Source organism: Ovis canadensis, chromosome 21, assembly GCF_042477335.2.
Source record: "Ovis canadensis isolate MfBH-ARS-UI-01 breed Bighorn chromosome 21, ARS-UI_OviCan_v2, whole genome shotgun sequence".
NCBI lineage: Eukaryota > Metazoa > Chordata > Mammalia > Artiodactyla > Bovidae > Ovis > Ovis canadensis.
This window is the reverse complement of record NC_091265.1, coordinates 60,864,232-60,933,743: the sequence shown is the minus strand read 5'-3', so window position 1 is coordinate 60,933,743 and position 69,512 is coordinate 60,864,232. Positions and strand designations below refer to the sequence as shown.

General features: G+C 47.2%; 4 protein-coding genes across 10 annotated transcripts; 1 reads left to right on the top strand and 3 right to left on the bottom strand.

Moving 5' to 3' along the window:
* Nucleotides 1-14,219: 14,219 nt before the first annotated feature.
* RBM4 (RNA binding motif protein 4) lies at nucleotides 14,220-21,821 on the bottom strand. Of its 3 annotated transcripts, none has more exons than XR_011251893.1 (4): nucleotides 20,142-20,553; nucleotides 16,472-17,156; nucleotides 16,143-16,307; nucleotides 14,220-14,621 (listed from the first exon to the last, which is right to left on the bottom strand). XR_011251893.1 is itself a non-coding variant. In XM_069566349.1 (4 exons), exons 2-3 carry the CDS (start codon nucleotides 20,551-20,553, stop codon nucleotides 16,480-16,482), a joined length of 1,089 nt encoding a protein of 362 aa, XP_069422450.1. In that variant the 5' UTR covers nucleotides 20,554-20,565; nucleotides 21,632-21,821; the 3' UTR covers nucleotides 14,220-14,621; nucleotides 16,472-16,479. The 3 variants fall into 3 exon arrangements, 2 of the variants coding, with proteins under 2 accessions (XP_069422450.1, XP_069422451.1); XM_069566349.1 differs by lacking the exon at nucleotides 16,143-16,307 and adding an exon at nucleotides 21,632-21,821 and having other exon boundaries at nucleotides 20,142-20,565; XM_069566350.1 differs by lacking the exons at nucleotides 16,143-16,307; nucleotides 16,472-17,156.
* Nucleotides 20,493-38,507, bottom strand: RBM14 (RNA binding motif protein 14). Of its 3 annotated transcripts, none has more exons than XR_011251892.1 (3): nucleotides 37,294-38,507; nucleotides 21,632-21,827; nucleotides 20,493-20,565 (listed from the first exon to the last, which is right to left on the bottom strand). XR_011251892.1 is itself a non-coding variant. In XM_069566347.1 (3 exons), the coding sequence occupies exons 1-3, from the start codon at nucleotides 37,628-37,630 to the stop codon at nucleotides 29,137-29,139; spliced, it is 2,010 nt and encodes a 669-aa protein (XP_069422448.1). In that variant the 5' UTR covers nucleotides 37,631-38,507; the 3' UTR covers nucleotides 28,462-29,136. The 3 variants fall into 3 exon arrangements, 2 of the variants coding, with proteins under 2 accessions (XP_069422448.1, XP_069422449.1); XM_069566347.1 differs by lacking the exons at nucleotides 20,493-20,565; nucleotides 21,632-21,827 and adding exons at nucleotides 28,462-29,344; nucleotides 30,110-31,574; XM_069566348.1 differs by lacking the exons at nucleotides 20,493-20,565; nucleotides 21,632-21,827 and adding exons at nucleotides 28,462-29,344; nucleotides 31,464-31,574.
* A 7,953-nt stretch (nucleotides 38,508-46,460) lies between these two features.
* CCS (copper chaperone for superoxide dismutase) lies at nucleotides 46,461-60,371 on the bottom strand. 3 transcript variants are annotated; one of them, XR_011251890.1, is made up of 10 exons: nucleotides 59,571-60,006; nucleotides 59,162-59,234; nucleotides 51,436-51,573; nucleotides 51,044-51,221; nucleotides 50,413-50,473; nucleotides 50,090-50,235; nucleotides 47,645-47,769; nucleotides 47,040-47,117; nucleotides 46,865-46,968; nucleotides 46,461-46,784 (listed from the first exon to the last, which is right to left on the bottom strand). XR_011251890.1 is itself a non-coding variant. In XM_069566346.1 (9 exons), the coding sequence occupies exons 2-9, from the start codon at nucleotides 59,607-59,609 to the stop codon at nucleotides 46,631-46,633; spliced, it is 825 nt and encodes a 274-aa protein (XP_069422447.1). In that variant the 5' UTR covers nucleotides 59,610-60,102; nucleotides 60,297-60,371; the 3' UTR covers nucleotides 46,461-46,630. The 3 variants fall into 3 exon arrangements, 1 of the variants encoding a protein (XP_069422447.1); XR_011251891.1 differs by lacking the exon at nucleotides 47,645-47,769; XM_069566346.1 differs by lacking the exons at nucleotides 47,645-47,769; nucleotides 50,090-50,235 and adding an exon at nucleotides 60,297-60,371 and having other exon boundaries at nucleotides 59,571-60,102.
* Nucleotides 59,814-63,005, top strand: CCDC87 (coiled-coil domain containing 87). The gene has a single exon (XM_069566344.1). The coding sequence runs from the start codon at nucleotides 59,845-59,847 to the stop codon at nucleotides 62,416-62,418; it is 2,574 nt and encodes an 857-aa protein (XP_069422445.1). The 5' UTR covers nucleotides 59,814-59,844; the 3' UTR covers nucleotides 62,419-63,005.
* Nucleotides 63,006-69,512: the final 6,507 nt, after the last annotated feature.

Below are 69,512 nucleotides of genomic sequence, written 5' to 3'. Positions count from 1 at the left end.
CTTAAAATATATTTGTGTGACATAAGCAAAATTTCTCCCTGATTTTTGGGGGCAGTAGACAACCTCTAGAAAGGTTCCCTGCTCCATGCACACACTCCCAACTAGAACTGATGTACGCAAAGCCCACATTAGCCCCAGTATTCCCCAAGGAGGCAGAATTGTCCTAGTTGGGGTTTTGGGGGGGTTTTTTGCGGGGGGCAAAGACACAGATTTCATTGTGATTGATCTGTAAGGCATCATGCAGAGCAAATAAATACGTACATATTTTGTTAGCTTCACTAAAATCTCTGGTCCTGCTCTGTGCTAAGTTAATGTTGCATTTTTAAAAATATTTATGTGACTGTTGGGTCTTAGTTGTGGCATGTGAAATCTAGTTCCCTGAACAGGGATTGAACCCAGGCCGCCTGCATTGAGAGCATCGTGTCTTAGCCAGTGGGACACTAGGGAAGTCACAACATAGCAATTTAACATATCTTGATTTCTGTATCACTGGCAGAAAAAGCCAGGAAAAAAACTGGATTCAGTTACAGTTCTACATTAGCACTGTCCAGTAAAACTTTTGGCATTGTTGAACATGTTCTATATCTGAGGTCCAATTTATAGCTACTAGATACATGTGGCTATTAAAAGTACTTGGAATGTGCCCAGTGAAGCTGAGAAACTGAAGTTTTTAATTAGCTTCATGTGGCTAGTGGTTACTGTATTGCACAGCACAGTCTAAACAGTGAAGGACGGAACCCCCCGGTGGTCCAGTGGTTAAGCCGCCATACCTGTACTGCAGGGGACTCGGGTTTGATCCCTGGTTGGGGAACTAAGATCCTGAATGCTGTATGTTGTGGCCAAAAAAATTAATTAAAAGGTAAAGGAGAAAAAGCCTTGAAGAATCCTTTCACTCTCCCCAAAACAGATGATACTGGAAAGGGGTTAGTTTTCAGACAACATAAGAGGACTGTTGAAACAAATAGGTTTATTTCTAAACCTCAGTTTAAAACCTCCATGTGGAGGTACATAATTCCTTTTATCCACCAAGACCAAATTCTCATTATAGACCATTTTAAAGTGCCACAAGGTCTCTCACACTAAAAGTTCCTGAATTGATTCATCAGTAATTTGAATTCCAAACCAGGATTTTGATGAATGAGATGTGATTTTTAGTTGAGAAGCAAACTTGCTATGTATGCTTGCTGTAAGCACTGTGGAGGGATGAATACAGGGTACTTTGAAAACATGTAAATAGTGGCTGACTTTAGGGGCTGGGTGGAGGGGGGTGATTGCTATTCCAAGTTGAGGAAACCACATATGTGAAGGCCCCTGATAGGAAAAGCGTGGTGACCTTAGGAAGCAAAGTGCATAACAGAAATCTGAAAGAGGTAAGTTCACAGTTACGAGAGCCTTGTGGGCTATGTTAAGGGATTTCATCTTTAACTGGAAACTGGAGAAGGATATAGCAACCCAATCCACTATTCTTGCCTGGGAAATCCAAGGACAGAGGAGCCTGGTGGGCTACAGTCCAGAGGGCCACAAAAGAGATGTAGTGACTAAAGGACAACGACTAATGAATATTGAGCACCTTTTCTTGGTACTTACGGACCATTTGTATATTTTTTCAATGAAGTGTCTGGTTCAAGTCTGCATATTTTTAAAAAATGAGTTGTGAAAACCACCCAAATGTTTGTCAACTGATGAATGAATAAGTACAATGTGATAACATCCATATAACCCATTATATTATCTAACAGAATGAAGTACTAATATATGCTGCAACATGGATGATGCTGAAAACCTAATTGAAAGACACCAGACACAAAAAGGCCCCATGTTGTATGATACTATGCACGTGAGATGCCCAGAATATGTAAATCTACAGGGATAGTGAAGGTCGCTCAGTCATGTCTGATTTTCTGTGCCCCATGGACTATATGGTTCATGGAATTATCCAGGCCAGATTACTGGAATGGGTAGCCTTTCCCTTCTCTAGGAGATCTTCCCAACCCAGGGATCGAACCCAGGTCTCCTACGTTGTGGGCACATTCTTTACCAGCTGAGCCACAAGGGAAACCCAAGAATACGGGAGTGGGTAGCCTTTCCCTTCAGGGGCTCTTCCTGACCCAGGAATTGAACTGGGGTCTCCTGCACTGCAGGCAGATTCTTTACCAACTGAGCTATCAGGGAAGCCCATTCATCTACTTACTATCACAGGGATAGTAAGTAGATGAGTGGTTGCCTAGGCCTAGAGAAGGGTGTGTTTTGGGGGTGGCGGGGGGGCAGGGGGTTGGGGGTAGACAACCAAAAGGAGCCAAGATTTCTTTTTGGAGTAATGTGCATGTGCTCTAGAATAAATGATGATGGATGTGCAGCTTTGCGAATATCCTAAGAGCCACTGAATTATTAAATGGGTGAATTGCGGACTTCAGAGCATATGCAATTCAGAGGATATGGGTTTGATCCCTGGGTCAGGGAACTAAGACTTGAAGTCCTAAAGCAACTAAGCCCATGGTGCTGCAACTGCTGAGCCCACTCACCACTACTAGAAAGTACACATCACAATGAAAGCCTCTGCATAATGCAATGAAGATCTGGCATGCTCCAACTAAGACCTGATGAAGCCAAGTAAATATTTTTTAAATGGGTAAATTGTACAGCATGTGAATTACATCTCAATAAAGCTTAGATGTGGAAAAAAAATTGTGTATAGTCATAGTTGCAAACATTCAAATAATAAGTCTGGCTAAGGGGAGGAAAATAACTGGAAGCTATAAAAGGGCTTTAAGTTTGAGGATAACAGGATCAAGATTCATTTTTCATGAAATATCACTATCATTGGACAGGAATAAAAGGGAATAGCATTATACTTCAATGTTCACAACAGCATTATCTACAGTTACTATAGCAAGGTATGGAATCAACCTGTATCCATCAACAGATGAATGGATAAAGATGATGTGTAGAGTGTGGGTGTGTGTAGATGGTGGTATTCCTATAACACTACTCAGCCATAAAAAAAACGGATTTTGCCATTTGCAGCACCATAGATGAACTTTCCACTAAGTGAGGCCTTCCCTAGTGGCTCAGAAAATGAATCCGCCTGCAATGCAGGGAACCCAGGTTCAGTCCCTGGTTCAGGAGGAAGATCCCCTGGAGAAAGGAATGGCTACCCACTCCAGTATTCTTGCCTGGAGAATTCCATGGACAGAGGAGTCTGTTGAGCTATAGTCCATGGGGTTGCAGAGTCAGACAACAGTGACTAACACTTTCACGTCACTGTCATGCTAAGTGAAATAAGTGAGAAAACAAATACTGTATGATACCACTTACATGTTTAACACTACAACTAAATGATTAAGACTAACACTGAGAAGCCAACTGGTGGTTACCAGCGGGGAGACAGAAGCAGGAGGGGCAGCACAGGGGTAGGGGGAAAAAGAAGATTATATGAAATTGTGTGACTTGAAAACTATAGCACTACAGAATTTAAAGAATCATCCAAATTTTTGAATATTTTTTCAAAGTTTAAAAGAGAATAGTGAGATTTGCCTGGTACATGATAGAGGTATCTCACCTAATCAAGCCAACAGAGTTCATGTTTTGTTTTAAAGGAAGAAAAAATACTTGACAGAAAACCACACACACACAATTCCAGGGCACAGGGTTTAACTCCCTGAGGGTGACTGGTCAAGCCTTTGCCGTGGATGGGCTGTGCCTCTCCACTCTACCACCACCAAGCACCTGCTCCAGCCCAGGCCCTACATACAGGCTTTACACCAGGCACCACTGAGTGCTGAGGGACAAGGGAGATGAGAGGTCTTAAGAGAGAAGAAAGTATGACTAGAATGGTAATTGCTATAAGAAATGCAACAGCACTGTAAGAGTTCAGAGAAGAATTTGTGCAATTCTACCAACAAAACGGACTCATCTCATACGCTAGCAAAGTAATGCTCAAAATTCTCCAAGTGAGACTTCAACAGAACGTGAACCAAGAACTTCCAGATGTTCAAACTGGGTTTAGAAAAGGCAGAGGAACCAGAGGTCAAATTGCCAGCATCCATTGGATCATTGAAAAAGCAACAGAGTTCCAGAAAAACATCTGCTTTATTGACTATGCCAAAGCCTTTGACTGGGTGGATCACAACAAACTGGAAAATTCTTCAAGAGATGGGAGTACCAGACTACCTTGCCTGCCTCCTGAGAAATCTGTACGCAGGTCAAGCAACAAACCAGACATGGAACAACGGACTGGCTCCAAATTGGGAAAGGAATACATCAAGGTTGAATACTGTCACCCTGCTTATTTAACCTATATGCAGAGTACATAATGCGAAATGCTGGGCTGGATGAAGCACAAGCTGGAATCAAGATTGCCAGGAGAAATATCAATTACCTGATACACAGATGACATCTGATACACAGATGACACCACCTTATGGCAGAAAGCGAAGAGGACTAAAGAGTGTCGTGATGAAAGTGAAAGGAGAGTGAAAAAGCTGGCTTAAAGCTCAACATTCAAAAAACAAAGATCATGGCATCCAGTCCCATCACTTCATGGCAAATAGATGGGGAAACAATAGAAAGAGTGACAGACTATTTTCTTGGGCTCCAAAATCACTGCAGATGGTGACTGCAGCCATGAAATTAAAAGACACTTGCTCCTTGGAAGAAAAGCTATGACCAACCTAGACAGCATATTCAAAAGCAGAGACATTACTTTGCTGACAAATGCCATCTAGTCAAAGCTATGGTTTTTCCAGTGGTAACGTATGTATGTGAGAGTTGGACCATAAAGAAAGCTGAGCACCGAAGAATTGAATCTTTTGAACTGTGGTGTTAAAGATTCTAGAGAATCCCTTGGACTACAAGGAGATCAAACCAGTCAGTCCTAAAGGAAATCAGTCCTGAATATTTATTGGAAGGACTGATGCTGAAGCTGAAGCTCCAATACTTTGGCCACCTGATTTGAAGAACTGACTCTGAAAAAGACCCTGATGCTGGGAAAGATTGAAGGCAGAAGGAGAAGAGGACCGACAGAGGATGAGACAGCTGGATGACATCACTGACTCAATGGACAAGAGTTTGAGCAAGCTCCAGGAGTTGGTGATGGACAGGGAAGCCTGGCATGCTGCAGTCCGTGGAGTTGCAAAGAGTTGGACATAACTGAGCGACTGAACTGACTGACCAAAACTCTATAGCTTATTCTTTGTGCTTTAAGATTAAGACTTTAAGAATATTTCTTTGCTTTGAAATGAAAATATACTCATCAGGAGTCCACAAAGCGAGTGAAATGTTTGTGAGGGAGGAAGGCCGAGAATACGTCCCTAACCCAGTTTGGAGAAAAGAAAAAGGAAGGATAATACCCAAGGCCTTCCATTTCCATAAATTTCTTCCTAAGCAGTCAGCTATCTGAGGTGGAGTTTCTGGGCACCACTCAAGCAAGGTCCAGCCCATAACAGCAGCACCTTAAGGTACTTCAAGTACAAGGCAAAAGAACACCAGCCTAACTGAAATACTACAGCCGGAGAAAAGCCTGCAGATTCCCCTCAGATGGTGTCTCAGAACCCCTTGGGTTTTATTCCTAGGGTGGTGGGGGAAATAAACTATTGGGCCACTGCTCCAACTTGGCAACAGCTTAGACTACTGCAGCCCAAGCCCTGCCTTTCAGGCCTGGGGCAGACTCAGATCTACCCTTTCCTCTAATTTCCAGCCACACAATGAAGTGTGGCATAAAAGATATAAGGCCCTCTGGGGACTCAACACACTGCTGAGATTGTCCAAGGGCAGGAAAAGTTTTCCTGGCTGCAAAGTAGCCCAGAAAAGGGAAGGAACTAGCCTAAGATTGGCCTCATGGCTTTTGGCTCACAAATCTGGGCCTCAGGGATGAAGTGTCTCTGGGACATTTGGGAGGAAGATAAAAATACATTCCTAGGAAGAGTTGTCCGTTTTGTCAGAAGAATCCATCTCAAGGCTTTCTTAAGATCAGGGCTGTTTCTATTGTCAAGAGAACTGAAGAGCAAGAAATGACAGTTCAGTCCCAGGAACCCACAAAGGAAGAGGGAAAGGTCCGGCAGGATGATTTCAGATAGTAGTATCTCAGATTTGCAGATCCTTTGAGGATCCAGGCCAAATTTAAACTGCACAGTGGCCCAGGTTTAATTACTCATCCATCATCTGTGCTAATCCACAAGAACTCAATGAGGTAGTAATTAAAGCAAGTACGGTTTAAAAAGGGGCTTCTTCGGTGGCTCAGTGGTAAAGAACTGCCTGTAAGGCAAGAGCCACAGGAACTTGGGTTCGATCCCTGGGTCAGATCCTCTGGAGGAGGGCATGGCAACCCACTCCAATATTCCTGCCTGGAGAATCCTATGGACAGTGGAGATTGGCGGGTCATGGTCCATAGTGTTGCAAAGAACTGAAGCGACTTAGCACACACACCATGTATGCACGGTTTAAAAAGGTTAAGTAGGACTTCCCTGGTGGTCCAGTGGATAACAGTCCATCTGCCAATGTAGGAGACATGGGTTTGATCCCTGGTCGGGGAAGATCCCACATGCTGAGGGGCAACCAGCCTGGGCACCACGACTACCAAAGCCCAGGTGCCCCAGAGCCTGTGTTCCCCAGCAAGAGAAGCCACCACAGTGAGGAAGCCTGGGCACCATAAGACAGCAGCCGCCACTCGCTGCAACTAGAGAAAGCCCTCACACAGCAGCAAAGACCTAGTGCAACCAAATCAATAGAATAAAAACACCCACCCCACAGATACACAACAGTGAGGAAAAAAGACCCCCAATTCCTACTGCTTGTTCACCACGGGAGAAAGCCAAAGAAAGCAGCTACTGAAACGAAGAGGAACAGAGGGCAAAGGCACCAGCAGCCCCAAGGCTAGACACGAGATCCACCCTGCATGGAGGGAGTGTAGTGAGGGGGTACGTTCCCTCTGCACTGGGCGAGGTGAATTCCAGTGACTGTGGCCCTGCCCACCCTTGGCTCTGGCGTCCTAGAGGAAGGACAGTGGCTATGAGAATTAGGAAAATGAGTGGTTAGGGAAAAAGACCCTCCCCACCCTAAGTGCCGTTATATTTCCTCCAAGTTGGGGGACAGCCAGTACACTTCAGTGGCTGTGTTTGTGAACCATGTGTCCACGTTTGCACCTCTCCATAGGGACACAATGAGGCATTTGCACCAACATCCTAAAGCAGAGCAACTGGCCAACAATCCAGAGATCAGGCCACCATTGCCACAGGCCCCCTCCCACTCCTCACCTGGAACCACACCAGACTGGACAAGCCAAAGATGGACAGGTGCAGGGCTGGCTGGAAGAGGCTCACAGGTCTGACACTGCAGGGAAGACAGAACCTTGAGTGCAACTGAGAAAGGCGCTCACAACGCCACAGGTCTCAGGACACGCTGACCAGACTAATGGTGGAAATTCAGGCTCCAGAGCTGGATTGCCAGAACTTAAATCCAAGCTCTTTCTATAGTCCTAGACTTGCTACTTAACCTCTCTGAGACTCTTGCTTCATAATGAGCTTCCTCTTAAGAGTTGTTTGGAATAAATGCAAAGCACTTAATTGGTTATTATCACAGACAACTGTGATGTGTGCAAGCAAAAGAGACGTTCCACCCTATTCATGAAGGAAGCTAGAGGGAGAGCACTCATCACTTCCTCTAGGGAGTCCAGCTCCCCCTTTCTTGCCCAGCTGTGGCACCCAGATGTGGAACCCGGACAAAAACCTGCTCAAGCTCTGCCCTGGGGGCTCATCAGCTCTGAGAGCTAAAGGGCTTTCCTAAGTTATCAGTTTCTGCCTTTGCTGACTTACGGGATGGGGCATAACACCAACCCTAACAGGGGCCATCTAGGAATACTCTGGTCCTATGCCGGCACTGTTCCTTGAACGACTGGTGACTGCTAAGGCAATGAATGAATGGGGACAAGGGCAGAGGGCAGTATGTTCCCAAGAGGAGCACACCATTCAAATGCAAGCTTACGCATATACAGGTCTGAGTGTGTGCTCAGTCACATCCAACTCTTTGCGACCCCATGGACTGCAGCCCACCAGGCTCCTCTGTTCATAGAATTTTCCAGCTAAGAATACTGGAGTGGGTTGCCATTTCCTCCTCCAGGGGATCATCTCAACCCAGGAATCAAACCTGCATCTCCTCTGTCTTCTGCATGGGCAGGCAGATTCTTTGTCACTGAGCCATCTGGGAAACCCACACATACACACATTTATTATTAAATGCCTGTGTACATGTCAGGCACTGTTGCTAGGCACTGGGGCAGTTTCCTATCCTCCTAACTTACCACTCTGTGAGGCAAATATTCAATAAATGAGTAAGCAAAAAACAGAGATAAGTACCACAAAATATACAATCTGGGCACAATGGCAGGGAAGAACGGGGTCGGGGGGCAGTTCTTAGAGGCTGTCGGGGAGGGCCCTCTAATGCTTGATCCTAAACCTAAGACCTGAAGTTAAGAAATTAGCCTTAAAGTGGTCAAGGGGAAGGTCCTTCCAGGTAGAAAGGCCGAGAGGCAGGAAAGTGAACAGGATCTGAAAGAAGGGCCCATGTGATTAGAAAAATGTGGATGAGGGGAAAGAGCCTGAGATAGGGAGCGCGTTGAGCTGAGTTGTGATGGTGTCTGCTTTCTATTTTAAAAGGCTCAATCTGGCTGTTCTATTAACTAGATGGTAGAAGCAGGCACATTATTTAGTAAAGAACTTAGGAAATCCAGGTGAGAGACGATTGATGCTGGCTCTGACTCTAGCACTCCTGGGAGTTCTGAGTAGACCCAAGACTGATAGGCTGAATGCAGGCAGAACCAACACGACACCCACCATTTCCGCCAGGCGCACCACATCATGATATTCCTCTGCTTAAGGACAACGCAAGACCACATCTTTCAGAATAAAGGCCAAAAGGACCCCTCAGGTGATCATTTAACTGTCTCACCTCTTCTACCTCCCCCAACCTCCCCCACCACTCTGGCCTCCTTACTGTTACAATCTGACCTTGAGGCCCTTGCTCAAGCTGTTCTCTTTACTTGAATACTAGAGGACTGTCTGGCCAACTTCCGCCTCATTCAAGACTGTTTAAATCTCAATGTCAGTATTCTGCACACATACACAGTCCTCTAGCTCTCCCAATCCTTAAGTCAACCCTACCCTTTTTAATGCAAAGCTCTTATTTCCTAACGTACTATTTGCTTATTTACTATGTTTACTGTCTCAGGCTGGAGTGGAAGTTCCAGAAGGTGGAGCCTCCATTAGCTTGGGTGATGAGATGAGACTAACAGAGGAGAAACCAGCACACAACCACAATGGACAAGTAGCAAATAAATTTATTCAGTCAAAAAAAAAAAAGATCCTTTTGTGATTCAGCATGAAATCAATAGAAACATTCCTATGGAATGGTAGGGGTGAATGCCTGATTAAAAGTTTAAGAGGAAATGAAAAGCAATCATTACATAGGGACAGAAACCATATAAAACATTTTGAGTTCTGTACAAAAGGAAGTGAAGAAATAAAGTGGTGATAACCAGCAGGGAAAACAAAGGTATTTATTTTTTTTGTAGAGGTGCTGAGGATTGAAGACATGTTAAAAATAGGAATAACAGAATGTTTGTAATGCAAATAGGACTGACTTAATAAGGAAAAATGGATGACCTAAGAGGAAAAGAACTGCAAAAGCACGAGGATGGGCCCTCATGCATACGTAGACCAACCAACCTTAGATAAATGCAGGTAACTGGGATGCTGGAAGGTGGGTAGGTGTGCTGATTAATTCTCTTCAGACTGCTTCAGTTTCTTCTGCAAGGTATGAAGCAGGTCATTCATTAGATGAATAAGCAAGACAGGAGAGGAACTGAATGGGAAGGCAAATGGACCAAGGACCTATTTTCCAAGAATTGGAATTATGGGTCTACACAAGATAAGGTTTGTAATAACTTATTTAAAATGAGTCACTGAGATTGTTTTTCTCCAGTAACCTTCAGCCTCATCAGTCAGATAAATGAATAGATGAATTGTATTTAATCTGGGAAGTTTTGCCAAGTATAATAAAGCCTTGGGGCTTGTAAGAAAAATGGTGCAGCAAAGAAGTGAGTGACTGGCATGGTTTTCAAGTTGGATAAGGAGGTGAAACAGTAGAGTGAAGGACACTGAGAAGTAAAATCAACAGATTGTTAAGTTCCAATAAGTCAAAGGGTTGGCATACTAAAGAAAGCGATCTGGAAAGACAGACGATGGCCGAGTTGACAATAAGAAATAAATTAATTACATAAGATGGAAAGGATGGCATTTTTGAAGGGCTGTCGCCAAACCAAAACCAACCCCCTCCCCAACACTTCCATTTCAACTGGTGTTTTAGTACACCATGGAGGTACCCATTCCCCCTTGGTGAAAACAGTACCAGTCAGATTTCTTATCCATGTTGTCTTAAGAGACATTCAACACTAAAACCTAAAGAAATTTGCTTAAAGAAATTGTTTTATGACTGATCTATGACTGGCTTTTGAGGATGCCCAGGTACTATTTATATTCAATTTATATCTAATATTTAATATTTTATGTTCAATTTATATTTAATTATTACTATTTGCTTTACTTTGGTAAAGCCAATCAGTATAGTTCTAAACAAGACTCAAAATCCGAAGTTATAGTAACTACCTAAGAGTTAATCTCTGATGAAAAACTGGACCAAACAGTAGAAATGCCTGTCTACATATACCAAGTCAAATAGTGAAATCAGGGGTTTAAAAAAAAAAAAACAAGAAAACCTATAGCTGACCTACACAACCATCACAGAAAACCAGTTGGGTAAGGGTTTAGCAAGTCTTCCTCCCAGTAGAAAACATGGGGGAAGATCTCTGCTGAGGCCAACATAGTGACCCCATAACTTGGTAAGTATAAGGTATGTCCTGTAGCCAGAGAACTTACATATTCTGGGCCACTGGACCACCAGGAAAGTCCCTCATATAGTAAGCTTTAAACTCAGTCTGAGTCATTTCATTCTAGAACTCAACCTTCTCCTGTTTCAACCAAGAGTACTGTTCTCCAAACCCAAGTAGAAAAGCAGTGCTGGGAATTCCCATTGCCGTTGTTTCTGGGAATTCCTAGCACAAGACCACATGGAGAATTCTAGTACTAAGTAACTTTTAGGAATTTGCACCAGAATGTAATACCACAGTCCAAATGGCCTACCTCTCATGATTCCATCCCCCTAGAATCTAACTTATTGCTGACATCACTCTGGAATGAGGAACCCAGTTTAATCAAGCATTCACCCAATTCAACCCCAATTTTGAGGGTGTCTGGAAGACTTTTAAGTCAAAGTTAAGAAGTCTGACACCAAATCAATATCCTGAAAACTGCATTCCTAAGTCCTCTGACCTCCAGAATAGGGCTGGGTCAGATGTGTGGAGACGGTAAAGCGTCTGCCTACAATGCGGGAGACCTGGGTTCAATCCCTGGGTCAGGAAGATCTCCTGGAGAAGGGAAAGGCAACCCACTCCAGTACTTTTGCCTGGAAAATCCCATGGATGGAGGAGCCTGGTAGGCTGCAGTCCATGGGGTCACTAAGAGTCAGACACGACTGAGCAACTTCACTTCACTATATGCACACCCAAACTGCCAAGGCAGAAAGTTGCCTGTGAAGGCAATTAGGACAGGCACCCATTCATCTTTGTATTCTCCACATGGCACTTACACATAGTAGGCAACCAGTGAGTTCATCACGAAGTACAAAGCAAACTCTCGGGTGAATGCTAACTAGTTTACTGAACAGGATAAAAAGTGGAAGGCTATATGGGAGCTCCCCAGGGGTCCAGTGGTTAGGACTTGGTGCTCTCACCCCTGAGAGCCCAGGTTCAATCCCTGGGCAGGAAATAAAAATCCCAGAAGATACAAGGCACAGCCAAAAAAACAAAAAACAAAAAAAGGTGAAAGGCTACAGAAAGCCAGTGTATTAAAGCTTCACTTAAAAAAAACTATTGTACAACTACTGAGGCTAAGTGATGACAGTGTAACTTTAATTACACAGAACAGAGAAACTATGTGGCCTCAACTCAGATACACCTGATTGGAAGTTTACACAAAAACAATTTCAAACAATATAAGGCTGAAATAGCAGCAAGTTAAACTCAATCATTTCAAAAGACTTGAGGTTTCAGAACTTGGGTCTTTTCCCACTGTAGGAATACGGCAGTAAACCAGCACAGATTCAGTCACGAAAAACTACTTTGTTGTAGGGAGACCGTACTCTCAAATGGAGAAAGACTCCCTTTTCAAGTTTAACTAGACAGCATGCTTTATAATGCAAAACTATACTACCCCCCATACTCCAGTGTGACATCACCATTTTCACTGACTATTCCCACATAAATAAAAATTCTCAACTTGACACTCGCAGAACACAAGCTCTAGAACTACACCTAGGTACCTTTCAGAGTATCACTCAAAATGTTTTATTTGTTGAATCAAGAAAATTAGCTTCCATCTTTTGAAGTTTGCCAACCCCACCCATCAAACCAAGGGGTATGTTTGATAAAAACAGACCAAAGCAGGCAAACCCTCCAAGAAGTGGCAGAAATCCAACCCAGCCAGGGAAGATAGACAGATGCCAGGAAAGGACCTAGCCTAGATGTAATAATCCTCTTTGTTGATCACTTATCTGTAGGAGCTAAGTTTTAATCTCAACTCCATCAAGTTTCCCTGGAACTGCTGTCTTTTTTTCTCACCAGAGACAACTTCCATATTCAATAAAATGGTGGCTGGGAGATAAACACATAGAACACCTCTCACAGGATTTCAGTGAGCAAATCTCCAATAAATTACAAGTTGTACTGATAGTTATTTCCATCTCAGGCTTCTATGAATTAGAAACTAGTAGGAAAATCTGAGATTACCAAAAATTAGCTAATTTTTCTTACCTCCCAGTACCACAATTCCTTTCCTAAAACCATAATGATTGGCATAGAGTGAAATATTTAGTCACTTAGTCATGCCCAGCTCTGAGACCCCCATGGACTGTAGCCTGCCAGGCTTCTCTGTCCATGAAATGATCTGGGCAATTATACTGGAATGGGTAGCCATTCCCTTCTCCAGGGGATCTTCCCCATCTAGGGACTGACTGGGGTCTCCAACATTGCAGGCAGATTCTTAACCAACTAAACCACCAGGGAAGCCCATAATGCTTGGCAGTTAGGTGCTCACGCTCCTTCAAATGATGCTAGGAAATGCCCTAAGCAGACTCTACCCCCACTGTATTTATGCTGAAACTGGAGCGAGAAGGTACAGACAAAAAGCATCTTCAAGAGAGTCTATTTTGATAGATGCACAGAACTGGGAGGCAGTGGCTCTTCCTTGTACCCTGCCCCCTCTACCTATCCTTGTTAAGTGATCTAAAGCTCACTTCCGGGTCCTTCTGTGCCTATCATCCTAAAGACAATGAGGTACTAGTGGGACCACTGAGGTATTTGGATTCCAGCAGAACTATACATTTTGGGGCTTCTCTGGAAACTCAAATGATAAATAATCCATCCACAAGGCAGGACGATTTGGGTTCAATTACTGGATTGGGAAGATCCCCTGAAGAAGGGAATGGCTACCCACTTAGGTATTCCTGCCTGGAGAATTTCATGGACAGGGAAGTCTGGTGGACAGCAGCCCATGGGGTCACAAAGAGACACAACTGAGTGACTAAGCACACACATACAGATGGTGAAAGGCATCAAAAAGCTTTACTTGCTGACCTACAAAATAAGCAGAATGGTTTTGGAGCCACAACTTAATTTTCCACATGGCGTGAAATGAAAGCTGACCTCCTGGTCCCTCAAACCCTTCCTTTTCCTATACCTATCCCTTGGAAAATAAGTCAAGCTAGATGTAGTGACTGGGCGGTTTGAATGATAGTACTAAGGGGTGGATGAGGATTGTTTTCCAAGCATGGAGAAGTCCCACACTTCAAAACTGCTAGTTGGTACATGGTTTTATAACAAAGGTGTGATCAAGTGAAGGAAGTCTTTAATGGAGTAAGGCTGCCTGCCTGGGTTCTTCCGCATAACCCCTCTCTCCTTTCGCACCTATAAATTCTCTCTATAATAAAGAAAGTAAGGGCAGTGATGTTCACCCAGAACTGAATGTCAGACTCTACCCACTCCCCTTCTCTTCTAGGGACAAATAAAGAACCCAGACACAAGTCTAAGTAAGAATTCTCTCAAAGCACACATTTCCTAAGTTGAAAAACCATTTATTTCACTGGAAAGAAAAAAGTGATTCAACTCTGTATGTGTCCACCTGCTACAAGCCTTTGGGTCAAACAGACTCAGGAGCGGTGACACTCTCACAAGACCCACGGGAAGCAGGAGGTGGGCGACAGCACCCCCCACCCGCTTCTGCACACAATGAGGCTGCTGGGAGGAGAGCATCCTGGGAGCTAAGGAGTACTGAAGGACAGAAAAGAAATGGGGACGGGCAGGAGAGAGGAAGAGGGGGGTCTGAACTTTGCAAGATAAATTTTAAGGTCCACGTTTCCTGAGGGACTGAACGCACAGAGCCGTCCCGGAGATGGGTACCACGAAGGGTGTATTCTCATGCACAACCGCAGCTCGGAATTTCAGCCCACACACATCCCACCTGAAAGAGAGCAAAATACAGGGGCTTTACAGCAAAGCTCACAAGGGCGTTTCCACTTAACCCTTCAAAGAACATCTATAAAGTATGGTAACTTGACACTCTTTTTAAATTTACTTGTATCCATCCACAGTATCACAATCATCTCTCAAAGTGAAAAAGAGCCTGAAGGCCAGAGTAACTGGGAAGGTCAAGTAACCCCAGATTGGGCTCTTTTCTCTCAATTAATTGGCAAATTTTCTTTCATGACAGTAGATAAGACACTGCATTTCTCTTGATGTTAGTATACCAGCATTCCTCAAAGAAGGTAATTTCCACATTTACAAACTGTCACTGGAGGGCAGGAAAAAGGAAAAGGTTCCAGTTAGCTCTCTGGAAAAAAAAAATGTTTGAATCTTGGGCTACAAGTTAAAAACCATTTAAAGTCTAGGCAAAAGTAACATCAACTGAATAAGCTGTAAAACCTGAGGGCATCCAACTCTGCCTAGGGAATAAAAGAATGTACTGGAGAGCATGTGTAAGCTGAACATCAAGTCTCTCAAGTTTCTTTTCCACTAGTTATTTCCTATCCCCCAATCCTGGGCGAGTCACATATCTTCTGCCCGAATGGAAAAAGGTGGCAGTACCTGCCATCCTGTTACCTCAGGATCGTGATCAATGGTAAAGTCTGGGCCACAATGAGAGCTACTCAAAACAAAGGGTGTTGTGAAACACCCCTAAATACAACAGCAATCTCATACACCTAGAGCCCAAAGCTGGCAAGCGCCAGAAGAGAATACAGTCAAGTAGAGCCAAATGGATCATGAGGCTCAAACTGTATAGGAAAAAGCCAGAGGACTCGAGGTACAGCCGGTGGTTCAAGAGTGTTAATTGCCCAAACCTGGTGGGAAGATGAAGGGAGAGATCCGCTTAAGGCAAAGCTCCCAACCTTGGATTTCAATATCACTGAAGAGTAGAACTGGCAGGGGTGCATACATTATTTACATTATTATGCACCTTAAAGAGGTGGAGAGGATGTCAAATCTAACACTGTGGGGACAGTGGGGGGGAAAAAAACTTAAAAAACTAGACAAAGGAAACAGGCTCTCACAGAACAGATTCAAAGATAAAGCAATGGAGTGGGCATCCTATTCAGCTCAGAGAATGAATGTGCACTGAGCAGAGAAGCTGAATTTGAGTCTATGCCCCAGACTCTGTGTTGAAATTAACTTCATAAATTGAAAGATCTTTTTCTACTCCTCTCTACCCCAACTTACCATCAAGTCAGTTTTTTCTCTAAAGCTCACAGGGGTAACTTCAGAAATGTCAGAAACACACTGCTTCAAGATTAAGATGATACCACTGGGGTAGTCTTCATAGTAACTGGAACTTGAGCAGTGATGACCAATTAACTACAATTACAGATTTTAACTGTGCGGGTCCTAGCAGACCTTTCTCATAGCATGAAGCAGAAGAGGAACCCTGCAAACATTAATAATGTCACACACCTAGGAATTCCAACAAAGGCTCTGAGAAACGACACACCTGGGTCTGATGTCCGGGTTCCAGGTTCAGTTCAATTACAGCACACAGGTGTGACCCGAGATTCATCACGTCACACTGTTTGCTTTTCCAGACACAAATGGAATCAGGTTGACTCCTGGGACTAGGAGTCCTGGAAAAACAGCCATGGCGGCTAAAGATGTTTGTCTATTTCAGAAAAATTAAATAATTAGGACTTCTCCCTATCCCCTGAACCATTAGCAACCTTACCCTAACCCTGCAAAAGCAAGCAAGCAGGGCAGCCTAATTGGAGCCTTTAGGCTGCAGGAGGGACAGCAAAACCAGAACCAGGGACACCCCACCGCTCTCACCTCAAGCTTTAAAAGGCTGAATACCGCGCCCGATCCGCATACTGCTCCCGCTCATACCGGGCCATGTCGTACAGGGAATTCCGCGCAGCCGACGAACCTTGGGACAACTCACTCTCATGCCCGTAACCGTAGCCCTCTCCAACAGTAGGGACTGGGCCTGTAGCGCGACGCAGGGGGCTCCGATCCCGCCCGTAATATGAAGAGGAAGCTGCAGTAACAGCAGCAGCAGCTGCTGCAGCAGCAGCAGCAGCAGCTCCCGAGGTCGGCAACAGGTGTCTATCGTAGGGATCGAGAGAGGTGGAGGTGAGGTGACTGGCCATGGCTGTGTTCTGGACTTGTGGCAGCTGGGACAAGGTCTGCTCTGCGTAATTATACGCAGAGGCAGCTGCAGCAGCCACCGCCTCATAGGACCGGGCAGCACGGCAGCGCTTGTAGTAGGCATCGAGCGCTCCGTACGCGTTGTTGTAATACAATGAATCCCCGTAGCCCATGGTGTAAGGTGTACGCACTGCTCCGTATTGCTCATTATATTGCTCGGTAAAGTCTGCCACGCGGCCCGAACGATCTACTGGACACTCTTTGGACCAGTGCCCCTCTTTCCCGCACCGATAGCAGCCGCTCTGGTCTCCCATCCCGGGCGCAGTCCTAAGCCGGCTGGTGGACAACTGCACGTGCATTCTTTTGCCTTGAAGAAACAGACGCAAGAAGGGTTGCTATCACTCTTAGTCAAAGCCCCAGCCCCTACCCCAGACACTGGTCATAGCTGGCTTTACCTAGACAACTCTAATGCAGGACTCACTGCCATTTTAAAATGTTTTTTTAAAGGTCCAATATAAATTCAGTATGATGACCTGACTTCAGGCAAAGATAAATGAAGAAATGTTTCCGCTCAAACATCAGTCTAACGCTTAAGAAAAACTACTCTCATTCAAAAACAGGCATTTCATTCTTTGCCAAGTAACTATGGACACAAACTGCTCTGAACAGTGACCCAATGTCAGAAGACACAATTAAGAGTGCTCTACAACATTCAGACACCTCCAACCTTCACTATTAAGACTCTTGAATTCATTAAGCAGGAAAATGCAAAGGTCAGTCCTCCACATCACCCCAAAATCAAAGAGAATAGAGCAAGACATTGAAGTTACCACTGATAGTGATCCAGACTTGATCCATGGCTGAGTGCTGTAGGGAAGTTTCAAGATTTTTTTTTTTGGGGGGGGGGGGACTCACAAATGCGTGAAGAGGGGCAAAATACAAGTTGAAGGGCTGCTATAATCCTTAACTGGGTCTTTTAAATTGCTACTTCTGATATTCATTATAACAAGAATTCTTTAAAATCTTCAGTGACCTCTTAGAGGAGGGGATCAAAGAAAACAGGGCAGGCAGTTCACAGGATGGCTGAATTTCAAAAAGGGCATCACGAAAAATATGGGAAAAAGGGGGGGAGGGTGAGAAGAGTGGAGAATGACTACTCATGTTAGTGGATCAAACTGTTCATTTCAGCAAGATTAAAGTACTTTTTCTCAAGAAACCCAAGATTCTAACAACATGTACTTAACACTTTTTTTTTTGCTGAAAATTAGAATTTGTATTCTGGAAATGGGAAAATATTACTTTTGAAAACCTAACAAAAGAAACATTTCTTCAAGTTTAAGTTTTAAACCTTCTCACAGAAGCAGTTTCTACCTAACATGATCTACCATTTTAACAGTAAGCAAAATTCCAGCAACACCTTTCCAATACAATTGGTTATCATGCCCCTAAACATGCAGATGGCAAAGAACAGTGGCCCCATGCTTAATCAGGGGGATAAACAGAGAGGTCAGGTCATCTATGCACCTAACATTACAGAAGGGGGATATAAAATTCAAGGTAAATTCTGAAAGACTATAAAAGGGATAGGGGATGGAAGGATCAAACTATGAAAAAAAAGTTCTGGCTCAAACAAACTTTCTGGTAGGTACAAGTTGCCAGTTAAGAGATAGGATATGCAATTAAGTACTTTTAAGTGCTAACCCACGTTCTTTGCATTTGCCCAAGTGGCCACTTTGGCACCTAACAAAACCAGAGAAAACAAGGGCAATTAAGGAATCAATCATGTACCTTCAAGACATGAATGTCACCAATAAATGTCCTGATCTAAAGATGTGCCAGGGGGAAAAAAAAAATTTCGCAAAAGTAACTAAGCATCAAAAAGCCTACAGTTCAGAAGCCAAGAGTCACGATCCAAGGATTTATCCTGTATTAGCTCACACTGTCCTTCCCTTACATGTGGTGGCAAGGAGACACCACCACCTCTTTTGTAACCTGGTTAAAGTGTAGAAGAGTATTAAAAAATTAGATACCATAAACCCTCCACAAGAGCAGCCTTTGCGCCCAATTACACTGTTGACACAAGGTAATTCTCAACTTACCAATTAAAAAAGGAAAATGAGACCTGAGAGACCTGTGACATTTGTCTTTAATAATGCACAGCAATACCCATGACACAAGGGACCCATTAACTTAGGGGGAATGATGATCAGACTTCTAGGCCTAAGAAAGTTTAATTTATGTACACCTCAAAGATAGCCAACTGATTAAGAGGAGTGCTCAGCCACTACCTTGTTTGGCTGAAAAAGTTGGAATGCAGGTTAAAAATACAGCAAGGAGTAATGGGAATAACCTATAATTCAGAAGTAGCTACACCAAAGGGGAAAGGCTCATTACTCACTTCCATACTGGGAACCCAAAGCAGATGGGAGAAGACTAAGGTTAGCAACTCACCATGGTTACCATCCCTTTCATGACTGCCACTCTTGCCACAGAAGCTCAGATCATAAACCAACAAAATATATTCCAAATAAACTGTCATCCATATAGCATGCTGCCTTCCAAGCACACTATTACTCTAATCAAGGCTCCAAGATATCACCTATCTAAGTGGTCTTTTCACCAAAGATGTGAGAGCCCACTCCTCAAACCAGCAAAAGGCGTCAACTTTATCGCCCTCTACCTGATGACTCCCCCTCCCCCTCCCCTGCAAATCCCCATACCTTCTCCTCCTCAGACACTCCTGAACCTATCCTTTAATTCTACAGTGCCCTCATCCTCCAAACAGAACCTCTGGTGCATGCATAATAAAAAAGCAGTAAGAGCTAAAGCCCTTTAAACACACTAGCTCTCTAAAGCCTTAACAATGAACTATATTTACTAAGAAGCTATGAGTTGGGATGAAATTGGGAAGCTTAACTGGTATTTTGCTCCTGAACGGGTGGCTTAAGCCAGCTTTTGCCAGGTCCTTCATATGCAACATGGTGTGCTGAGGCAATGAATTTCAGAGTGAAATACCATTCTGTGCTTTACTACTACCATTACTACTGCTACTACTGCCAAAAACAAAACAAAAAACAAATCTTCAGTGGAAAGATTTCTGCACTAATAGACAAAAACGCCTAGGGGTTCCAATCTAAAGCCAAGTGATTTTTCTCCCAGACTTGATTTGCCTGAGGTAAAGCCTCTAAATCCCATGCATTCTCCATTTAAGTTCATCATCCACTCTTAATCCTCACCATCCATCAGCCAACCAACAGCTGTCTCTACCCATGACCCCTCCCTTCTACTTATCCAATCTATTCTCTACACAAAGCCTTGTGTTCAGCCCTCTTTCCCAAAGAGGATGGTTCACCTTGAAACTCTGTGTTGTCAAGGCCCCTGATGGCCTCCACTGCATCCTCAGCCCGCTCCATGTGTACAAAGGCATAATCTTTCACGATGTCACATTCGATGACTGGACCGTACTCCTCAAACTTGGCCCGGAGCTCTTTGTTGGTACAAGTAGGGCTGATATTGCCTACATGTAACTTTGTAGAGGTTTTGCTCTTATTCTTGCTGGCTTCCACGTTGATGTTCACCCCGTGCAGCTTGTAGTGGTGCAGGTTGCGGATGGCATCCTCGGCCGCCGTCTTGTCCTCTATGTGCACAAAGCCGTAGTTCTTAATGATGTCACATTCCAGCACCTTCCCATACTGCTCGAAGAGCGAGCGGATCTCCTGCTCTGTGGCCTCCCGGGGCAGGTTTCCGATGAACAGCTTCACCATCTCGGACACAGCCTGGGCGAAAAGAAACAAAATTTCTAACAAAGGATCTCAGGCTCACAACAGCTTAAAAAAACCCCAATACCGCCATCTCCTTTCTGTCTGGCAAATATTTCCAGTTTTCTCTCACGTTCCACACGCAAACTTCCACACAATCAAAGGGAACCGGGAATAAGAAGGCCCGCTAGAGGACCAACAGATACAAGAAAGCATCTGTAATAAAAATCCTTGGTAGACACAGTTTGGTAAGACTTTAATAGTTTTAAACGGTAATGGAAATGAAAGTGAGAGCATAAATTGTAGCCTAGAGGATAGTAGACTTTCTAACTTCTATAAAGACAGTCAGGGAGACTTCCTTGGCTGCCCAGTGGTTAGGACTCCACGCTTGAACTGCAGAGAGCTCGGGTTCAATCCCTGGTCGGGAACTAAGATTCGCAAGACGTGCGGTAGAGACGACAAAATATAAATAATTTTTTTAAGAAAACAAAAGTCTAACCGGATTGATTGTCTGCAACTACGCACTGTCTCTTCCTTTAGTAACCGAAGAATCAGCCACCATTTCCGGAAAGGTGGACCTTAAAACTAGGTTTTAGGGTTTCCTTTAGAAGCAGTGAACCGCTGACTTAGGCCGGAGAGCCAGGCGTTCCAAGAGCACGTAAGTGTTAGAGCTGGGAACGCCTCTCTTGGGGTGCCGTCCTACGAATTCCTGGAGAATTGGAGAAATGCATGGTTGGAAAAGGGGGCTTGAACCTCATCGGCCTAACAACCAAGTGTCGGGACCTGAGAGATCCTTAAAACGTGGTTAATTCCTAAATCTAACGGAAGCGCGGTTACTCGATGGAAACCTCGAGGCTGTAGGCCGAACCTAGTCGGGCAGAGGGCAGGGTGGGGAGAAAGTATGATATTCTCAGGGGAGGTTGTGGGGGAAGGGCTGCTTCAAGCTTACCGCGCAACGCCGAGCACAGAGGTCGGCTTTCAGTGACGGGTGTGGAGGCCACTACCCCACAAGGATACCCTTGAAGCCCAAGGAACAAGATTTAACAAGGTAAAAGAAACAGTGAAAAGGCTCGGAGTCTCTCACCCGCACGAAAAGCAGCAGATGCTCTTCCTCGCGGCGCGGACGCTTCTGACAAAACGCTAAAATGGCGACGGCCGCAGTAGTGACTCTGGGTAGAGAGGGGGAGGTGAACCTACCACTGGATTGGCCGTTCAACAAAATAAAAGGCAGGCGTTCCTGTAGATGCTCTTCCTGATTGGTTACCACGAACGCCAATTACCTGAGGCCGGGAAGAGGTGGAAACGTCAGTAACCCCGGAGCGTTTATGCGAAAGCCAATGACCACCACCCTCAAGAAACCGAGGTCATTGATTGGGTAGGAGGTCGGCATGAGGGCGGACCTACCAACGTAAGCTTCGCAGGCGGGGTTCCGCCCGCCATTAGGCGGAGCGAGTTAGGACTCCGGTGTGGCGGTCGGTGTTTAGCGTCATGGCGCCAACTTTCGTTAAGTTTCCACTTCTCGCCAATCCACGTGCGTTCCATTTTGCCTTCTACTCCGAATTTCTCCCTCTAAATTCCCAAACGCCACCCCTTCGCAGCTCGGATGCTGCGGACGGACGCTTACGCAGACCCAGAAGCCAGGTAAGAAAAACAGCGAAGCGTCCCATCTGAAGAAACCAACCTCTCCTTCGGCGGAGTCCACAGTGGCGCCCTGGGAGTCCCAGAGCTACCCTCCAATTGAAACTGCTTTCATAGGTGGTGAAAGGACTCTCAAAACGGTTAATGGGCTCAGCTTCAATTAGGCTATAAAGGTCCCCGAAGTCGACTCGGTTGAGGGTTCTCTCAAGAAACCAGCCTCCTGGGATTCAAGATGAGGAAAAGGTTTCTCTGTGGAGGTTGAGAAAACACCCCCACCCTGCCCTGAGAAAAAAAACTAGAGCAGCGAAGTTTTTTGTTTTATTTTATTGGGCGCCATCAGTCAGAGATGTTAGGTTTAAACTAGAACCGACCTTAGAGGGAATAAAGAAGCTAATAAATCACAACCAGCTAAATAAGCAAAAATACAATCCACAACAGCGTCCTCCAGGGCGTCCATTCGGCTTTTTTAAAAATCATCCTTTGGTTTCTTCATATTAATCCCATATTATGAATATGACCCTTTTGCAAGGCAGTTCTTGAAGAGGAAGTTTAAAGGGGAGAATGGAAGAACTTAAAAACATGATAAAAGCAGTGGTTTGAGGAAAGGGATGATAATACAAACAGAACACAGCACCGGTTCAAAGGAGCTCACCACCCCTACCCCACCACCCCCACCCCCGGCCAAAAGGGGTGGGGATCATAGCGAGAAAAGTGAAGTCAAAGTAGAAACGTTTTTAAAACCTGACGACTCAGAAATAAATAGTGGTCAAGAATTTATGCTAGGGTTCAGTTCGGTCATGTCCTACTCTTTGCGACCCCATATGGACTGCAGCACACCAGGCTTACTCTAGGATGGTAAAAGATAATCTGAAAAATGGGAAAATGTTGTATTTACAAATGTGATCACTAATCTTGGTCCATTTTCATTGTGCATCCTGATGCTGACACTCCAGCTGTGAGTAAAGGGTAAAGGATCAATGATGGAAAAAAAACCAACTGCATTGTTAGTCTGCTGCAAGTTGGAGGCAGTCACAACTCCATTTGGGCAGGGAAACACACCCGGGCTAGAAATCCTTTAAGCTCCTTTGTTCGATCTTCCAAAATTTTTGCCGAGTGGCCTTGGAGATAAACCTTTCAAAATACCAAAGCATATGAGGTCAGCTTACTCTACCAGCAATCTCTCTCCGAAGTCCAAAGGTGAAAAACTGGGCATATAAATCTCAGGATCACAGTTCAGGCCAGGCTGCAGACCACCAACCACACCCACTCCCTAATCTGATTTACCTTTTGAAAGCCCTCTAGATTGAGTTGTATTTGATTTTGCTCCAACTGAGCAAACCACATTAAGTCACTTAATCAAATACATTATATCATGGGTTTTAAACCCATGGCAATTGGAAAAGCTTCAATTCACAGTACCCAGTCTGGTTGTTGCCAAAATCTCCAATCTCTTTTAACAGTGCTCCTACCACCCCCACACATACCCCACACCCCACCCCAACTAGACTCCTGTACAGTAGCCTATGTCCCAGGCTCATTCAGGCTGAATGAAATGTTCTTTCTCTCCAGGTCCTAAGCTGGTCACCCCATCTAGACATCTCCCCACTCCAACCCTACATACACCTTGGAATTCTACCCCATGAACTCCACGGTACTTTTCCAAATACTTACCACCACTTGAAATCCTATTTGTTCATTCATTTTCTCACTTCCTCCTACCTACCCCCTGCCCCCAGCAAATACTTGTTCTACAAAGGCAAGGACATTTTCTTATTGCCTACTATTGTTTAGTTGCTAAGCCATGTCCGACTCTTTTGCAACCTCATGGTAGCCTGCCAGGCTCCTCTATCCATAGGATTTTCCAGGCAAGATTACTTAAGAAGGCTGTCATTCCCTTCTCCAGGGGATCTTCCTGACCCAGGGATTGAACCCAGGTCTCCTGCTTTGCAGGCAGATTCTTTACCATCTGAGCCTAAATCTCATCAAAGGAAAATGCATTTTATAAACAATGTGTGCCCTTCTGCACTAGGCATTTTAAGAGAATGGGTATGCAGGTTATTTCTCCTTCCTAATATATTTATCCTGTGTTAACACTGCACCTGGTACATGGCAAGCACTCAAGTATTTGTTAACAAATGGATAAATGAATGCATGAGTTAAATTCTTGATAACCAAGAGGAAAGAAATAACTTTGGATTTTTAGTCAACACCAGCTTGAAAACATGGACACTTAGTACTAAAAACAAGCAGATGCTCAAAAGCCAGGGGGAAACTTATTCTCTGGGGGTGTTCAGAGGGAGCCACACCACTGCCAGCTACACCCTCTAGTTTCAGTTCAGTCGCGTCCGACTCTTTGCGACCCCATGAACTGCAGCACGCCAGACCTCCCAGTTCATCACCAACTCCTGGAGTTCACTCAAACTCATGTCCATTCAGTCGGTGATGCCCTCTTAGCCTCCCATTAATGTCTGGGGAGGTCCTCTATCTTCGTGGTTCCCAACCTTTTTGGCACCAGGGACCAGTTTCGTGGAAGACAGTTTTTCCACAGACCACGGCTTGAGGGTGGATTTGGATTCAGGATGATTCAAGTGCACTCACTGTGCACTTTTTTTTCTATCATTATTACATCAGCTCCACTTCAGATCATCAGACATTAGATCCTGGAGGTTGGCAGCCTCTGCCCTAACCCATACCTTTCTTCTCCATACCTGATCCCCAGGATACAACAGTGTTGTCTGAAACTAGAGGTGACCAAAACTGGTACGGTTCAGTGGCCTACATCACACTTAGGTACCACTTACTACAGAAGTTTCCTTCCTTCACTGTTACTCACACACTGCACTCACCCATATCCAAAGTTCTTTCCTCAGCTGTGTGCTTCCAGTAGGCCATCCCAACCTCCCCAGAATGTTTTAACTCCTTATTTCTGAGATGGCTAACAGTGACTATATATGAGGCCCTATACCTGATACATGCTATTTGCTCCTTCCAACAGTAGTATTACAAGCAAAATCCCGGATGGCTCAAAATGGCTGATTCAACTCCTTGATCCACTTTTCAGCCTTGTGAAGTTACTTAACCTACACCCTCAATTTCCCAATTAATCAAAGGTTTGTAAGTACCTAATACATTTATTTGAGTTGCAATAGTTATGTTCAGTAGATGTAAGCTATTCCCATTTTATAGATGAAAATACTGAGGTAGAATTCCCGACATGTCCAAGACCACATGGATACCTGGCAGAACCAAGATCCAAACTCAGAAAGTCTGGTTTTTTTTTTTTTAATATTTATTTATTTGGCTGTGTCGAGTTGCATGGGCTCTCTAGTTGGGGCACACAGGCTGAGTTGTCCCACAGCATGTGGGATTTTACTTTCCCAACTATCATTCAAACCCAGGTCCCCTGCATTTCAAGGCAGACTCTTAACTACTGGACCACCAGTGAAGTCCCAGGAAGTCTGATTTGAGAGCCAGCACCCTCAGTAATTCTCTCTGCCAAGTCAGTTTCAAAGCAAACAAATTCTAGCTCCAGTTTTCTCTAGCGGGACTGCACCATCTTTGCTCCTCCTTTACCTACAACCTCCCTAGCATTAGTTTGGTTTTTTTTTTTTTTTTTGGCCTCCCAGGACATACGGGTATCTTAGTTCCCCAACTAGGGATCAAACCCACACCGGTCTGCAGCGGAAGCACAGTGAAAACCACTGGACTGCCAGGGAAGGCCTGGGCACTGCTTATTAACTGTATGTAACTAATTCATCAAGGTAGGTCCTGCCTTCCCTGGGCTACACATTCCCCAAGATCAGCCCAAGGGTGATCACTGTATTTCACCTCAGCTGCCTCAACACTATTTCCAGCACTACAGACATACCGTATTTCTAATGATTTACAGACTTGAAATCATTTTAAGAACTTTTTTTCCTGGAAAACTAGATTCTACCCTTAATGATCTTTTAAAGGCACCTAAAGAAAGAAAGGTAAGTATCTTCCACCTGTCCTATCCATCTTATCTTTATTACCCAAACCTCCTATTAAACACACTACATACTGGTCCATAAATCTAGGAAATTTATTTTCAGTATGACATTATAGTCAACTTACTTGGCTTAATAAGACAAAATGACTGGAACCAACTGTCTGGGCACAGACTTTGGCAGAGCTTAACTAATGGACAGTGACTAGAAAGGCACCCTACTATAGAGGCTGACCACTCAGTGAGTCCCATTACCGCCAGTATAAGGGTAGCAGCCCCAAGCCCACCCCAGACAATCTGAAACAAGGTCCAAACCTCAGAGAACAGACTGATGAAGTGAGAAGACTTTAGTCTTGTTCCAGGAATAAATCATTTAAAACTTCTCCAATGAAGGTCAAGTTAGAGCTGATAGATCAGAAGTGCAAGGACCTGAAGGATATTGTGAGCCCATATTCCCACCCCCTTTTCCCAAAACACACATTAAATGTCTATCCTCCCATTCACTCAACACAACCATCTTCAAGTTACAGGACCCTGGAAATCAGAAATCCACAAAAAGCAAAGTAGGAGAAGCGGGCTATAGGATTAACACAGGTAGCATAATTTAAATAAAAAGGGGAAGAGAATTTTAAAACAATCTGCAAGGAAGAGGAAAATGACAAGTGATTTGGCTTTAGAGCCAAACCAGAAGCCTGGCAGCAGAGGCAGTAAGAGCATCAGTACCTAGAGATGACAAGTTGAGTGATCATCTCGGCCAGGTTGCTTTGAAGAATTTAAGCTGTAATAAAGAAATATCAGCACTGGCCCTGAGAGCACAATAGGCTATTTTCACAGGAACTGTGGGACTGGGACAGTGGCTGAACGCTCACTGGAGAGAAAGATGGCAGAAAGTCACGCTGACAAAGAAGTAATTACAAATACACAGGCCACAATCACAGCACTACAATTAAACAACCCTTGATTTTCCATGGAAATAACCAGAGCTAAGTCTGTTAGGTTGCCCTGTCATAACCCCACTCTCACTGCAGAAAAGTGACAAGAAACCTATTAGATTCCCCCTCCTCCCAGTCCTTAAAAGAAATGGAAAGCAGCAGCAAAGCAGTGAGCAGAAAGAAAAGAGAGCCATGGCCTCAGCACCCCTGAGATTACTCCAGTTTGCATCCACAAGTAGTTCATACTTAATACAGAGCATGTGCTTCTGGCCCACTGGGCAGAGGGAAGAGAACACCTGGGGCAAACTGTTGGGTCACAAGCAAGTTCACAAGAAGCCAGTGGAGGCAGAAGAGAACCAACCTGAACTCCACTTGACAATACACCTCCCCCAAATCACCCTGCCCAAAAAGACTCCCAAATCAAATCTCTAACGCCCTCTTCCCAAAGGAATGTTAGGGTTCCTGTTACCACCCTACCCAACCAGTCTCCCATTCACCCATCAGGAAGCCCAAGCTTCCATCTTGTCATGGCTAGAATCATCTTATTTTGTGCCCAGGTCCTCTGAGCCCCTAGTCCCAGAGTAAAAGTATGGAAAGAATCAATTCCTTATTATCCCAGCACCCTTCTTAGTTATGCTTGCACCTTGCCCCCTTCCCATGGTCTACCATAACACCTTCAAATATAAACCCAGCCAGAAAACATCTGGAAACCCTAACAGATGTAGAGAAGGAATTTGCAGTCGCCGGTGACTATGATGGCAGGGGTTGGCAGGACGCAGGCAGGACGCTCCAGGATGATGTTCAACAGGCAAAATACCAGGTCTATGGCCAGAATCCCCCCATACTGGCTTCCAAAGGTCCCAGCCACAAAGACACTGCCACACAGTTAACATGACCCCCCAAACCCAACTGACCCCTTTCCAGGTCCCAGCCCCAGTACTCAGTGGAGCCCACTGCCTGAAGGCCCTGCTAGTCTTCTAAGCACCAAAGCAGCCCATTCCCCACTTCTCACTTGAGAAGTCAAACCTCAGAACCACCCTGCTGGAGTCCAGGTTGTTTCTGAGCTGGAGACAAGTCAAGGAAAACAGCCAAGCATGGGCGAGGAAAATGGGCAATAAATTTACTGCATTTTGGTGTGATTAACTCAAGTTGAAGCAACTTTGTCCAGACTCTCCAGTCCTTAAGATGGCAGACTAGCAGAGAAAGGAGGAGTTAAATCCCTCCAGCAGCAGAGAAATCATTCTAATTCCCAGGTTCAGACCCCTTTCCTCATCTGCCCTGGGTCCTCTGGCCACCTTCCCTTTAGCTGTCATGTATTCCTGGATGTCAAACTGGCTTCTCTGAAACAGTGCAATCAAGACAATGACAACCAGGTTTCCAAACTGCAAATCGCCCCAAGTTTTATTTGTAGTCCATACAAAAGGGAAAAAAAATTAAGGTTTTCTAACACCACCTACTTGGGGAGATGGGGAAGTGCACTGTGTCGCACAGCATCAGCTAGAACATCAGGAGTCAGTAGGGACTGGACATGTTCCAACCGACTGTCCCAGCAGGAGCTCAGTCTCAACACAGTCTACAGAGGGACAGAGTCAGGGCCCCCTGGACACCTGGCACAGCTTGGCGCACAGGAAATGGTTAAGCTAACCCTTTCCTGGCCTCCCTCACATCTAAAAAGAAAAAGGCGCCGCCGACCTCAGCTGCAGGTTGCTTCCCCATCCAGACGACCTTAAATATCGCGCACAAAAATAAAAGGGAGCCAGGAAAAAAAATCAAAACATAAAAGAGATTCCCATCCTAGGGAGATGGGGCAGGGGAGAGGGGAACCGCAGATCTAGAGCCAGTGGCAAGATTTGCTGCTGAGGCGAAGGAACAAAGTAGGTTACTGCCGAACACTCAAAGGATCGTCTCCTGGGGAAGGCCCACATGGCAGAGGGGATGAAAAACCACCAACAGGAGAGGTATGGGCCAGCGGTTATAACCTGGGTCTGCGCCATACCACCCCATCTCTCCTCTCCTTCCCTCTCTGTGGTGCCCCATCCCAGGATGGCCCTACATGCGGCGCTGGTAGCCAGAGTGCATCTGAGCTGCCCGCAGGTAATCATTATAGGAGCCCGAATAGCGTGCGTAATCGGAATGGGCATCGGGCAGGCGACGGTAATCCAGCGAGGACTTTGTCGGCGAGCGGCGGAACGAAAGCTGCGACTCTGATAAACGGCGGTAATCAGAGAGCTCGGCTAAACGCCGGTCGGAACCATACCTAGTCGAGAGAAGAAGACAGTTGGTGAATGAGACAATCGAGGGGAGGGCTCCAGGTGGGCACTGGGGAAATGCCAATGGGGGCAGGGAGGGCGTAATCAGACTGGTCTCCAACAAACAAGATTTTTCAGAAGGCTCATCACCTTATCCAGGGCAAGAAATCAAGCCTGGTCCAACTGTGGGAAACCAAGCCCACCACTGAAGCCCTCCCTTCTGAACTGGCCAAGGTGGACGCTGGCCTACATTCCCAAACCAGAGACAAATTATCCCCACCCCTGGGCCCTGCAGAGAAAAGACCTTGGTTGTTTACCAACAGAACGGCGGACGAAAGCAAGGTCCCCAATTTCCCAAAGAGTGGACGCACCACATACACCCTGCCTTCAGCCAGTGAGTGCCAAAGGGACTACTCTTTCAAACCCACCCCCACCAAAGGCCAGGACAACCACGTAACAAGCTTAAGGATTCTTGAGACAGTGGGAGAGGCTATGGGCCACGATCTTGCAGGCAATAGCTCCAATAGCACTTGGGCTAGCCTAGACAGGTGACACCTCCCAGCCTGACTAGCTGGTACCACCCCAGGCTGAGCACAAAGCTCCACCTGAACCCTGGTGACCAGAAGTTCACAGACATCACCCACTTCGGCCTCTGGACATCCCACAGGAGAAGGCCAAGGGAGGGGCCGATGGCTCCAGTTTCCCTCCCATGCCAACCTCAGCCCCTTGCCCTGAGCCCCAGCTGGGGGCAGAGGCGGGGGGGCATACAGTACCTTTTCGACATGGCGACAGCCTTTTTGTACGGATCGTCGTAGCTGGCCCGGGGTGGGGAGAGGCGGGTACGCTCATAGGGCGGCGGGGTGCTGTTGGCGTTGGCAACGGCCCCCTGGGACATGGACAGGTAGGCTGCAGACGGCTGACCTGTCCCGTCGTAGGCATTGCCCGGCTGGCCACGGTAGGAGGCAGCAGCCTGAGGATGCTGCTGTGCAGCATAGGAAGCAGCCAATGAGGCTGACGACTGAGTGCGGTAAGGAGCTGCCAGGGTGGCAGAAGGTTGGGCCCCATAGGCAGCTGCAGCGCCATAGGAGCCGGTGGCCGCAGCAGCTGACTGAGCCCCATAGGAGCCTGACAGGCCCATCGATGCTTGGGCTCCATAACTATTCAGCTGGGTCTGAACAACTGGCTGGGCCCCATAGGAGCCAGCCATCGGGGTGGTGGCTTGTGCGGCATAGGCAGCTGGCTGGCTCGCGTAAGCAGCAGCTGTAGCTGGTTGTGCCACATAGGCAGCAGGTTGGGAAGAATAGGAAGCAGCCTGCTGTGCAGCATATGGGGCAGACTGGGCATTATAAGAGGCTGAAGGCTGGGCATTGTAAGAAGCTGCCTGGGCCCCATAAGCTAGTGATGAGGCTGCAGACTGGGCCCCATAGGAGGCTGCCTGGGCCCCGTAGGAGCCTAGGGAGTTAGCTGCTCCCTGGGTATTGTAGGAGGAGGCAGCTGCACGAACCCCATAGGAAGAAGCAGCCTGTGCCCCATAAGAGGATGGTTGGTTACCATAGGAGGCAAGGGAGGAGCCCTGAGCCCCATAGGAGTTGAGCGAAGAAGCCGCAGCTGGCTGACCCCCATAAGAGGAGAGGGCCGAGGCCGAGGGCTGGGCTCCACCGTACGGGCCAAGCGAGGAAGCTGCAGCCGACTGGGAGCTAGGGCTAGCCAGCTGGCCCCTGTATGGGGCCCCAAGGGAAACAGAGGGCTGAGCGCGGTAAGAGGCTGCCTGGGCTGTCATGGGCTGAGTCCGATAGCCGACACCCAAAGAGGCAGAAGGCTGGGCCCTGTAGGCAGCACCCAGTGACACTGAGGGCTGGGCCCGGTAGGTGGCTGGCTGGGCCGTCAGAGGAGCCACATACGAGGCTCGGGGAGGTGAACGGCGCAGGGGGCTGCGGTCGCGACCAAAGAAGGGTGGTGTGGGCTGACGGGCTTGCCCATCAAAGCCACCAGTGCTGTTGCCAAAAGCCTGCTGGTAGTCGAAGGTGGCAGAGAAGCCACCAGTTCCAGGGAATGCTGTATCCCCAGCCCCTGGTTTCTTGGTCTTGTCCCCAGACTGGATAGCCAGGCCAGGCCCCTTCTTCTGACCCTTGGTTGAGAGTTCCACGTTGATGCGCTTGCCCTTCACTTCTTTGCCGTTGAGCTGCGCGATGGCGGCTTTGGCATCTGCTTCCTTCTCCATGTGAACAAACGCGTAGTCTGATAAAGCAGCAGACAGAGGGTTAGCAATTAGGGGGGCAGGGCATGCTACCTGATGGGTCCCAAACTGGACACACCAACAGCACCCAGCTGTTGCCAGTACCTCCAGGCCTCCAAACCCTCCTCTCCAGGAGTAGGTCATAAAACGTGATTCCCATATAACAAAGCTTCTGACTGTCCCAAATAGTCAGCTTTGCCTATGGCTTTCTTCCTGTTCTCCCCATTTCCCCTGCCACCTCACCCAACTGCCTGCTCAGAAAAGAAAGAGCAAAGATGAACTGCAACAGAGAATAAAAATCTTCACTAATCTTCATCTCCTATTAAGTACAAATCCACCGACAAAAATGCAGAAAGCATTCTTGGATCACTCAATTATTCAATATTCTCTAACCCAAGACCACCAAACAATTCTGTTCACCTTTGAGGCTTAACTCTCAAACACTGGAAATGACCATTTATGTCTGGACATGACCCATGTCTCAGGCCAGGGTCCAATTAAAGCAGAAGAGCTACACAGCAATACACAGCCTGCGACAGTCCTCCAATATGATCTCCCCCTTTCCCTCAGTACTTCCCAATTCTCAAAGCATTCCCAGGCACAAGATCCCATCTGGGCCTCACAACAATCCCTGAAGGCAGGCAGAGCAAAGGATCGCTATCCCCATTTTACAGGTGGGCAAACACACTCAAGAGAATTTATATGGCTTGCCCCAAATCCACTTGTGAGATCCAGAAACAGAATCCCAGCTCTCCATGCCTCCTCACAACACCAGTCTATCCCTAAGAAGTCAATGTATAAGGCAGGATTGTATTTAGACTAGACACTTAAGCTGAGAAGGGGAGACGCTGGACCCCATGTAAGCCAATGAAATGTGGGAATGGAACTGAGCCGCCCAGTCTAAGCCAGGCCTTACTCAATTCAGGCACAAGCCACCCCCAACTCCTAGGCCACATTACCTTCTCCACTGATACTCGTATCAAGAGACATCCCTTACCCCTTGGGCTTCTGTTCAGAGAAAAGATTTAGTTTCTCAGCTTCATGGCAAGAAGCTGCAATTCCTGCAACTACCAGGCTCTGCTAAGAGGTTATCCCGCAGGCCCTCAATCAGGATCTGAATGAGCTGTGGGAAGACAGGCTCTAAGTCAGGATGTTGATCTCAAAGTCCTACTCATCTACTACACAGAAGAGGAAACCTTCAAGAAAGGAATAGGAAGAAATTCTTGTCCAAATCCAATCTCACACATCACAATAGTGCAAGCAGAATCTGAAGAACAATGAGATCATGCCCGTGGTAACACGGGTTATGTACTTACCACCACTTGAACCTGAGGCTACTTTTAAAGTTAAAGTATCAGAACCCCATCTTTCTCATATCACTTTAGGAAATGAAAAATTGCCTACATGAAATTACTAAGGTTCCGTTCTTGATTTTAAAAAATCCTTTTTAAATGTCCTCTAAACAAGGGTCCTAATTTTCAGAAACTTTCACACTGGGACTGGCTCTCTAGCTACTTCTATAAAGCGAGTCATTTTCCTGGATGTAAAGCAATGCAACCGAAGTGAGTCTTACACAAATGAGAATAAAGATATAATCAACAGGTAGAAGTCAGAAGTGTAGTATGGCAAAAGAATTTTGGAACTAGATGCTAAAATTTAGCCTCAGTTGAAGATTCAGATCACTGACTTGCTTTATTAAGTTCTTACAGAACTTAAAATTTACTTCTCCTCCTGACAATCTGTCCTGCCCACCTCAGAGTTACAAGATTCAACAAATGTGCTTAGGCACTCACTCATGTCCAACTCTCTGCAACCCCATGGACTGTAGCCTGCCAGGATCCTCGCTGTTCATGGAATTCTCCAGGCAAGAATACTGGAGTGGGTTGCCATTTCCTTCTCCAGGGGATCTTCCTGACCCAGGGATTAAACCCAGGTCTCTTGCATTACAGGTGGATTCTTTACCATCTGAACCACCAGGCAAGCCCAAATTATTCAAATGAGATGATAAAAATGCCTTATAAAGTATAAATATGGAGAAGGAAATGGCAACCCACTCCAGTATTCTCCTGGGAAATCCCACGGACAGAAGAGCCTGGGGGCACAACCCACAGGAGTCGCAAAGAGTCAGACACAACTTAGTGATTGACCAACAACAGCTAAAAGTATAAATAGCTCTATGGTAAAAATCATAATAATTATTCAAGCCTAGGAATAACCATAGGGTTAATTTCCTTACAGGATATGATCCTTCATTTCTAATAAAACACAAGAAACACATTGCCATCTGTAAACGCAAATTTGGAACTTGCCAGATATAATAAAGAAACAAAATGAACTATCACAACTGTCTTCATTCTCTTACGGCCCAAACCTGATTCATCTACCAACTGTGAAAAGCAAGTGTTCTTTTAGACCCAGCCACAGGGCACTAAAACTGTCCTCTGATCCCTCACCTCCACTCTGGGTAGAGTGAGCTAAAAATCAATGCTGGTGGGTCCCAGATCTCTTCAAAAGACAAGACTGAGTTGAGCCTACCACAAGGGGAATGCAAGGGTAAGGGGGAAAGCAAGTTTGTAGGCAGATGAAAGGGAACCACCAAAAAAAAAAAAAAAAGCCTCCAGACACTACAAGAGACTCATACTATATTCCTGGTTAACCTATCCACAAATTTCTAGGACTTTATTAAGCTAGGGAAAAAAACACCCAACAAAAATGTTTCAATGGGTTTACAAGAGCAATAGACAATGTCTATTCCCTACTTAGCTAGGTTTTATTTAGAGACCAACTTGTAAAACTTGAAAAAATTTCATAGGTACAACTCAACTGACCACACAGATGAACTATATAACTGACAAAAAGAAAGCCATGAGATACAATCATAACCAATTTATATCAGAAAGTTTCTAAGCCTGATACTGGAGGGAAGTGTGAACAGGTTGTCAGGCTGACTCAAACACATGAGGGGCTAGCCAACCCTAAGCAGCTAAACCAGGCCTAGCCATGTCAAAGACACCCAGGAACCCAACTATTCTTAGGATGATTTTAAAAAACTAACAAAGAACTAGCAAACTCCAGGTACTCACTGGCCTGAATTGAATTAGTTCAAGGAAACTGACCTCTGAGGTAATTCCATCTCATTTAAAAGGAGTACCAGGCAATGATTTACAGAGATCTCCTAATGATCTGGCATCACAATTCCTCCAATACCCAACTTAAGAGAATGTGGAAACAGTTTTCCTATTCTTAGAAGAATAAAAACTTCTAAAGTGAAACTACAGAGTTATACATAAAAGGAAAAGAATGGCCACCCACAACATAGGAAACAGTTTCCTCTTCCGCCTTTCAGACTTCTGAAATCTGACTGGTTCCTAAAGCTGTCAGCAACTCTTGAGACTTCATCCTTTAACACCCAATAGAATTTAACTGTGGAGAGTGGTTACAATCTGCTGTTGCTATGGAGATTTTTACTCTCTCCACATCAAATCATATCTAAGCTCCTGGAACCAAGCAACTAAGTTTCCCCCTGTGAAATAAAACACAACTGGCTGTCCTGTGCAATACCAAGCTTTTGTGCTTTTCAAAGACCTGACAATCAACCTCAGACACCTCAAATGTCCTTTCCCAGACCAAGAAATAAGTATGCTATTTATAGAGCCAAAGCCAGTCTCCTCTACTACATTCCTAACTTAAAAACCTCATTTTCCTTCACTCCAAATAGAAAGGCATCACAGAGGGGATATGATCCTCAAACCTCTCTCAGAGCCCTTTGTACCAAAGTATTATCATGAGCTTACATATCAGCATAACTAAAAATAACAGCTAACCACCACTCCCTGAAGAAGTCAAAGCACTTGGCAAATCAAATGTTCACAAAGGGACAAAATGCACAAAACTTTCACAAGGAAACATAATTTCTAAAAACCAGATCCAGTTACACAGTTCACCATACTCCATCCCCACATCCTCTGTCACTCTGTGTCAGTCCCAAGCAATTCAAACAAATTTTCAGTTTTCCCTACCACCCCAAAGAAGGCTCCTTGACCAATGAGTTCCATAGACAGTCCCCTCAGATGCAAGTTTCAAAACTCTCAATCTAGTAGACAGCCTGCTTAAAGAACTACACACAAAAATGTAGTAAGTCAAACACAGAACTCATATACCCCTATCCATTTCCTGGCCAGGAGCCCAACCTGAGGCCTTTTCCATTCTTTCACTCTAAATAAAAGCAAAAATCCATGCACCATACAGCCTGCCTCATCAGAGCACCCCGTAGCAAAGCTTGATTTTGGATAGTCATGAACTTGTACAACCTGAGTTGAGGAAAATAGAATGCAGTATTAATGCAGAAGAACTAATTACTCCTAATGGTGACTACCAGCCTTTACACTTCCCCCAGTTACAGAAAGGATAAGGAATGACCCCAAAGATGTGCCTTTCAAGGACAGCAAATGATGTATCTTGGAGGAAATGAATAAAGCACCTGCCCGCAAATTAATTTACTATCCTCACAACTCTCACACAGGTTATGAGCAGGTATGAATCCAAAACCAGCAGCCAGGAGGAACCAGATACTTACTTCCAGGTTGCATCCTTGAAAATACAGTAAGGCAAAGTTAACTCTGATCCGTTTCCAAGTGGAACACAGACTGGACACACACAAGGACTGTATTCCAGATCTTGTCAACAAAACACTAAAAGAGCCTAAGGGGTAAGAACCCAGACTATGAAAAGAAGTCACCGCGGTCCAAAAAAGGAAGTCAGGCCTACACTATGATGATACATTCTTCTCAGGATCTACCCTGATCACGAAGACTATTCAAGCAAAGACGACTACTAAGTCCCCATGTCCCCCTCAGCCACAGAGTGTGCCCCTTTGCAAAATCGCCATGTTTAGAAAACAAGGACATTGCTCTGGGGCACCGGCTTGAAAGTTAGCGGCTCAGAAGAGGCCTTTTCATAAAACAAGCCTTCTTCCACAGGTGAAAGGTCGGGGCTTCCAGTTTACAGATATAAAATCGATCTCAAAGTGGGGGGAAAAAAAAGTTTGAGGGAGTTGGAAAGCGCAGAGTTGCCAGGCCTAACCCACCTAACAATACTGAAAGGCCAAAGTAGTTCGGAAGCCCCCGCCTCCCACCCCGTACCCAGGAGTTAACTATGCCCATGAGTAGACCCACGCCACACAGTACTAAAAGATCCCAGCCCGCGAAACTTCCAAGGGCCCCGTTACCTTCCGCTCGGGAGCATTCACCCGGAGGGAACACGAGGGTGGCTTTTGGTGAGGGGCGGGGGGATCAGCCCCCACCTTTTCCCTTGCTCTGACAGACGTCTGGAGAGGAAGTGGGGAAGTGGCAAAATCTTCCCCGCTCCATGATCCGGCTTGTGCCCGTCACTTCCCAATTTCCGCTCGGTGCCAGGCCCAGGAGACCAGTAGAAGGCGCGCCCCCAGTATACTCCCAAATCTCTCAGGCGCGTCCCCGGCCCCGTAGCGCGGCTCACAGTGGCCGCCGCACCCACCCTGAGCCGGTTCCTCCCATTGGGTTAACGGTGCCTAGACCGCAAGGGAGGAATGTGGCTCTACCCAACGCGCCCCCAACACCTCCAGCCTCACTCCCGCGGACTTCGCCCCACCCCCGCCCCACCAACCGCGCTGTGACCGGCCCCCGGGAAAGGGGCGTGGCTAACAAGCAGAGTGCCCCGAGCGCGCCCCCGCCTGCACGTTACCTTTTACCACGTCACACTCGATGACGCGTCCGCGGCGCTCGAAGAGGCTGCGCAATTCCTGGCTCGTGCACGCTGCCGATACATTGCCCACGAATATCTTCCAAGTGTTAAGAGGCCGTGGGCGCGACATCTCCACCACGAGCGCGCGCCCCGGCCGCAGCTCGTGGCCATGCAGGGCCTCGATGGCGCGCACCGCGCCCGCGTTCTCGCGCATGTGCACGAAGGCGAACTGTTTCATGACGGCGCAGCTCATGACCGTGCCGTAGGGCGCGAAGAGAGCTGCCAGCTCCTCCGGCGTCGTATCGGCCCCATCGACGTTTCCCACAAATATCTTCATTTTGCCGCCGCAGCCGCCTTCCCGGAGAGCCGGGACCTCTCCTCCAGCGACAGGCGAGACGTCCGAACCGCCGGCAGTCCTCCCTAGGAATGGCTGGCGACTGAGAACCCCGCCGCGCAGGCGCCCTGACCTAGCCAATCGGAGCCCGGATCCCGCGCGTCATGCAGCCAATTAGAGAGCCTGAAAGAAAATGCACTCAGACGCAGCCAATCCCAGAGGGTCTGGAGCCCGCTCGTTAGCGGAGGGGGTGGGAGAGGGACGACGGCGCGCGACCAACCGCCGCTGCCGGGGGGAGGGGAAGAAGGGCTGGGGAAGGGGTTACGCGCGCAGGGAGCGCCGGGGCAGCTGAGAGGCCTAGTGAGCGAGGCGGCCTCTGGCCTGGGTGGGGCGGGATCGGCAGGCCCCGAGGAAAAACTTAGTTGAGTCGTAAGTCAGAGCCTCTCATTCTGGCCGCCTAGGCCAAACCCGCGCCTAGCTAGGGGTAGCAGCGAGAGTGTCCACGGGAAGTCCTGGCCTGGCGGGAGAAACCAGGACAAACGCCTTCCTTCAGCAGAAGACTCCCGGGACTCGCTCCCAGGACTGCCGCTTGTGCTGGGCAGTCAGGGGGCCCTGAGCGGCATCTGCCCCATAGAAACCCTCGTGCCATTAATTTCTTTGGAAACACATTCCTTGAGGTTGCTGAGTTCCAGGCAGACGCTGGAGACACTGAAAAGCCAATCAGACCCCACCTCTGCCTTTATGGACTTGAAAAACAAGGAATGAGATATATCAATCTTGATACATGTTTGAAATTTTCCACAACAAAAGTTTAACAAAATCGGAAATTGAGTCAAAAGAACAATCCTTGAGGGGATGAAAGTTGAGCCTTTAAAAAAGAGAAAAAGATTTTGCATGGCAGAAGATGTCAAAAATATAAGAACATGTGACAAGTTCAGGAAAATGTTTACTTGCAAGTTCATTCTACAGATTTTATTCAGCGCCCACCCTGTTGGGACAAGACCAAAAATAAAGCAGTGAACAAAATGACAAAAGTCCCTACCTTGGAGCTTGTATTACTGTGGAGAGAGACAGATAGTAAACAAATAGCCTGTTAGGTAGTGATAAAGACTTGAAATAACTGAGGGAGCCATGCTGTGGGGGAATCATTCTAGCCTGTAAGAACGTGTCAGAAAGTCCTGGGGCAGGAGTGTGTCTGTCCAAAGAATCACAAGAGCTAGTATGGCTGAATTGGAACAGAGTGAATAATAGATCAGGACAGAGAGGAGATGTAGCACCTGGTGGGCCATTTAAATAATTTTGGCTTTCACTCTTAGTGAGGCTGAAAGTCTAGAGAGAGAAGAGGGGTTCACCTGATAGGACTTAGCTTTCACAGTTTTATAAGTATCATTCTGGCGGCTATTGAAATGGGCAAAAACAGAAGATAGACATTTGCTCAGAACAGTTATCACTGCAGCAAAAATCCAGGAGAAAGGGACCTCCCTGGCAGTCCAGTGATTAGGATTCTGTGCTTCCACTGCAGAGGGTAGGGGTTTAATCTTTGTTCTGCTGCAGGGCGCTGTCAAAAAAAAAATCCAAGCCAGAAGTGAGAGTGGATTAGGGTGGCTGTAGTGATGGCACCCCACTCCAATACTCTTGCCTGGAAAATCCCATGGACGGAGGAGCCTCGTAGGCTGCAGTCCATGGGGTTGCTGAGGGTCGGACATGACTGAGCGACTTCACTTTCACTTTTCACTTTCATGCATTGGAGAAGGAAATGGCAACCCACTCCAGTGTTCTTGCCTGGAGAATCCCAGAGATGGGAGAGCCTGGTGGGCTGCCGTCTATGGGGTCGCACAGAGTTGGATACGACTGAAGCGACTTAGCAGCAGCAGCAGCAATAAAATTAAGCAGAAGTGCTTAGATTTGGATATACTTTGACTGTAGAGCCAACACAATATGTGATAGGATGTGAACTGTGAGAGAAAGAAGTCAAAGATGACACCAGGAAAAGGGAAGCACAAAGTTGCCATTTATTGACATGGGGAACATTGTAGATGGTCAGAAATTTATTTTTGGACATAAAACTTTGGGGGCTTGTTTTGTTTACTTGTTTGTTTTTGGCGGTTCATTGCCACTTGCAGGATCTTACCTCCCCAATCAGGGATAGATGGAACCCAGGCCCACAGCAGTGGGCACAGAGTCCTAACCACTGGACTGCCAAGGAGTTCCCTGGACATGATAAGTATGAGATGCCTGCAAGTCATCAAATGGAGGTACCAATGGACAATTAGATATGTCTGGAGTTCAGGGAGAAGTCTGGACTGAAGATATTGACGCAAATTTGTGAATCTATAGAGTTAATATCTGTGGGACTTCCCTGATAGTTCAGTTGGTAAAGAATCTGCCTGTCATGCGAGAGACCTGGACTCAGTCCGTCAGTTGGGAAGATCCACTGGAGAAGGGAAAGGCTACCCACTCCAGTATCTGGCCTGGAGAATTTCGTGAACTGTATAGTCCACGGGTCGCAAAGAATCAGACACAACTGAGCGAATATCTGTACTGTACAAAGAACTGCTACAAAGTGATAGGGGGAAAAGACGAGATAAATAGGCCAAGGATGCTAACTGGTAATTTTATAGGAAAAGAAGTACAAATAATAAATAAACAATAAACGTCATTGCTAGTCAGGGCAATGCAATTTTTTGAGAAAATGAGAACATTTTCATGCCTCATATTTGCAAAAAAAAAAAAAGATTTATATCTGTTGGTCTTATGGGTGTGAGGAAATTACACTTACAGATTGTATGTATGAGTTACATATGTAGTGTGATCTCTATATCCTTCCTGGTAAGTATTCTGGCAATATCAAAACTTTAAATGTAGTGAGCCTTTAATGTGGTAATCCTGCTTTGGAAATCTAGCCTACAGAAAACTCATCAATAAGGATATTGATATAAATTTATTTATTGTAGCATTGTTTGTAGTAGAAAGTAGTGGAAGCAACCTGAATGTCCATAAATAAGGGAATATTGGATGGAATATCATGTTGCTATTAAAAGTATGTCAGGGGGTACTTCCCTGCTGGTCCAGTAGTTAAGAAGTCTCCATGCAATGCAGGGGATTGCGTGCACCCTTTGGTGGGAACTAAGACCCACATGCCTCAGAGCAACTAACCCTGCGAGTTGCAACTATTGAACCTGCTCACCACAATTAGAGAGTCCATATGTTGCATGAAAGATCCCACATGATGCAACAAAGTCCTGCGTGCCACAGCTAAGACCTGATGCAGGCAAATAAACTATTTAAATAAATAGGTCAAGGGACTTCCCTGTCAGTCCAGTGGTTAAGACTCTAAAAAATAAAAATAGGTCAGAATTTATTGATGAGGAAGGATGATGTGGAAGGAGGGCCATAATTTAAGAGGGAAAAAAATGTGATTATATAATATTACCTATTTCTAAGCTATAGGTTAAAAAAAAAACCTTGATATAATACACATGTTTTTCAGCAGAGAAAAATGATATGAATTACCTTAAGGGTATGAGATGAGGCTTGTTTTTTTTTTACTTTTCCATATCATTAGACTTTCAGCAATGAGCATCTAATTCTTTTATAGTTTAAAAAAGTACATTATAAGGAGGAAAAGAGGGGCATCACTTTGATACCACTCTGATATCTTCACACATCCAAACTGCTGGCAGTATTCTCAGAGCAGGGTATCAGCAGGCCTCTAGACACCCAGGGCACATAGCCATTTAAAAGGTATCATGTGCATGAGACAGGGTGCTCAGGGTTGGTGCACTGACTGGGATGACCCTGAGGAATGGGATTGGGAGGGAAGTGGGAAGGAGGTTCAGGATGGGGAACACATGTACACCCATGGCTGATTCATGTGAAAGTATGGCAAAAACCACCACAATATTGTAAAGTAATTAGCCTCCAATTAAAATAAATAAATTTAAAAATAAATAAATAAAAGGTATCGTGGTGGCATTTCCCTGGTTGTCCAGTGATTAAGACTTCACCTTCTGATGCAGGGAGTGCAGGTTCAATCCCTGGTTAGGGAGCTAAGAACCAGCATGCTCCAGCCAAAACTATTAAGCCCCAAGGCTACAACTAAAGAAAGCCTTCACATGGCTCGGCAAGGAAGACACAGTGCAGCCAAAATTTAAAAATAAATGAAATTTTAAAAATAGGAAAACTTTTGAAACTGTAGTGTTTAGTCGGCAAGGAAGACCCAGTGCAGCCAATAAATAAATTACATGTTAAAAAAAGTTATTCTTTCACAGTTCTGCAAGCTGAAAGTCCAAAATTAGTAGCACTGGGCTGAAATCAATGTGTCAGCAGGGCCTTGTTCCTTTAAGACTAAGAGAGAAACCATTGCTTGCCTCTTCCAGCTGTTGTAGCTTCTGGTGGCTGCTGGCATCCTTAGGAATCCCTTTAGTCTTCAGAGTCAACATCATTAAATTTCTCTCAGGACTTCCCTAGTGGTCTAATGGTTAAGACTCCATGCTTCCAATGCAGGGGGTGAGAGTTCGATCTCTTCTCAGGTAACTAAGATCCTACATGCTTTGCAGTGGGGCAAAAAAAAAAAAAAGCTTGCTTGGCCTTCTTGTAAGAATGCAGGTGCTTGCATTTAGGGCCTATCCAGGTCATCCAGGATAACCTCATCTCAAAATCTGTAATTCAATCATATCTGCCAAGATCCTTTTCTCCAATAAGGTAATATAGCATCCAGAGATTAAGACCTGATAATCTGGAGGGCCATTATGAGCCAATCACGGTAACTCGACAAAAATAAAAGCATAATCACAGTCTCTTCATGTCCACTAAAGCCACTAAAATGCATAATAGACACAGTAACAGGATTCTATCCTGCTGAAATTGTTAGTGGTATTATTAAGCAGTTAGACCCAGGGAACCCAGAGCACTTTCTTCTTTGCCTTAAAGGTGAGCCCTCTCTCTGTATTGGTGCTTCCCTCATCTGAGTTTTTAGATATAATCTGCTCTTTCTCTCTGGCTAAGACACTTCAAGTCCTTTTTGGAAATAGGTGACATATATGTATTTAAATTAGAGTGGAAGGGACTTCCCTGATGGTTCAGTGGCTGAGACACCATGCTCACAAGGCAAAGAGCTGGGGTTTGATCCCTGGTCAGGGAACTAGATCCCACATGTCACAGCTAAAGATCCCAAGTGCCACAGCTAAGATCCAGTGCAGCAACCACATAAATAAATAAAAAGCTAAAAGCAGTAGCAATTCCAGTAACTAGAAAATTTCTTTACAATAAATAAACAAACTAAAGGTGAAGATTTGGGGGTCTAGAGGATGGTTCTGACCTCTACTACAGCACATCATTCCAGTTTTTTTTTCTTTTTTCTTTTTTTAGGGGGGTGGGTGTGCCCTGTGGCATGCAAGATCTTAGTTCCTGAACCAGGGATTGAACCTGGGCCATGACAGTGAAAGTGCCGAGTCCTAATCACTGTACCACCAGGGAATATCCTGAGCTAACCAGTTTTTATGACTTGCAACTAGTAGTTCTCAAACTTTAGTGTGCTTCAAAATCACATACAAGGCATTAAAAAAATTTTTTTATTGAAGTTCAATTGCTTTATAATGTTGTGTTATTAATAGTTTCTGCTGTGCAGCAAAGTGAACCCGTTATACGTGCGGATGCGTACATGCTCAAGTGCTCAGTCCTGTTTGACTCTTTTCGACCCCATGGACTGTAACCCTCCAGGCTCCTCTGTTCATGGGATTCTCCAGGCAAGAACACTGGAGTGGGTTGCCATTCCCTCCTCTAGGGGATCTTCCTGACCCAGGGATTGAACCTGCTTCTCCTGCATTGGTAGGCAGACCTAACCACCGGACCTCCAAGGAATTCCCTGCAAACTTATAACAAGTGACTCTTGCTTTTCATACTTTATAATGAGAACCAATACAGCCTTAGGGCCAGAGAACCTGGGTCTGAGTCTGGATCTGGCCATGTTACTAGCGATGTAATCTTGGGCAAGTTGTATAGTCACTTTGTTTCTCTTTTCTCATCTGTAATTTGGGATAATAACAGAACCTACTGGGAATTCCCTGACGGTCCACTGGTTAGGACTCCACCCTTTCATTGCTAAGATCCCATAAGCTGCAAGTTGTGGCTAAGAAAAATAAAGAAATATATAACAGAACTACCTTGTAGCTTTGTCATGAGGATTCACTGAATTACTGCATGTAAAATGTTCAGAATAGAACCTGGCACTTCATCATCATTATATAGGTATTAGCTAATATGACTAAGTTTTCTTTTCTTTTTTGTGAGGAAGAAGTGGATTTATTTAGAGAGAAACACACTTTCCACACAGAGTATAGGCCATCTCAGAAGGTAAGAGGTCAAACTTTAACCCCACTTGAACTTGAACCCCACAGTCTTTTTAAAATTAGAATCACTCACCTGGTGTAAATTTTCCTTCTTAAATAAGTTTAAAAGTGAGTTGAAGAACAGTATTTGGTTAATGATAGAACAGATGGTTTCTGGACACAGCAGAAGTTGGGAGATAAGACAAAAATGCCTGAACTTGGCAAAGATTTTCCAACTGGACCAGGAAGTTGGAAGCCTCCCTGGTGGCTCAGACAGTAAAGAACCTGCCTGCAATCTAGGAGACCTGGGTTCAATCCCTGGTTTGGGAAGATCCCCTGGAGAAGGAAATGGAAACACATTCCAGTATTCTTGCCTGGAGAATCCCATGGACAGAGGAGCCTGGAGGGCCAGTCCATGGGGTTGCAAAGAGTCAGACATGACTTATCAAATAACACTTTCACTTTCCAGCTGTGCTCCCTAGAGCTCCAGGGCTTTGGGGGAGCTTAGTCACAGCTAAGCATCTTTGGTTGTAGTTCCATTTCTGCTTTACAGATGGGGTTACAAGGTATTTGAACAGTATTCTGTGATTTAAAAACAAAGTTCGAATGAAAACCACACAGCTGAGAATTTCAAAGAGAGAAAAGCTAATGGGAATATTGATCCCTTAGGAGTAGAAGGAGAGTGGCAGGGGATGGTGAGCAGCTTAGCCATAAATGTGTTAAACTAGCTAGAATTCCAGATGAAGGTCAGAGGAGGTTGGCGATGGGCAGAGTCCAGGAGGAGATTCTGCAATGATTCTGAGGTGGAAAAACACAACCTGGGCCCTAGGCTTAAAAGGACTTGGTTCCCCAGGAACCAAGGAAAGCTGGAAAGCAACCAATGTAGATTTGGTGAGAAAGAACAGGGCCAGAGGCAGAGCCAGCAGCCTTGATGGGGAAACAGGCAGGGCCCGGGGAATGGGAGCAGAGCCAGGCACATCTAAGCCAAGGCCAACAGACTGTGAAACCACCCACCCAGCTCCAAGCAGTCCGTGTAAGGGGCAAAGTTTGCACCTTGCCAGCCTAGCTACCTGGGCATGAAAGCAGCTTTGTCATGGATGAGCAAGAGAGACACAGTCTAGGGGGACGGGGGGCAGAACAGATGAGTGGGGAGCCCGAGTTCCTGGCCTTATACACCGGTCCTTGGATATTGGCCATCTATGTGAGACAGGAGCTTGGCTCAGTCTGCCTCCAGGCACCCCATGGAGCCTGATTCACCACCACTGCTCCCTTAACCTACAGTGTGCTACGCCCTATGCCAAGCACTTTATTTATTCCACCAATTAAGAGTCTTTTATTGTGAATAAAGAAATCAACTCAAGCCAGATTTAAAAAAGAAAAAAAGTGGGTGGTGATGCATTGGAAGGGATACAGAACTGTCTCTTGACTTCTAGGTCAGGAGGTAGCTGGCCCCAGGGAAGGACCAGACTAGGGACTCTGGAGCATCTGGCATTTTCCTATGACTCAGGTTCTTCCTGTGAATCTGCTTTATTCCTCCTCCCCAGCAGATCAATCAGCTTTTTCTGATATTCAGTCCCTAAGGCAGGGAGAAAGAATGAAGCGACTGGGCCAAAGCGGAAACAATGCTCAGTTGTGGATGTGACTGGTGGTGACAGTAAAGTCTAATGCTGTAAAGAGCAATATTGCATAGGGACCTGGAATGTTAGGTCCATGAATCAAGGTGAATTGGATGTGGTCAAGCAGATGGCCAGCATGAACATCAACATCTTAGGAAATCAGTGAACTGAGCTCCAGTACTTTAGCCACTTGATACGAAGAGCCGATTCATTGGGAAAGAGCCTGATGCTGAGAGATTGACAGCAAAAGGGGAAGAGGGCTGCAGAGGATGAGATGGTTAGATAGCATCATCGACTCAATGGACACACATCTGAGCAAACTCCAGGAGACAGTGAAGGACAGGGGAGACCTGGCATGCTACAGTCCATGGGGTCGCAAAGAGTCAGACATGACTTGGCGACTGAACAATGACAAAGGCAGGGAGAAAAGGCCCACCCACAGCTCCCATACGCTCAGGGAGAAACTGAAGATGGATCTGCATTGCTTTCTTCAGGAAAGCAAGGCCCCGAAGGGGTCAGGTGTCCACTTGGTTCCAACTGGCCATAGTGAAGGGAGGGGGGTCAGGCCACAAACAGAAATATGTCTGCTATGGTATTTCGCTGTTACCCTGAGGATAAGGAAGTGGCCCTCAGGAACTGTGTGGATTTTCTCTTTTCTTTTTGGCCATTCCATGTGGCATGCAAACTTCCCCGACCAGGAATCAAACCCATGCCCACTGCAGTGGAAGCACGGAATCTTAACCACTGGGTAGCCCCAGAAGTGTGTGGATTTGAATCTAGTTTTCTTTGCCTCCAAAGCCAAGAGGTGGCCCTCAACAGGGAGGACAGAGGCAGAGGGGCTGTTTTTCCTTAAGCCCCTTAAGGGAGGAGGGGACACAAACCACAAAGTTCCATGTGAAAATAAAACTTTAATTTGCCAAGGGAAAAGCAAGCAACCCTTTGAGATCAAAAATAGCCTGCACACTGGTTCTCCCAGGACTGGGTGAGCAGGGCCTCCCTCTGGAAGTGGACGGTGCTCAGCAGGGAGGACGGTGACAGACTGGAGGCAGAGGCCGCCCTCAGAGGTGGGCAGGAGGCTGGGCGGGCTCCTTCCGTCCCTGGCCAGCGATGGGCCGGCCCCGTTCCTCCCAAATGGTGAGGCCATCACAGGAGCAGATCTGCTTGGGGTTCTGGAAGAGGCCAGCGGAGCGTGCGATGATGCCACAGGCCAACCTGCAGAAAAGGGTGGGGTCGAGCTGAGCACCCGCTGGGCCCCTCCAGGTCTCCGCGTGCACTGTGGGCAGAGCGCTCACCTCTCTCCCGAGTTCCCTGTGATCTTGGACAACGGATGCCCGCCCCGGCCCAGGTCATCTTCTCCCTCATCAACGACCAGGCTTCGGCCAATCACATCCCACACCTTTGAGGGGAGACAACAGCCTCAGGCATTGGATCTGTTAGGAAAGGTCCCTGCCTTCTCCTCCACCTCACCTTCAGCTGCTCATCCTCAATTCTGAAGATAGCTCGGCCACTCTCATCGGCACGGACATTCCCCAGGTCTCCGCGGTGCTGCAGTGAGAGCCGGGGGAAGAGGGCACGTGGGACATGGCGGCTGACTTCTGGCTTCCCAGTGTCTGATTTCCTGTCCCCAGGGCACCAGTGTCCTCCTACAAGTTCAGTCTGGTAGGATGAAGGGACAGCCCAGGACACACAGAAGGCAACTGGACTCTCTCTCCCTGGAACTAAAATCCTGGGTAGAATGATGGCACACTGGACATGGCCACAGTGACCCTCTTCCTAGGAAGTCACGCCACTACCCCAGACTGCTTTCCCCTAAGAGGTATCTGCCCAGTTTGCATCCCAGCCTCAGAATTGACCCCGCTTCCTGCTTCTTTGCAAGCCCAGTTCTCCAGCCTCCCGATGATTCTGTCAGCCCCTGGCAGCCTGCAGTTCCCCTGCACTTAAGTTGGCCAAGCTTGGCTTCTTGACCATCAGAGGCAGCCAGCATCCCTTCCCTGATGTCCAGCCTCCAGGAACAGAGAGAAGAAACACAGGAGCAGAGGGCATATCCTGCCCCCCAGACTGTTTCTGCCCACCTTTCCTCTTGAAGGTATAAAAATGTGCTAACACAGCTACTGGGGGCTTCCCTGGTGGCTCAGTGTGAAGAATCCGCCTCCCAGTGAAGGAGAAATGGGTTCGATCCTTGGGTTGGCAAGATCTCCTGGAGAAGGAAATGGCAACTGATTCCAGTATTCTTGCCTGGGAAATCCCATGGACAGAGGAGCCTGGCGGGCTACAGTTCATACAAAGAGTTGGTCTCGACTTAGCGACTAAAATAACAACACAGCTACTGAGCACCTCCTACGTCAGACACCCTCTGCCAGGTGGGGTTTAGGGGTTGGGGATGCGTACGTGGTCAATCGCCCTCAAGGGGTTTGGAACACTGTGGGGCACACATGGAACAGACTAGTGGCTGCAAAACAGGGTTACAACAGTGAGTGTGTTTCCCTGTGACAAGACCCTACTGGCGAGTCACAATAGGATCTGTGCAAATAAACCGTCCCCAACCTGACACTTTGGGCAGAAGGATCCCTACCAACATGGACTGGTACCCATGGCCTTGCCTTGGGCTGGCCACAAAGGATGTTGCCACGTGATGGGGCGGATGAGCAAGCAGCAAGAAGAGCCACCTCTGCTTTATCTTGTTTTCCTGGGGGACCTCTGTTGCTGACACCTGGCACTTTTGTGTTGCACCTGGTGTTGAGGCATTTTGTGGTGGGAAGGTAAGGGATGGGGAGGAGTTTCTAGGACCGGGCGGAGGATGTGAGCGCCCAGTATGTGGCTCAAAGGAGTCATGGGGCAGCAGAAGGTCTCTCCCCTGCACACGGGTGGGTGGAACTGGGCTTGGTGGCACCGAATTTTAGCCACGTGGGATCTGTACCCGCAGGCACTGGGGAGCCAAGAAGGGTTTCAGGAGGGGTGTGACATGGTTACCCCATGCTTTGGAGCAATTTCTCAAATGCAGCGTGCGGAGGGGGAGGGGAGGGACTGGAGCAGGGCAGGGGGAGGGCAGAAGGAAGCATGGAAACCAGCTAGGAGATGTGCAAAGGGACAACCAGGCTTGGCTATAAATCCCCTCACTGAATTCACTTCTGTTTGGGCAAAACCAGATGCTGAAATCCCAAAGGTGGCTTGGTCATGGAGCCCTTGTTCAAGTTTTCCTCCATCTGCACAAGGGCTTGGGTACAATGGAGCAGCTGGTGCCAGACCCTTCAGATGCCCCACCCCTGGCAGGCCCAGGCCAAGGCAGCAAGGCAAGGTAGTCTCTTGCCCTTCGAAACTCTATTTCCTCCCAGAACCCAGTCTCAAGGGTTCCTGCCTCCAGGGCTCGCTCTGCGGGGCACCCGCGCTGAGCCTCCGCTCCCACTCTCCCCGCTTCACCTGCTCAGCACCTTTCAAGGCTCACGAGGAAGATGGCCTTGAGGGAGCGCCCCCAATTCACACCTGATGAGTGTGGGCTGGACCAGGCATCACCTCCAAGCTTAGGTTTCAAAAGGAGTGTGGCCGGGGTCTTGGACGCCTTCTCCCTCTGGCTCTGAGGATAGGCAGCTGCAGTGCTGAGTGCTGCCCTAGGGAAAGGCTCACGGGGCGCAGGACTGAGGTCTCTGGCCCACACCCAACGAGGCCTGCCAATAGCAACACGCGCAAGTGTGGAAGTGGGTCTTCCCCAAATCAGGCCTTGAGAGACTCAGCCAGAAGCTCCGACTAAGCTGTGTCCAGATTCCTGCCTCAGAGAAACTGTGAGATGGCAAGTGCTTGCTGCTTTAAACCCCTAAGTTTGGGAATTCCCTGGCGGTCCAATGGTTAGGACTTGGTGCTTTCACTGCCAAGGGCCCCAGTTTAATCCCTGGTTGGGGAATTAAGATCCTGCAAGCCTCGCACCACTAACAAAAAAACAAAACTCTTACATTTAAAGTAATTTGATTCTCAGCAATAGGTAACTGATGCAGGGAACACAAGCGTGGTGCTATGCAACGGACCCGATAGAAAGGCTTCCTCAGCTCCCTAGCGGGTTTGGGACCCTAGTCTGTCCACTTCAGAACATGTTTGAAATCATGTTCCGTGATAGATTAAAATGTTAAAAATAAATTAAATTTACTTAAGGGGGGGAAAAATCAGCCAGTTTAAATCAAAACATTGAGTAACTAGCAGAACAAGTAGGACTCAGATAAGGCAAAAATCATTAAGGTGGCATGTGACTCACAGCCGAGGGGGGCCAATTCTCTGGTGTAAAATGAAAGTCCAGGGCCAGGAGCTGCAGAGTCAGGAACGGCCTTTTTAAAAAATTATTATTTGGCTGTGCCAGGTCTTAGTTGCAGCACGGGGATCTTTAGTTGCAGCATGTGAGATCTGGTTCCCTGACTGGGATTGAACCCAAGCCCCCTGTATTGGGAGCTCTCAATCTTAGCCCTTGGTCATCCAGGAAAGTCCCGGAATAGCCTTCTTACTTTAGGTAAAACCTTTAACTTCCACACCATCACCTTCTCTGGGAAGCTCTCTCCCACTGCCTGTGCCCTTCGGACTGGATCTGGAGCTTGCTCTGGGTTCCCAGGGCCTCCCGGAGGCTCCTGCAAAGATGTTCTGGCTGTGCTGCAACCACGGAGTTCTGAGTGTCTCCCTCACCAGGCTGTGAGACAGGGTCAGGCTTTGAGCACAGGAAGTGTCTATAAATGTTTCTAAATCGAACAAAATAAAGTGAGGGAGAAAGACTCCCCCCAAATGGAATCACACTCTCAGGCTCCAAGAGCTGCCTGCCCTGCCTCTGAGATCTCGGGTTCTCTCCCAGCCCAAGACCAACACTTACCCGTTCAGAGTCCTGGGGGCCCCCATGGGACATTCCATCAGGGTTAAAGTGGTCCCCACAGCTAAGAAGAAAAGATAGCAGGTAGGCAGTGAAACCACAGCTCACGGACCAGGTGATCCATCCTTTTACTTTAACTACCTTTGTTCCATTCATTCACTCACTCTTTCATTCATCCACTCATTCAACAAACGGGCCCACTCTGCACCAAGCTCTGGGTTGAGATCTCTAAGAAGAATCAGTCACGGGACCTGTCCTCAGCAGGCCTCCAGGGTAAACATGGATGAGCAAACACTGCAGCATGATAAACACCATGACACTCACAGAGAACTGACCCTCCCGTGTTCAGGAGTCACCTTCCACCTGGGAGCCAGGAGCAGGAGTGTCAAGGTCAGATTTTGGTTCAAATTCCCACTCTGTCATTTACATGCTCTAGGGCTTTTGACAAGTCATGTAACCTTTCTGAGCCTCAGTTTTCTCATCTGTAGACTGGGCTTGTGTGTATACACCTCCCAGGGTACTTGTGAGGACCATATGTGAATGTATGTGTAAAAAGCTGAGTACAGCCCCCTGCGCACAGTGGGTGCACAACCAGGGCAATGAGGATGCTCCAGGGAAGTTCCAGAGGACTCACCTGTTGCAGTTCCTCGTGAGGTCCCCGAACTGATGGACGTGGAGTCCATGCAGCCCAGGCTGCAGGCCATCAATGGTCCCCTCGATTAGGCAGTGCTCAGGGGTCAGCTGCAGGAAGCGCACCACTCCCTGCACAGGGCCAGGCCCCCCGAGAATGGCCACGGCTGCCCCTAAATTCTCTGTAAGGTATCAGACACCAGGGCTGGCTCACCACCTCACCCAGCCCCACCCGTTCATCAGCTTAGAAAGGGCAGGGAGAGAGCCCCACGTAACCTTCACATGTTCCCCGAAGCCTCTCCAACCCAAAGCCCCCAGATCTTACGGCTGGTTAGAGCTTTACCACACCCAGGCCACCTCCCTCCCAGAGAGTCCAAGGCCATAGTGGTTACTCACGCGACAGGCCACTGCCCATGCCCTTTAGGACCGCCTGCCTCCCAGTGCCTTCTAGAAGGGCCTGTACCTCCTGGCTGGGCAGGGTAGTCTGCACCAGGACCATCTGGTTCTCCAACTGCACCTCCACACTTTGGATGCCTAGAAGACAGGGGACAGAGGGCAGCAGAGGGCTTGCACCTCTCTGCTGGGAGCAGGGAAGAAAGAAACAAGATGGTGATTCACCATGCCCAGCTTCATCACCTTTCTGTGGCCAGAGGCAAGCTCCGAAGCCGCCTTCTAGCTGTAAGGCACTTAACCTCTCTCTTTTTTTTTCCGGCTGTGCCAAGCAGCACGTGGGGTCTTAGCTGCCCAATCAGGGATCAAACCCTTGGCTCCTGCAGTGGAAGATTCAAATCTTAGCCACTGGACCCCCAGGGATGTCCAGGCCCTTAACCTCTCTGAGCTTGTTTCTTTAGGAAGTAAAGATAACATCACATTGCCCCCAGGACTGTTGTGAGTTCTTATTTTGTGCCAAGAGTTATTCATCTATGTTTGAAGCATAGATGCATGTGAGCATGCTCAGTCACTTCATTCGTGTCCAACTCTTTGCAACCCTATGGACTGTAGCCCATCGGGCTCCTCTGTCCATGGGATTCTCCAGGCAAGAATACCAGAGTGGGTTGCCATGCCCTCCTCTAGAAGATCTTCCCAACCCAAGGGATCGCACTGGCATCTTCTCTATCTCCTGCATTGCAGGTGGATTCTTTACCCACTGAGCCACCTGGGTAGCCCTGTGAAACATAGATAGTTCTTTAAAAAATATTTGAACACAATATCGTAAATCAACTATATTTCAATTTTGAAAAAATAAATGATGAAAAACTGTTTACATAAAAGTGGGCTATCAGGCTTCCCTGGTGGTCCAGCAGTTAAGAATATGCCTTGCAATGCAAGGCACACTGGCCTGGTCCCTGATCCGGGAGGATCCCACATGCCGCAGAGCAACAAAGCCTATGTGCCACGACTATTGAGCCCACATGCTCCAACTGCTGAAGCCCGAGCACCTAGAGCCTATGCTCTGCAACGAGAAGCCTCTGCAATAAGAAGCCCAAGCATCACAACAAAGTAGCCCACACTCATTGCAACTAGAGAAAGCCCGCAGGCAGCAACAAAGACCCACCACAGCCAAAAAATACATCTTAAAAAAAAAGGGGGCTATCGATAGTCACAATATTCATGATAGTCAAAAGGCGAAAACAACTCAAAAGCCCATCAAATGATGAATGAATAAACAAAATGTACAGCCATACGATGGTAGACATTCAGCCATAAAGAGGAATGAAGCACCGATACATGCTGTGATGTGGATGGACCTTAAAAACATTAAGTGAAAGCCAGTTACCAAGACTACATATTGGATGATGTCACTGTGGATGAAATATCCAGAATAGGTTAAATCTATAGACTGAAAGAGATGAGGGGGCAGGAGAACAGGAGGGTGATAGTTCAAGGGTATAATTTCTTTTAAGATTTATTTTTATTTTATTTTTGGCTGTACTGAGTCTTCAGTGCTGCGCTCGGGCTTTCTCTAGTTGTAGTGAGTAGGGCTACTCTCTAGTCGTGTCGCACAGGCGTGGTGCATTGTGGTGGCTTCACTTGTTGTGAAATGCAGGCTCTATGTATCTGGGCTTCAGGTAACTGCGAGCTGTAGGCACCTGGGCTTTAGTAACTGCAGAATGTGGTCTCAATAGTTGTGGCTCACGGGCTTAGTTGCTATGTGGCATGTGAGATCTTCCCACAGGGACTGAACCTGTGTCCCCTGCATTGTCAGGCAGATTCTTAACCACTGGACCACCAGGAAAGCCCCTGAAGGGTACAATTTCTTCATGAGGTGATGAAATACAAAAATTGATAGTAGTAATGGTTGTACAACTCTGTGAATATACTAAAAACCACTGAAATGTATACTTTAATGGATGCATTTTATAATACATGAATTATATCTCAATAAAGCGGGCACACATAAAAAAAAAGACAGGGCTATCACCATCATTATGAAAGCTAACATTTACTGAGCGTGCACTGTGGGCTTTCTCATACTGTACCTGTATTAACACAAGTAACCTTAGGAGTTGAGCACTGTTATCCCCACTTTACAGGTGAGAAAACTGAGCCACAGAGAAGTTAAGAACTTGCTCCAAGTTCAGTTCAGTCGCTCAGTTGTGTCCAACTCTTTGAGACCCCATGTTTCAGCACACCAGGTTTCTCTGTCCATCACCAACTCCCAGATCTTGCTCAAACTCATTGCACTGTACTAAATGGAGGGACTCGAATTCATCCCAGGAAGCCTAGCTCCACCTTCCAAGCACTTCGCCTGGACACTGCTCACCCTGAGAAGCAGCTCCAGCCTCCAGCTTTGGGGCCCCCTCCCCCATCATCCTGCGGCAGCTCCCACTTTCCCCACATAACTCAAGCTGTGTGGACTGCAATCCTCTGTGTGGTCCACAGCATCAGGTTCAAAAGTCAGTGGCTCTCAACTGCCTTCCAAATCCCCGAGTCACCCTGCTGTGCACACAGCCTGCAGGGTGATTCTGACACACACTCGGCTTTGAGGGCTGTCGGGCCAAGAGAAGGACAAGAAAGGGCTTCTCTTCCATTCAGATCTTCAGGGCTCACAAACCTTTCAAGAGGACATTTGAATTCTGAACCAGAATACAGGTGATGGTTGGGAACTCTGAAAGTTGATCTCACCTGTGGAGCTTACAAACATTCTACTCTGATCTTAGTGTGTTTGCTGTTCTGGGTGAGAGTAAAGCCCACCGGAGCCAGGAGCCCTGGGCAGCCCAGCAAACGCAGGTTAAACGAGGCACTTCCCTCTGCTGAGCCAGCACTCTGTGGACTGAAGGCTAAGCCATCCAAGTTCCCTCCATCTTTGGTTTCCCTCCTCCCACCCTCTACCAGGGAGGGTATAATCATCCCTGAGGCACAGACAAGGAAACTCAGCCGTTCAGATTCCTTCCAACTCGAAGCAACACGGAAATGGTACTGGGAAGAGGCAGCATCCAAGAGGCAGGACTATCTGGCCTGTGTGACAAAAGGTCCCAGGGGCTTGCATCCATAGGTCCCAGCCGCATCGGTTGGGGGAGGGGCCGAATTTGTAAACAGACACACCTATATCCTCCCCAGCAAGTACAGGGCAATTCTGCCAGGAGAAAATTCTCCAAAGAACCCAATTGCCATCACTTCACACAACATCTCATCCTGGGCCACCTGGTGTGAAGCCTTGGCACTCTGGGTTCACCCAGAGGTGCTTCTGGGTGCCAAGGGCCTGTAGGGAGAATGGCAGGGAACTCCTGGGGCCTGAGCCTCTGGGGAATGCCACGAGCTGTGTGCTCCACTTTACACTCATCAGGATGGTGATACTGTCCTCCTCTGGCAAGTGAAATGAGGCAGGGGGGTTACACAGCTGGCTCGAGATCACAAAGCTCAGAAGGCAGCCTGTCCAACCCTAAAGCTGATTGTTTGGTCCCTTCGTCCCACAGGAAGTAGGACTGGGCCCCAAAGGACCGACTGTCTGAGGCTCCCAGGGCTCAAAGAAGCATGAAGTGCAAGGGATTGACATGCCTATTCAAGTCATTTAACAAACATACTCTAAGCACCTATCACGTGCCCCGTTCCGGGCGGCAGGGATGCAGCAGGGAACAAGTCAGGTGATGTCTCTGCCCCATAGAGCAGCATGTATTCCAGGGCAGGAACTTGCATATCAAACACACACTCAGGGAGATTAGGGTAGTGCAATGTGTGATCAATGAAGCAGGTCTTAGGGAACAACTCCGGGATGAGCACTTAGGCAGGCTGGTCAAGGAAGGTGTAGGGAAAAAGCAAACTAGCCAAGATGCCGTGGTCAGGCTCTCTTGCCCCATGCCCTCTCGCTCTCACCGCACATTTTGTGAATAGTGATTATGTAACAGCTGAGCTCACTAACAGCACTGCGCATGCGTGTCACAAGGTACTCGCTTGGCCACGGGCTACTTTTGTTCTGTAAGCATACATAAGCTCCACCTGGAAAGTCTTTGGTGGGGAGGTTATGTTATGTTAGCCTATGTTATGTTATGTCTGCAGCTACAGTCGCTGCACCAGCCAGGAGAGAATAAACGCGTCTGCAGTTCCTTCAGCTCCTTGAGTTTTCTTCCAGCTTCCCCGCACGCACCTTGCCTACCATGGGTTCAGCGAACAGCACGCACAGTGAGATTCAGCGAGACAGAAGGTCTCTCTGAGCCTTGAAGCAAATGCCTGAATGTAGTCAGGGAAGAACATTCCAGCAGAGGACACAGTCTGGGCAAAGACCCTGAGACGGGAACAACATCTATGTGTCTGAGAAAGGTCAGAGTGGCTGCAGCTAGAGTAAAGAGAAGACTAAGATGTGAAGGTACAAGAGGAGACCAATCAAACAAAGCCCTGCAGACAACAGGAAAGAATCTGGATTTAATTTTAATGCAGGAGAGGCCACTGGGAGAGGCCACGGAGTATAGCGGTTGAGGGTGTGGGCTCTGGAGTTGAAATCCTGAGTCTGCCATGTACTAGCTGTGTGGCCTTAGACAACTTACTCAACCTTTCTGTTTGAGTTTTCTTCTCAGTTTCTGTATCTGCAAATGGAGATGATAATACAACCTACTTCAGAGGGCTACTGAAGGCCTAAATGAGTTATCTCACATAGAGCACTTAGAAAAGTGCCTGGCCTATGGGAAGCTCTTAATGTTATTACTGTTTGAGGATTTTAAGCAGAGCAGTGACAACATCTCTTAAGAGGTACTTTTCTGCACTGGAAGGGAAGGCCCCCGGTGAGAAGCTCCCTGTGACTATACATTTCCTGAACTCTTGACCTGGGTCTGAACCAGGAGGGCTGGCTCCCTAGCAGAGTAGCAGTTCAGTCTGGCTGGTGTGGAGTGTGGCCAGGCCCCCATCTGTTTAGCTCAGAGAGGGAGAAAAAACAAGGCCATGAGGGCTCTAGGGTAGTGATGATAAGGATTCAAGGGAGTGAGCCTTGGGCTGGGAGGGCCTCCCACTTACCCCTAGGAGGAAAGCAGAGCCTTTGTCTCCAAAGCTCAGGCCTCCTGGAGAGAACAAATCAACCAACTCATCTCTCTCTCTCCTCTGCATTCTGGGAAGCCAGCCCATGAGAAACCCAAGCTGATGCCAGTTACCCAGGCTAGGAAACAGAGAGTCACCAGAAGTCTTTATCTGGTCACTGAGAAATCTGCTAACGGTTAGAAACTGCCCTACGTTCAGCAGAAGTCCAGCTGCCTGCTTTCTCAGCAAGAATGTTTTACAGCAGGTAGAGAGGCTAACAGCCTTGGAAAGCTGTGGTCAGAACACTCTACTCACAGTGGAATGGCTCCGTTTTCTTGGACCCTCACCCACCACCCTCAAACACACAGTCTAAGCAAATGCAGCTTTAGGATCTCTACCCTCTGTGAAAGTGGCGCTGGGAGCCTTTCTGGTGTCTTAACCTCAGGTGCCTGGAAAGTAAGGAGGTAGGCAGAGAATAGTCCCCCTACAGGGTGTTCCCTGGAAAATAGACAGTTCTTGCTTGAGAAGCAACATAATTGGACAAAGCAAACAGCAGCCCTGGCCATGTTCTATCCAGGTAGCCCTGGATTTTTATTTTTCCCCACACTGCCCGGAATGTGGAACTTCCCCAGTCAGGGATCAAACCTGTGTCACCAGCAGCGGAAGTACAGAGTCTCAACCACTGGACCACGAGGAAGGTCCTTGACCTGGCACGATCAGCAAGCTCTGAGAAGGCAAGGCCACCAACATGGCCTGGGGAACTGCCTGTCTTTGAGTCTGTTCATTGTTTATTCAGTGATTTAGCAGGTATAGACCATACACTGGGAGCTGTTTAGGGAGAAGGGTTCACAAGAGTTTCAGGCACAGTCCCTGCCCTCAGGTGAAATGGAGCACTCTGGGGGCTGAGGGCAGGCAGAGCCCGGGCACTCTGTTCTCCACGTGTAAATTCCCAGGCAAACACGCATGACTAACAATAGGAAACGGTGCTGGAACAGTGAGAATCAGCATATTTGCACAGGAAGCTTTGGGAGACGTCATTTCCTGTAGTTTGCCTGGACTGGGGACAAAATTGAACAAATGAGGAGTCTGGTGCTGTGTAAAGTGTGAAAGCTGCTAGTTCTCCTCCATCAGGAGAGGTAACTGAAATGAATGAAGCTCCTGCAGAAAATCCAGGACTTGTCAACAGATGCTGTTATGAAGATGGTTGGCTGATCAAGATGACATTCAGTAACCCTTCAGAACTAGATGAACTAATGAGTGAAGAAGCCTATGAGAAATACACAAAATCTATATTGAGGAGTGAAAATGGACCCCAAAGTAAACCAGTTTGAACAACTTTAAACAAATGACGTGTCCCCTCATGCCTCTGCCCAACCAGCTTACCCTCTATAAGCCCTTCCTCTCACAGGTCCTAAGATTCAGTGGGCTCTCACTACAAGCCAAAATCCTTTTCTAAAGTGCTTCTACACATATTAACTAATTTACTCTTCTTGATTATTTTCTGGGGTAGCTTCCATTATCTTGCACATTTAAATGCTGAAGAAACAGGCATAAAAAGTAACATGCGGGACTTCCCTGGGGGTCCAGTGGTTAAGAATCCCCCTTCCAGTGCAAGGGACATGGGTTCAATCCCTGGTCGGGGAACTAAGATTCCACATGCCATAAAGCAACTAAGCCAATGAGCCACAGCGAAAAATCCTGCATGCTGCAACAAAGATCTGAGGCAGTCAGATAACTAAATATTAAAAAAAAAAAAAGATAAAGTTCTAAGACTTCCATTTTGGAAAAAAAGAAAAAAAAAAGTAACATGCATGAGGCCTTAGTGCCATTAAGTGGCAAAGAGGGCATCTGAATCTGAACAGTCTGACTCTAGAACACATACCCCTAACCCCAGCGACACACAACTCCCTGATACAGAGCCAAGTCCCATCAGTCTCTCAGCTTCAGAAGCAGTTCCTTCAAGAACGGCTCTTCCCAGCACAATGCTCAAGTGCTCATTTTACCTGAGGGCAGGGGCTGTGCCTGAAACTCTTGTGAACCCTTCTCCCTAAATAGCTCCCAGTGTATGGTCTATACCTGCTAAATCACTGAATAAACAATGAACAGACTCAAAGACAGGCAGTTCCCCAGGCCATGTTGGTGGCCTTGCCTTCTCAGAGCTTGCTGATCGTGCCAGGTCAAGGACCTTCCTCGTGGTCCAGTGGTTGAGACTCTGTACTTCCGCTGCTGGTGACACAGGTTTGATCCCTGATTGGGGAAGTTCCACATACCCAGCAGTGTGGGGAAAAATAAAAATCCAGGGCTACCTGGATAGAACATGGCCAGGGCTGCTGTTTGCTTTGTCCAATTATGTTGCTTCTCAAGCAAGAACTGTCTATTTTCCAGGGAACACCCTGTAGGGGGACTATTCTCTGCCTACCTCCTTACTTTCCAGGCACCTGAGGTTAAGACACCAGAAAGGCAGGCAGTTAGGGCCAGTAGAAAAATCTGGCAGAGCAGGCCTGAGACCTGCACACTAGACTCCATTTCTGGGTCTCAGTGTGACTCTGAGAACATTCTTTCCTCTCTCCGGGTTTTCATTTCTGTTTCTGTAAACGGGAGCGGGGTAGCCCTGAAATTTGCCAGCCCCTCCCCGAGGTCTCCGGTTTGCTCTCACAAAAGTTCATCTGGCTCTTACCTGCGATCCCTTGCAGGGACGTGCGCACCGCGTCCACGCAGCTCTGACAGGTCATCTGCACCGCGAACTCCAGCTGCAAGGGTGGCAGGGACGGGCTGATAGGAGCTGGGGAACCTTCTTGCGTGACCCTCTTTCACTACCTCCCCTAGGACCACCCTCAAAGGCCTAGAGTAACGCCCCATGTGACCCCTCCCAAAGCGCCTTCTTTACTGTCGCTCACGATCGATCATTCCAGGAGCAACACCCCGTAACATTAACTCCAAGCGTCCTGCTACTCTCACCGTCCAGCCCTGGCTCCAGGCCCCAGCCCAGGTGTCCGCTCCTTCCCTCATTCTCAAGTTAATGATCGCTCTCCAGGGGCCGAAGTTCTCTGCCCTGCGAGGCTCCCACACGAGGCCTCGACCCTCACCGTGCAGGCAGTCCCACGGTTCTCCGAGTCCGAAGCCATCCTGGATCCAGCTATAGCCCCAGGGCCCGAACTGAAGCGCCAGCCCAGAGCCGCGCCGCAGCGAACGGGAGGCGGAGCCCCGGAAGCCACTCCTTGCCCCGCCTTCCGGTGCGAGCGCTCTCGAGGATCTGCTCCTTCCCGCGTCCACGCGACGGTGGGCAGGGATTGCGCAGGCGCACTTGGGCCCTCCGGCCCCTCGTTGCCTTAGTAACCGCTAGAGCCGCCTCGTCTTAAGATGGAGCCGTATAAGCCGGACCCCGAATTCCAGCGGATCTACCACCGGTTGCTGCGTCCGTTGTCGCTCTTCCCCAGCAGGACGACACGCACAGCGTCTCAGGAGCACCTCTCGCAGGAGGTCCCGATGCTACTGCCTTTACCGGTTCCACGGCTGACGGCGGAGTTGGTCTGCCGCCAGGTAGCCGAGCGGCTGACCAAAAGCGGGCTGGAGGCGCGGGCGCCTCACAAGGTACGGCTCCGTTTCACCGAGGTCATCCTGGACGAGATAAAGTGCAGCTGGCAGGAGCCCCCCCCCGAACTTGGCATGAGTCACCTGAACAATCAGAGGCTACGGAAGCGGCTCCTGATCTACGTGCTGCTCAGCTGCGAGCAGCTCTTCGTACGCTACCTGCACCTCCAGAAGCTCATGTCGACCTCCGCAGTCGTCTTCACTGAATCAGCAACGCTTACCCGCTTGGCCGCCAGCCTCGCCAGGGACTGCACAGTTTTCCTCACCGGCCCCGACGTCTACCGTAGCCTGCTCTCTGACTTCCTTGCCCTGCTCAAAGAAGAGCAGGCCCAAGTCTCCACGCCCAGACTGCGCGCCGCTGGCCTTGGGGCTTACAGGCTCTTCCAGGTCCCATGGCATCACATCACTGGCGTCACCCAAGTGCCGCATTTCAACCTCAGCCTGAACTACCTCATCCAACTCAGCCGCCCGCGAGACCTTGTCAGTGAGCCTGAAAAGGATCCAATGAAGGAATTGAAGTCCATTCCCCAGCTGAAGAAGAAGAAGCCTCTGCGCTGGCTGTCCTCCATGCAAAAGAGGAGAGAAAGCACCTTCAGTTCACAGATTGCATCACCGCCTGGGACCTCTGTGGCTCCCCGCAGACGGGCTCCCCCCACCTCACACTTGCCCCTCTACTCCCAGCTCCAGAGGGGCCAGTCCATGCCCTCTCTGCGTGAGGGTTGGAGGCTAGCAGATGAGCTGGGCCTTCCTCCACTCAGTCCTCGCCCCTTAACTCCATTGGTCCTGGTGGCAGAGAGCAAACCAGAGCTGGCAGGGGACACGGTGGCTGAGGACCTGAAGCAGATGATGAAGAATATGCAGCTGGGGTGGTCTCAGTACTCACCGCTGGACTCAGGGCTGCCCCCACTCCTGGGGGCCCTGACCTACCGCCCAGCTGCTAGCCATCACCTAGAAGAGCTGCAGAGAATGTTGAACAGCCTTGAGGAGCAAGAGGCCTCGGAACATCGGGGCCTCCAGTCCCCTAAACCCCCTCAGCTTGAACCACAGCCAGTGACTGTTACTTTGAAGCTAAGAAATCAGATGGTCCAGATAGCTGCTGTACAGGTCTCAGGAAGAAACTTTTTGGATTCCTTCCACATTGAGGGGGCCGGTGTGCTATACAACCACCTTGCTGGTGAACTGGAACCCAAACTTATCGAGCAAATGGATATGGATCGCACTTTTGGCAGTAGCATCAGGGAAGTCTACAAGGAGCTGATGAGCCGTGTCTCTAACAACCACTTCACTTTTGACCAGGGGCCCCTGGTTGAGCCTGCAGCCAATAAAGACTGGTCAGCCTTCCTGTCCTCAGCCTTCCTACGTCAAGAAAAACAGCATCGTATCATCAACACCAAGCTGGCTGAACTTTATCCCCAGAAAGCAAGTGCTTTACAGTCCAATGCAGATAAGATGTCCTCCTTCACATCACTCCAACCAAGTAAAAGCTGGGAAAGGTGGTCAAACAAGGCCAGATGGCTGAACTGGTGGAAAAGCACTTTGTCTGTGGGTGACTATTTTAAGTACCTCACCACCCAGGAGACAGATTTCCTCCATGTCATCTTCCAAATGTATGAAGAGGAGGGTCCTGTGGAGACCGTGGCCCCTATCAAAGAATCCATAAAAATCCAACACCCACCCCCCTTGCTAGAAGACGACGAGCCAGATTTTGTGCCAGGAGAGTGGGACTGGGACACGGTGCTGGAACACAGGCTAGAAACTAAGAGCAGCCTCCTGGAAGAGTCTCACAAAATCCTGAGCCTGCAGAAGCGTCTGGAGCGGGTTTGGTCCATGCTTGACGTTCCAGAGAAGGACCGGCTGGACATGGCCATCAAATACAGCTCCAATGCCCGCCTGAGGCAGCTGCCGGCACTGGTGAGTGCCTGGGAAAGGACCTTGCAGCCCATCCAGCTGCGGGAGATACTGCTGGGGAGACTGGAGTGGTTTGAGCGGCAAGCCTCTGACCCTAACCGCTTCTTCCAAAAGCCTGATGTGGGCCTGAGTCGCTTCCTGGAGGAGAATCAGATCCGCAGCCATTTCCAAAGGAAGCTCCGTATGGTGGAGGCTCCTTTGGTTCCCCTCCTGGAGGAGATCGAGTTAGTCTTTGGTGAGCCGGTGACCTTCAAGGGGCGGCGCTACCTGGACAAGATGAAGCACGACAAAGTGGAGATGCTCTACTGGCTGCAGCAGCGGCGGCGGGTCCGCCACCTAACCCGGGCCAAAAGGGCCTCCCATCAGTCGGTCCTGTCCACCAAGCTCAGCGGCCATCCTTTAATAGCCCCAGGGAATACTCCCATTACTTTTTGACCGGACCAAGCGCCCTCAGATCTCTCTGTCACCCCCATACACACAGCAGCTCATCCAGACCTCTTGACTGCTTTGAAAGAAATATCTGGGAGGGCAGGGTTCAGGAAATCTGCATTTCAGCTACCAAGGGACTGACATTAACACTGTATTTTGACCACAAAGTTCTCATAAAAGAAGCCCCAAGCCCAGTAGTCCCATTTCTGTCAAGCCATGCACATTACAGCCAAAGTCTCATGTATCAAAAGAACTGGGACCATCCCTTGGAGTTCATTGTAATGGGAAATGTCAGACAGACAGAAACCATCCCCTGTGGAACACCTCAGCTCAGCGTTTCTATCACGAACCATTAGATTGACTGATTAGAACACCACGCCAAGAGGCTCAATGGCATGATGACTAAGAGCTAATGCTCTGGAGTTCGTAGATGTGGCTTTAAGTCCTGCCTGTGTAACCTTGGGCAGAGTACCTAACTGCTGTGCGTCTGGACCTTCCTATGTCAGATAAAGGGGTTGGCTGTCACTTCTTCCAGTTCTAGCGCACTGTTAGCAGAGCTAAAATCATCCATTAAATTTATTTACCAATTCATACAAGCACCTGGTACAAAGTACGCAAGGGTGTGCACTGAAAGTGCTTCTTCCCATCCTTCCCTCCAGTAACTCTTCTCCTTGTGGTGACAACTGTTGCCAGTTGCTTGTGTATCTTTCCATTCCTTTATTCAAAAGCAGATATTTATTGAGCACCAGCTAGGTATTCATGCTGGGTCTTTATCACTGAACAAAACCAAGACCCTTACCCTTTGTAAAGTTTACATTCTCCTGAGGGAAAACAGACTAGACCATAAACACAGTACAGAAGCACGTTGGGTAATAGGATGGAGGATGATAGGTGCTCTGGAAACAAAAATGAGGAGGGCAAGAGGAAACAAAGCGTGAAGGGTGTGATTTTACTGGTGTAGTCCCCGCAGTCCTCGCCGGGAAGGGGAGATTTGAGCAGAGGCTTGAAGGAGGGGAAGAAGTGAGCCCTGTGGACATCCGGGACAACAGTGTTCCTGCCAGCTAAGGCAGGCGGATGCTTGGGGTGTTCCAGAAAGGCAAAATGGCCAATGTTGGTGGAGCAGAGTGAGGAGGAGAGAGACACGAGTCAGAAGGGTCATGACAAGGAATGGGGGCAGGTTGGATTATGTGAAAATTATTTCAGAGAGAGCCGGACGTGTGTGTGAACACGCGTGAATATATTGTTCATACTTGCGTCTGCAGCGGCACCAGCAGTAGCATTGTCTCCTGTTTTGCCCCTTTCTATTTTTCTAACTTGCCCCAAGCTCATTCCACATCGATACACATACAGCTGCTTTATTTGTTTTGGTTGCTATATAGTATCCTACTGTGTGTATTTTTATTTTGCTTGATCAGCCCCTTATTACAAACAAAGACATGGGCTTCTTTGGCGGTCCAGTGATTGAGACTGAGCTTCCAATGCAAGGGGCGCAGGTTTTATCCCTGATCAGAGAACTAAGATCTTACACACACACACACACACACACACACAGAACACTCTAAAAAAAATCCTTGTTCTTTTATTTACTATGTGCAGCTGTTTCTATGGTTTAAAGTTTATATATATATATATATATATATATATATATTTCTATTTGGCCATGCCATGCGGCATGTGGGATCTTAGTTCCCCCACCAGGGAGCCAACCTCATCCCCTGCTTTGTAAATGCAGCGTCTTAACCACTGGACTGCCGGGAAAGTCCCAGCATTTGTAGTTTTGATAGGTATTACTGAGGCTGCACACAAAGGCTGTAAGCATTTGCATTATCAGCCACACTGCCTGACAATAGTAATAATAATTCTCCACTCTCACTAGAAGTATTATCAAAAAGTTTCATCTTTGTCATGTAATGAGTGAAAAAATAGTATCTTATTTGAGTTGTGTTCTCACCTCTCTCTGAGTGAAGTTGCGTCTTTTTTAAGTTTAAAGGCGCTTTTTCTCTTTTAAGTAATTTGCTTATTTTTTGGCTGTGCTGGGTTTCTCTAGTTTCGGCAAGCAGGGGCTAATCTGATCGTGGAGTGCAGGCTTCTCACTGTGGGGGCTTCTTGTGGAGCACAGGCTTTAGGGTGCTTCGGCTTCAGCAGTTGGGCCACTTGGGCTCTGGAGCACAAGCTCAGTAGTTGTGGCACACGGGCTTCGTTGTTCCTTGCATGTGGGATCTTCCTGCACCGGGGACCGAATCCATGTCTCCTGCATTGGCTGGCAGATTTTTTACCACTGAACCACCAGAGAAGCCCTGGTTTGTTTGTTTGTTTGTTTTGTAAAATACTCAAGCCCTTTCCCTACTTTTCTATTGTTTTTGACTATTTTGCTTTCTTGATTTTTCTGAGCTCTTTACATATTCAGGAAATTTAGCTGACATGTTAGTAGTGAATTAGCACTTACTGAGTTCAGTGAGCAGAACCCTCTCTCTGCACCATCTCTTAGACTTCTCATGAAGCATGTATTTTAATCACTATTTACCACTGAGAAAATGAAGACTCAGATAACGTGACCAACCCAAGGTCATAAAGATAGTTACTGGGAGAGCCAGGCTCCAAGCCCAGGTCTGTCTGACCCAGGTCTGTCTTGGTGCACTGATTCTGAGAGTTATGGTAAGAAAGCTCTTGCACTCAGCCTGCCTCACCTGCCTGCACAAGTAAGGTAAAAGCCCCTGGTCCAGAAGTTCTCTTCATTCTTTGCTGATATGGATGCATGCACTTCTACTTTGTTTTCCTAACAAAGCAGCACTTCTCAAACTTTTCCACCCAAGTAACCCTTAGAATTGAGGAACAGAAGCAAGCATCTTGGTCAGGTATGAGGGATTGGGGTAGAGGCTATGAGCAGAGGGTAAAGCAGTGCTACCCTGAGATGCCTGAGAAATTGAAAGTTTTTATTTTTGAAAAATCTATGCAAGATTTGCATTCTAGTGTATAATATGTACCTTTTTTTTTTTGGCCACACCTTATGGCTTGCAGGATCTTAGTTCCCCTACCAGGAATCTTGGCCCCAGCAGAGAAAGCATTGAATCGTAACCACTGGACCACCAGGGAATTCCCTGCCCATGTTTTTTTCTTTTTAATATAAAGTTGGTGCTTAACATTATCTTTGAATGAAACTGGCCATCCAGGCAGATACGCTATATTAAGCCTTTGTAGTATGGTTTCCCTCCTGGTCTGCTGGTGTGTTCTCTAGAGGTTACATAGAACCCAGGTGAGCAACACTCGAGCAGGGGTGAACAAGCTTTTTAAAGGGCCAGATAGTACCAACTGTTTGAGGCTTGGTGAGCGATATGGTTTCTGTTCCAAGGCTCAACTTTGATTTTGTTGTGTGAAACAATTATAACAAAATATAAGTAAATGAGCAGGCTGTGCTCCATTAAAACTTTATTTACAAAAACAGGCAGCTGCCTCACAGTGTAGTTTGCTAATTGAAGCGCTACAGCATCAGCCCCTTTAAGAAGTAAACACGCATGAGGAGGAAGTCAAGAGGCTTAGTGCAGCATTTCCCAAAGTGTGTGCCAAGTAAACTAGTCCTGAGTGACAGTCCTGGGAAAAGGGTTCCACGGTCAGATAACCTTGGGGAACATTACATACTGCATTCCTGCAGTTCCTCAGAGTTTCACAGTACATAGGAGTGTATTGGGAGCTGGGATGGGTCTTACAAAAAATACAAAGAATGCTTTTGTTCCTTCATGGCCATTATGGTCATTGGGAAGTTAATTTTGGGAAACATTAGCTCACATGAATAAGTCCTTGGAAATCACTGCTGATCGTCTGGATGGGAATAGTACACAGAGATAGGATGGGGAGAGTATAGTCCTAATCACACAGGTACAGTTGGGATATCTGGGCCTCAGGGGACATGAAAGGACAGCATGAAGCCCAGGACAGGCTTGAGAAGGAGCCACAGGAGACCTGGAGACTCTTGGAGCTGCCTCAAAACACTGCCTCTCGGATCCTGCCCTTTCATCCTAGTCCCTGGATGTGGGAATCTGAAGGCCTAGGACTGACTTTCCCAAAGTTCTGGGCCTAAACCCATGACTTAGTGATCCCTCCCTGCTGATCCTATTTATAGATTTGGTCAGTCATTACCATTATTACATATATGTGAGTATTACATATAGAATAATAATAATGATAACAATTCATATTCATCCTTGTTCTAGTGATTACAAAGTGCTGTTTACAGTCATTCTACTGAGAATCAGTCGAATGTAACTTGCCTCTGAACTGGTAGAATTGTGACTTAAACCCAGATCTGGAATAAGTCCTTTGCCTGGAGGGTCTGGTTGCCAGTGGGGGCTCCTGCTCAGTGCCAGGCCTCCATGCAGCTGGAGTTTCCAGGTCCCACGCCAGCAAACTCAACTATGTTGAGAACGAGTTACGCTGAAGTGCTTTAAGGATATTATTTCATTTAATCCTCACGGCAACCTTGCAAAGAAAGAGAGGGCAGTGATACCTCCCTCTGGGGAAACTGGACTCTAGGGTAATTGGACAAAATTAATTCTCTAAATTACTGAGGATTTTTGTGGAAGTTTTAGTTTGGGGCCTACCCTAATCCCAGAGGCCATCAGAAAAATACTTTAAAATCTGGGCTGTGATTATTTGCTGCAGCCCTTTCGTTGTCAAGGCAGGGCCAGGGTCCAAACCCATAAAAGTCCGATATGTTCTGTATTTGTTATTACATTAAAGGGATGGATCATTCATTTGCACGTTTATATATATATATATATATATATAATATTTTATAATATATTTATTATATATATTTGTTATCTAAATTAACACTGGGACTTCCCTGGTGATCCAGTCAGTAAGAATCCACCTTCCAATGCAGGGGGCACAGGTCGATCCCTGCTTGGGGAACTAAGATCCCACATGCCACAAGGTAACGAAGGAACTAGAGAAGCCTGCGCGCCGCAGCTGAGACCCGACACAGCCAGATAAATTAATAAACTTTTTTAAAAATAAATAAACAGGAATCCCATTATACGTTTACAGAGATAATATATTTTATGAAAAATGACTTTAAGTAGTGAAGGGTGTCTATTTTACTGTCTTGCAAATCTTCTGAGTGTCTGGCTTAAGAGGAGACAGCCAGATTTTCATTTATGTTTCTGCTGCATCTGTTGCAATGCCGGACTTCACACAGCCTGTGGAAAACACACTACTCAGGAGACAGGGGAGAAAAGGCAGATAACATGTTGGCAGTATTACCAAAATTGGTTTGGACATCATGAAAACCCCAGAAAGGGTCTGGGGGCCCTATTTGTATTTTTTTCATGAAGGGACTGGGGGAGGGCAAAGACAGCAGTGGGGATGGAGGCAGAGACAGCGAGACTTGAGTCGGGGGGTGGGCAGGGGCTGGGCAAGGGCAGTAAATATGGGGGAAGGGTTGGTTGACCAGCTTGTTTGCTTATAAAATGTCAAGGGCAAAGCCAGAGGCAAAACTGCAACTTAAAAACAGTCCGCAGCTCTGCACATTGGTCATCCAGCTGCTGGACAAGCTGACAGGCTTGGGGCGACCCGGTCACTCTGGGAAGCTGAGACCCACAGGCCGGAGCCAAGTTCCGATGGTTCACAGGTGCTGATGGAAGCTGGATTTGGGCCCATGTACTTCTGATTCCACTAAGCCTACAGTCCCACCCCTCTTGGTCTTGGGGCTTCTGTGTTTGGTCCACCTCTTCCTTGTACTGTTGTCTGCCAAATGATTTTTTTTTTTTTGGCCACACTGTGGGTATGCAGGATCTTAGTTTTTTGACAAGGGATTGAAACCATGCTCCCTGCATTCAGAGCAAGGAGTCTTAGCCATTGGACTGTCAGGAAAGGCCCCAAACAATTTTCTTTATATTGACTCACTGTAAAAAAAAATTTTTTATTGAAGTATTTTTGATATACAATGTTATGTTAAGTTCTGCTGTACAGCAAAGTGACTCAGTTATACATATATATATTCAGATTCTTCCCCTTTAGAGTTCACCATGATATTGAATATAGTTCCGTGTGCTGCAAGTACTTTGTTGTTTATCCATCCTATATACACTAGTTTGCAGCTGCAAATTCCAAACTTCCAATCCTCCCCTCCCCCGCCCTCCTTCACCCTTGACAACCACAATCTGTTGTCTACGTCTTATGTGAGTATATTGACTCACTTTCCTTCTGGCTGAGCCAACTGGCAGGTGGGTCTTAATTCCCCATCAGGGATTGAACCTGAGCCCCCTGCAGTAGCAGTGTGGAGTCTTAACCACTGGACCGCCAGCGAAGTCCTGAAAGTGACTCACGTTCAAAACTTATTTTAAAAGGCCATTTTAATCACACTAGCTAATACTATATGCTGCTGCTGCTAAGTCACTTCAGTCATGTCCGACTCTGTGCGACCCCATGGATGGCAGCCCACCAGGCTCCCCCGTCTCTGGGATTCTCCAGGCAAGAACACTGGAGTAGGTTGCCATTTCCTTCTCCAATACATGAAAGTGAAAAGTGAAGGTGAAGTTGCTCAGTCGTGTCCAACTAGTAGCGACGCCATGGACTGCAGCCTACCAGGCTGCTCTGTCTATGGGATTTTCCAGGCAAGAGTACTGGAGTGGGGGTGCCATTGCCTTCTCAGAGCTAATACTATATAGTGATCATTAAGTGCCAGGCTCCATTCTAAACACTTTTCACGCAGTAATTCATTTAGTCCTCATAGAATGAGGTCCAGATGAGGAAACTGAGGCACAAGTAATTATGTAACCTGCTCGAGTCACACCACTAGGAACATTTCAGAGTCTCGATTCTGACCCAGACGTCTGACACCAAGTACATGCTCTTAAGCATTTTACTGTTTCTCATCACAAATAACCAAAAACAAGTCTGCCCAGTTGAGGCCCTTGGGAAGAAGCTGAATATGATCACATTCTCGGCTTTCATCGTCATTTGTACCTGGGGGAAATCAGGCCTTGGGCACAACCCACTTGATTCCCAGCAGTGACTCTGAGGCCACATATTCTTCTTCCAGGCCCAGAGTACTTTCACTGAACTCCTCCCAAGAGCCAGACACAGTTTAGGGGGTGGGATGG

Bases quoted from the DNA above. Each gene is read 5' to 3' on its own strand.
- RBM4 (XM_069566349.1), bottom strand. From the start codon at position 20,553: ATGGTGAAGCTGTTCATCGGAAACCTGCCCCGGGAGGCCACAGAGCAG. The intron at 17,157-20,141 runs GTGAACCATCCT...TGTTTCTTCAAG, and splicing joins TGACAACACAGAGTTTCAAG to GCAAAAGAATGCACGTGCAG.
- RBM14 (XM_069566347.1), bottom strand. From the start codon at position 37,630: ATGAAGATATTTGTGGGAAACGTCGATGGGGCCGATACGACGCCGGAG. The intron at 31,575-37,293 runs GTAACGTGCAGG...CTGCTTTATCAG, and splicing joins CGAGTGTGACGTGGTAAAAG to ACTACGCGTTTGTTCACATG. The intron at 29,345-30,109 runs GTACTGTATGCC...TCTCTCGACTAG, and splicing joins GCTGTCGCCATGTCGAAAAG to GTATGGTTCCGACCGGCGTT.
- CCS (XM_069566346.1), bottom strand. From the start codon at position 59,609: ATGGCTTCGGACTCGGAGAACCGTGGGACTGCCTGCACG. The intron at 47,118-50,412 runs GTAAGTGTTGGT...CTCTCACTGCAG, and splicing joins GCCCCCAGGACTCTGAACGG to CACCGCGGAGACCTGGGGAA. The intron at 46,969-47,039 runs GTGAGGTGGAGG...CTCCCCTCAAAG, and splicing joins TTGAGGATGAGCAGCTGAAG to GTGTGGGATGTGATTGGCCG.
- CCDC87 (XM_069566344.1), top strand. From the start codon at position 59,845: ATGGAGCCGTATAAGCCGGACCCCGAATTCCAGCGGATCTACCACCGG.